The 72,089-nt window shown below is 35.7% G+C and overlaps 1 protein-coding gene and 1 pseudogene across 1 annotated transcript; both read left to right on the forward strand.

Moving 5' to 3' along the window:
* Window positions 1-19,398: 19,398 nt before the first annotated feature.
* On the forward strand, window positions 19,399-46,935 carry LOC149555347 (putative receptor-like protein kinase At1g11050). Its single transcript, XM_089829350.1, has 2 exons — window positions 19,399-19,631; window positions 46,311-46,935. Exons 1-2 carry the CDS (start codon window positions 19,399-19,401, stop codon window positions 46,933-46,935), a joined length of 858 nt encoding a protein of 285 aa, XP_089685476.1.
* Window positions 46,936-46,971: 36 nt separating this feature from the next.
* Window positions 46,972-47,409, forward strand: LOC149555348 (putative receptor-like protein kinase At1g11050 pseudogene; annotated as a pseudogene).
* Window positions 47,410-72,089: the final 24,680 nt, after the last annotated feature.

The raw sequence follows: 72,089 nt of genomic DNA on the forward strand, positions 1-72,089 counted from the left end.
AAAGATACAAAGAGAAGCTCTAAGTTTTGATTGGCCAGATGATGATTTTTTTAATAAATGGAAAAATCAGTTTCTAGAACAAATACCAGAAGATGATGAGGAAGAAAGTGAAAAAGTAACAATCACCCCCGAAGTTAATACTGAGGACACAAAGACTCCCCAAGTTGAAGTAAATTTACAGGTAACTTAAGACAATACATCACTTTCAAACCTCATGGCTACTTACTCCGAGGATGAAGAATGATTGTAACATCAGATCATTTTTATTTGTATCTCAACAAATGAGAAGCATAACAGAAAGGGACCCACCAAGAAATGTTTGTTGTAATTAGCCTTTCTGTTATTTTATTCCTATCTTTAGAAGGACACCTATCATTTGTTTAGCCTAAAGCTTGTTGCATCTCACATTATTTAAGTGAGATCCCAAGGCTAAAAAAGGGTCCGAATTCTTTTTCTTCTAAGTTTTGTGCTTAGTCTAGTTTTTTGTCCAAATTTTGAAGGCAAGTTTGTAATGTGTTTCTCTGTCAATTTTTTTGAAAATACATGAAGATAGAATGAATTGTGTTTATTTCTGAAGCCTATTCTAATTTTATTGTAAAAGATGTACCATTTTCAAAGGAAATGAATACAAACTATGAACTGTCCCCATATCAGTTCTTTCTAAATTTTGTCTCCCGCTCAATACTTAGCTACCTTGATGTTGTATGAGTAAAAGCCTGTACAATTGAATGCAATCTATTTAGGTTGTTTATCTATCTATCATTGTTGTTAATTCAATGGATTAAGTAAAATCTTCGATGAATGTGATAAGATTCTTTAAGTATTGAAAATGATTTTGAATGATAAGTTCTGACAAGAATTGCTGATACAATTTGTTGTAAGGCAACAAATTAGATCTTAGATTTTTCTATAGACTCTGAAACCCCAATGGATTAGGCACTGATCAAGTTATTTCATCTGAAAGAGAAGTATCTTACAAATGGTTGTTCAAATGCATCATCAAATCAAATTTTACTTTTATTTCCTATAGATCTTCAAAGTTGGCCAGCACTTGTCTGCATGAAATCTTTTTAGCTTCAGTTAGCCATTGTTGTTAAAAACGTCTGTAGATCTATAGAAGACTTCTTCGCCATATCTATTTATGGGATGTGTTTGGCAAGTTAGTAAGAATTATATATATATTTGAGGATTTTGAAATGAGAATAAGAATGAAACTAAGAATAATCCTCATACAGTCGTTTCATATTTGAACCATCCCTGGGTATACCCCCCCTGGTTTTGCAGAGCCAAAAGAGTAGAAAACCATCTTTTGTTTTGTTGAAGTTGGGTCCAAATACCTTACATATGCAATTATTGATAAGAATAGGCTAGTCTTTAGATTGTGTATGTACTGTCATTCTGGTATTAAGCTTTTTGTTGCTTAGTAGTTTTAGTACTTTTAAAACACCAATAGCATCAACACACCTTAAAAACATGCCATCTAAGCCTTTCTTGTATAAGATATCATCAATAATTACAAATTTGGCCTCTCTGAGTTGAAGATTCCTTCATTCTTTTCCCTTTAAAATGTCTGGGCATCTCCCATATGTCAAGAAATAAGCTATGTCAGAAAACCACTCATCTTTCAAGCCAAAAAATAAACAATTAGGATGTGTTTCTTCCTTTTCTCCTTCTACCATAAGTTTACAAAGTCCTTTCCCTTGAACCAACTTGGTTGGTCAAATATCCAAGTCAAACTCTTGTACTTGTTCTGCCCAAGTTGCTCGATTATTCACCGCTACATCTTGCTATGTGAGGATGCTCTTGATTGTAGTAGATGGTACATAAACTAAAAAAATGTGAATGTAAAATATAGCACAAAAAATATTTCACTACTTTCACAATAGGAAAATGCATTTTTTTCATCTAAGGAGTAATTCAACTCATGTTTCTTCAATGTGACACTCATAAAAGAGATAGGAATCTCTTCTCCTTTGTCATTCTTTTGAAGCAATATTGCTGACATGGTATGATATGATGTGTAGCAGTACATTATAAAATCCTTTTTGAAATTAGGATGAAAAAGTGTTGGAACTTTAGCAATAGGCTCTTTCACCTCTTTGAATGCCTTAAATGTTGGTTCATCCCATTTGAAATTTTGCTTCTCACTTAACAACTTGGCCATTGGTTTGATATTCTCTGCAAAGTTAGGTACATATTTCCTAAGGAAATTGATCTATCCGAAGAAGGATTTAACACCATTACAATTGATAGGAAGGCATAGCTACTGAATAGCTTTTACTCTCTCTAGATCAATTTTGATTGCCTCTTTTGAAACCATGTGCGCAAGTAACTTACTTTCCCTTACAAAAAAAATTGATTTCTTAGAGTTCAATGAAATTTTGTGTTTCCTTGAATTTTTCAAGGACTTTCCTCAAATATTTCAGGTGCTTTTTTTGCCTTCTGGAAAATACTATCATGTCATCAAGATACACAATAATATATTTATTTAGCAGGTGACCAAAGGTTGAATTCATGGCTCGCTAAAAGGTGGCACCCACATTTACTAAGATGAACGGCATCCTTTTATAGGAAAAAGTGCTCCAAGGTGTTGTGAATGTTGTTTTGTGTTAATCTTCTTCAAGAACTTCTATTTGATTATAACCTAAGAAACCATCTAAAAAGGACACCATCTATGAGCCAACAACTGTCTGAAGAATTTGATCCATTATAGGTAAGGCACAATTATCTTTCAAGCTTGCTTGATTAAGGTTTCTAAAGTCAACACAAATCCTTATCTATCCATTCTTCTTTTTGATTGGCACTATATTCACCACCTAGGTGGAATGATGAATTGGAAAGATGATGTGAGATTTAAGCATTTTATCTATTTCTTTGAATATTGCATTAGAAACCTTTGGATTATATGTTCTCAACTTTTGCCTAGAAGGAGAAGTACCTGGTTTTAGAGTGATATGGTGTTTGTATTGTCCACCTCAGAAAGTTTTCAAATCTTCATAAGACCAAGCGAAGAAATCAATGTACTCTATAAGAAGTTTGATGAATCTTGCTTTTCATCCTCTCTACAACAGGTTCCCAAGTTGATAATTTTGGGATCATTTTTATCTCCCAAATTGACCTTTTCATAATCACCATTTATATCATCTTTAGGCGATAAATTTTGGGCCAGGAAAGCATCACGCCTGTCAAAGAGTCTTTCAAGCTCAACTAGGCCTTTAGGTATTACATTTCCTTTCAACTATAATACATCAGTAGATTTTTCATTAGTGAGATTAGGAAAAAACTCTCTACATTTAGAATCTGAACCTTCAAAATAATTAGTAGAAAATTTCTCAATATTTTGTAAAAAAACATTAATGTGAGCATCGTCCTTGAATACTTGCCATGAATTCTTATTTTTTGGGATGCTTGTCTTGTGAATGATCCCAAATGAATATTTATTATTTATGAAGTTAGGATGTGGAATCAACAAAGGGGCTAATACTGCTAGAGAGTCTACTTTGTCATTCAGTTCTCTGGGAATTGCTTCAATTGCAAAGGCTTCAAAATCTTCAATCTCATCCCATACACGATTCCTATAGTGTTTCAATCTTTGATTCTTTATTGAGAACATTTTTTTAACTTAACTATTAATTCAGTATCTCCCCTTGCCTTCAGCAGCTTAATGTTTCTTCTCTTGGCTTCTTATATACCTAGGAGCAAGGCTTCATATTTTGCTGTGTTATTAGTATTTTCAAAATCAAGCTTGTAAGAAGAAGGAAAGTTCTAACCATCAGCGGATATCAACACAACACTAGCTCCAGACCTGTTTGAGTAGTAGCTTCCATCAAACTCTAAAGTCCATAGTGAGTCTTCACCTTTTGATTTTTCACCTATTTTTTCACTTTCAGACAAAATCAAATAGTTAGCAATATCAGTCTCTTGGTAAAGGATCTAAGATTTGGGATCATCAGATGGAAAGACTGTGTATTTGAATTTGGTTTTAGGTAACAAAGTTACTTCTTCTTTTGCCACAAGTATAACAACTTGAGACAAATCCATTTTAACTTCCCCTCCCAGGTATTGACAGAAAGTTTGGCTAAGAAGCATACCATAACTAGTAAGAATGGCTGCCACTAGGATAGTGAGTTTAATTCTTTTCTAAGGATAGGCTACTAAAGAAACTTGGGCATACTTAATCTAACCTATTAAAGGGACCTACTTGGAATCCATAGAATAACACTTACGAAAGGTTTTGGTTAAAGAAAGATCAAGAGATTTTACTATTGCAACTGGCATTTTGTTGTCAGAAGCACCTAAATCTATGATGTAATTATTTAGCTTAAAACCATGAAGGAAGGGGGATACATAAAATGGGTCAGGTTTTTGAGAAAAGGGAACTTTAGGGCTAACTTTTTCTGGTTGGAGTATCCCTTCCCAGTAATTAGATGCTTGGATTTCAAGTTTCTTTGCCTAAGGAGTTTTACTTGTTTGCTTGGCAGACATCTCATTACTCTTTGAGACCTTGACTTCATTAATTTGTTTAGTTGCTACATTAGGGGAAGATTGATGAACATATTCAATCAATTTATTGAGCTCTCTAAGGTTGATTCTTAAATACTTAGTAGGGGAAATTTGTATTTTGGATCCTTTACAAAACTCAATAATATCAAATGTAGAATCAAGATCAGACCTCTTCAAGATTTGAGGGGTTCTTGTTTGTATTGGTGATGACTTGTTTTCACTTTCCCCCCTTGTCTTTAATTCCTTTGCATGAGTAGGGGTTGTATTATTTTTAGAATCATTAGCTTTAGCGGCTCTTTGTCCATGGGTTAAAATAGAACATGCAACCTCTTCCAAAGTTAAAAGGATGTCACTACTTTTGTCAAAATCATATTCATATTTGAGGTAATAGCTTGTGGAGATGCTAGGTTCTTTAGAAGGTGTTTCCTCTATTTTTACATTAGTTGTGGCCGCTTTCTCTACTTCAAGTTGTTGATATCTTATATTCTTAGGACAAGAACTTCCTTCATGATCATTTGCAAGATGAAAAACACACATGTTATTTTTATTAGGTGGAGCTTCAATTTGAAATCTTTGTTGATTTTCGGGTAAAGAAATCTATTTCCCTTGAAAGCTACTTTGACCTAAATATTTTCTTGGAATATCTTCATAATGAGTATTCATCTTAGGAATTTTCTTTCTAATAGTCATCACATCATTCATGAGCTTTTGAACTAATTGGTTTGATTTTTTAGAGGTAGATGGTTGTGACTTAGAAGTTTGCATTTCCTATTTCCACTTCCCTATTGCTAAAAGATCATCTTCTAATTCAATAGCTAGCCTTTGAGTAGCATCAACATCTACTAGTCTATCTCTCCTTAAGTGAAAATTGATATCTAGAGGCATTGCATTAATAAAGAAACCCTTATGGTTTTCTCCTCTTTCACTTCTCAAGGGTATAAAGTTCCTTGAGGCTTAGCCTGAGTGACAAAATATTGATTCCAAGAGAGGTTTCTTTGGATTAACCTCCCAATTTTTATACTTTGCCGAAATGCTGAATTTGAGGTTGTCCCAAGGGGTGATGAAATCCCCAAGCAGGCCTCCTAAAAAGTGTAAAACAAGACTACATACATGATCTTGGGCTTTAAAAGACACACATTTATTCCAATTGATGATTTAGATTTTGTAAGCTATGATTGAAGACACTTATGATTATGGCATACAATGTTCATTCCAATTTGACAACATCATCAACATAATGAAAGTCGAGAGATTGTCAACATAAGAAATGTGAGCGCCATTGAAAATGCGTCTAGACCATGCAATGTTCATTGATTGTTAGGCATTCAAGATTGAGTGTGAGTTTGTTTTAAGCCCAAAACAAAGATGTGTGAAACTCAATTGCCAAGCGTGCACCCGGAGGCCCTCCACGTCAAGATTTGTCCAATTTTTATGCCCAAATGAAGTGTGAGCGAGATTAATGCACATTCAAAGAATTTTCTAACTTAGAAAAACCACTAAAGACCCAAGTGAGTGGAGTTTGATCTTTGTGGAGCACTTAACACCCTCTTAGGTAGACCCATCCCCATAGATGGTACTGAGATTGCAACCAATGGTTAAATTGATGGGTGATTAAAGAGGGTGAGTCTAACTACAAACTTACTCAAAGTGTCTTTATTAGTTTTTATATCTTAGAAGATTTCAAAAATATGGATTCTTTTTATGCCCCAAAAGATTATTATTTGATCTATGGCATTCAAGATTGGATTTGTTGTTTTAATCATGCATTCATAAAAAAAAAAAACTTGATTTTAATCCATGGCACTCAAGAGTGATTTTAGCAACATGCATTCAAAGACAAGTGATTAAACATTCAAGTTTTTTCCTTTGAGCATTCAAGATTGAGATTTTGTGTATTATTTTAAGAACTTTGAAGTGCTTTGTTTTAACCTTAGATCATTCAAGATTGTTTTGGACTCAAAAGTGAAAATGACTCTTTGGACTTTGGTTTTCATTCAAGATTTTGTGTTCTAGTTTGCATATTTTAAGCTCAAAAATGATATTCCTAGATTGTTTTGATGCATGAAAAACCTAAGAAACATTCAAGATTTTGCAACAAGTCATTTGTTTGGAACAAATAACAAATCTTTTAGGACAATTTTTCGCAACCATTTAGGACTCTTAGTTTTCATGAGATTTTTAAAAGAACTTTAAAATATTTACAAATGAGGTTCATTTTATCCTTGATTAATGCTTTGAGTTTGATTTAGATTTTAGTGTGCACTTAGTGTTGATTTTGAACCTTTTGAAATGGAAACTTGAAGTTCTTTTTAAATTTCCAAAAATGAAGTGTTCCTAACTTTGCATGAATGCATCTAAAACCTTGATGAATGATTGAATTGGTTTAGTTTCATTTGTTAAAAGGCTTTTTTTTTTATGGATTTAAGTATGATTTAGGGGTTCATTTTAAGCACTAAAAAGAAGTGTGTATGATTTTTCTTCCTTCAAAAAAAATGGCCAAGATCTCCCACAAGAAGAAGAAGAAGAAGTAGATGGAAAAAGAAGAATATAGACAAGAAGAGGAAGAAGAATTCCAAGTGCTTTGTCCACCTATAAGCTTGAAAAATCTGCAAACACTATGAGATAGATTATGAGTTCCTTTGTCTTTTTCATGCTCATGTGGACCTACAAAACCAATTTATACAATCCTACCAATCACAAAAACAAACAAAATTAGCCAAAATTAGCAAATGACATACAAAACTTGACTAAAAAAGCTAATGAAGATGAACAATGTGGGGTCCCACCGGGCGTGCCAAAATGTATATGAACAATGTTAGTATGCTAATAGAAACCAAATTTAAATAAAGCTTCTACAAACTAAAAAAAATTCATAAGTTTCAAGATAGACTAAGATGAACTCTCAAATTGAGAATATGAGCCATTAATGGACTCTCTCAATAAGAAGCTCTCTTATTGAGTGGCTTTGTCTATATAGATAGGATGTATGCTCAAGCTTATGCTTCAAATGGAGTTGGAATTTGGGTGTGAGTGTATGGTTTTGATGTAAAATGGCTTCTTAAAATGGCATTATGACTTTACTTCATGGATTGTGTTGTTTTGCAAAGGGGAAGGATCCAATTTATAGGCAAGAGGCTTGAGGGATTGAGGGCTAAGATGCAAGGATGGGAAAAAGTTAATGGAGGGCTCAGATTGCATGAGAGGAGAGCACATGGATTGTGCTTCCTTACAGCCAATCAAGGTGAGACACATGTCACAGGGTGAGAAGATGGAGGAAAGGGGAAGGATGAGTCAAAAAAAGGAGGCTCAAGGGATAAAATCTTCATAAAGACCCTCATAATGGCTTGTAAGCGCAATAAAAGGGCTTGGAAGAGTCATTTATGGCCTAGTGGGCTTCATAAAGTTTTATGGTTAGGATATTTTGAGGGAGATGAGAGGAATTTCGACTTGAGCTTGATTAGGAAGGTTTTAAGCTTTCTTAGGCTTGTTCAAATGATTAGAGGATGGATTAGGATATTTTAGGATTAGCTTAGGGATAGGCAACTGGATGGCATTTAATGAGGGTGGGTGAAGGAGGAGATATTTGTTAACTTTGGCTTGGGTTAGTAAGTCTTAACCCATGTTTAGAGAATGTGACAAGATTAGGAGGGATTAGGATTAGGTTTAAAGACATCTTCTAGAAGAGTCTAGACTTTGGATGAGGATAAAGACTTTCTAGAATAGTCTAGAACTTCCTAGGATGAGGATGAAGACTTTCTAGAAGAGTCTAGAACTTCTTAGGATGAGGATAAATTAGATTTTTAGGAAATAAATAAAGTTTTATTTATTTCAAGGGTTTTGGTTGAGGAGATATTTATTAAAACTTTTTTAATAAACATGAGGATTAATATTTAATCTTAATTAAATATTTTGAGTTGGGATTAGGGGTAGGAAATGATGGGATTAGCCTTTAATCAAAATTAAAGAAGGATTAGAAGATTTTGGAAGAGGTTAGTGGTCTTAAGGAAATTGGCCAAGTTTTGGGAAAAAAATAAATTTTTTATTTATTTTGAGTTTTTTGGTCAATTTATTAATTAAATAATTAATAAATAAGGAAACAATGTGTAAATAAGATTTAAACATTTTTGGGAGGGATTCCTTAATTAAATATTTTTAATTAAGATAAAGGGATTTAATGGCATAAAAATAAATTTATTAATTAAATAATTAATTAATTAATAAATGATGATGTCATCAGGAATTTTTTTCAGAAAATAAAATATTATTTTCTAAAGGATTTTTAGGTGTCTACAATAGGTACTCCTCTAATGAGTTCTACCCTTTCTTCTTCTCTCTCAAGTACTTGATTAACTTGTGTAAACTATGCTAGGCTTGTTTTGAGTTTCTAGGCTTGTGCACTTAGATCTAAAATAATGTCCTCTTGAGTGTTATCAACCCCTAAGCCTGGTTGAAGTACTAGCAAAATATCATGATGAGATAAAACCATTTCTAGTCTTCCCCAATAGAGTCACCAAAAACTATTAGTAAACAATTTTTCTCAAATGGTTTTATATTCAAAATAGAGAAAAATGCATACCAAAAGATTGAATTCCTATAGAATGTTAAGGAATACTCTGCTTAAAAGTTTTCTTCAGCAAAATAGGTGCATCTACCTTTATTGAAAGAGAATAGTTTTTCAATATTTTACCCCAAAGGAAAGATCTTTTCAAAACATAATCTTTTGAAAGTGCTAAATCAACTTATTCTATTTCATCAATATAAAGTAGATTTTAATGCTAAAGAACCACTTGATCTTAACTATAAATATTATCCACATAATTGAAAGTCAAGTAAATAAGCAGGAAGATCAAATGAAATTCACTTCTCACAGCTTCTCAAATTTTGAATAGGCAGTCTCAGAATGAATGACAAACACAAAAAAATCTTTTCATATAAATAGTATCTTTAGAAATATAGATTTGAAGAAGTAGACAGTAATATCTACCTCCAAAAGCCTTTAGCAAAATTAAACTATAGAGTTCTACTTATGTTTGCAGGAAATTTGAAATGCTATCTTCGAAAACTTAAGATTAAACCTAAAACAAAAATAGTTTTGTTTATCAGTTCGCTAGAGATTAACCCTATGCCATACTAATTATTACATTTACATAAGGCATGGGGCTAGATAGTTGCCAAAATTATCCCACCAGGAGTAAAATAGTTTTTTAGTTGACATAATTGTGTTAACCGAAATGCAAGAAAGTAAAAACAAAAGAACAACTAAGAGACTATCTATAACTATGTATTATGACCAAGTAGCACCATCCATGCTAGCTGCATTCCTCACCACTTTCCATGCTTCGTAGGAGTTTGAAAATGCAAAAATAATGGATTGATGAGGCATGCCAATGTAAGTGACTCACTGTTTCCAGATTTCTTTCTCCTTTTTCAATTACACTATTTTTTCCTCATGCATTTCCAAGTGTTTTAAATTGATTATCAGCTTGGCTTTAGTGTGGGCTATGTTCAAAAAGTTCTTCTTAGTTGGTATCTTCTTATCTTGGAGCTCTTGGAATTTCTTCTGGACTTCTTCAATCACTTCCTCTTCTTGGGCAATAGAGTCATCCTCTTTACCTATGAAGTGTTTGCCAAACCATTTGAGGTCTCTCTGAATTATCTAGTGTACGACCTTGAGTTCTTGCAGGATTTCTTTGATTTCAATTATGCCTTGTATCAATGCTTTTTTCCTCCATTCAATACAATTTGTTACCAAATTTTTTTTACCCCTGCCAAATTTCAAAATTCAAAGGTTCCCCGCTCAACGGTCACCTCCCCAAATTATTAATGTTCAAATACCCATGGAGATATTAAAATTACCAAAGTTTGTAACCTTATAATATGTTTTTTGCAACCTGTAAGTTCTCCACCATCAGATCAATTCAGATCGATGGTTGGCGCCATCGCGCTATGGAAAAGATGCACGATATTTATGATAGCGAGATGGCGCCCTCATGACACGTTGCCATGGTGGGTCCAGTGTTTGGCGGGCTAGAAAGTTTGTAGTGGCGGGAGGTGTTATGCCAGGAAAACACGTGTCAGTGTGGCCAGGAGGTCAAAAAGTCAATGGGCACCATGGCGCCATCAAAAAATTCATGGGTTTTTCGATGGCGACATAGCGCCCAAACAGAAAATCCCACCGTGACGAGTAACCATGGCATGGCGGGTCCCAATAGGTACTTCACATGCATGGTAGGAAGCTCAGTGCTATGGCGGCCAATCAAATGGAGACACGTCTGCAATGAAAGGACATGTCATCAAGTGGGCACTATGGCGCTATGGGGATTTGGCCTTGATTTCCTCATAGCAAAATGGTGCCTAGTCGACATGTGGCCACTTCGTGGGGTCAGGTCTTGAGTCTGCCAAGGTGGTGCTTCGTTAGTCCAATGAGGAACAACCATGTATGCCAAGTCAGAGTACAGTCAGTGCATCAAATTAGATCTTCAACGTGGTTGGTGCAGTCAAAGATTAGGATCTCCACCGTCGGATCTGCAGAGATCAACGGCGGGCACCATTGCGCTATGAATAATCTGCACAAGAATTATGATGGTGACATAGCGCCCTTCTGCCATGTGCCCTTGTCGGTCCAGGATCGATGGTCAATGCAGGAAATATAGACAGCGATATGTGGTCGGTTCCTATTGATCAATGCACTAAGGAATAGTATATCTTGCTTGTCGTCGGATCAAGAAAAATCAATGGAAGGTGCCATGTCACCATGGTGAAGTTGTGAAATATTTACCATAGCAACATGGCACCCTTTTTCCACGTGTCAGCCGGGTTAGGTTGCAATAGGGTACGTCGATCAGATATTGCCAAGTGTCATTTGGGCGTAGTGCAGTTGCTGAGGTGGCACCAGATATGAGGGGCCCAGGGTAAGAGGCAAGTACGATACATGACGAGTCTTCATGATCGTCAGATTTGCAGAGATCAACAGATGGCGTTGTATCGTTATGAAGCAACTACACGATATTTATGATAGCAAGATGGAACCCTGATGACATGTGTCTCAATTGCCTGGTCAAGATTGACGTCAATAGCTGGCAGTTAGTGTAACCATCGCAGTTAAAGATAACGGTTCTAGGGTGGTGCAGTTAGTCCAACATAAGGAATGGTCAGCGCAAGGGACCTTGAGGAAGTGGCAAAATAAAGAGAGACAATTGGCCCGCGTGGCCTAGTTGACACATAAAGAACTGTTCGACTTGCTTTGACCTCACGAATTCATGAACCAAAAGTAACGAATTAGGTTTTTCCATGAGATTTCGATCCTTTGATCAATACCACTGACTCAGGAGTGAATGCAAAACATAGAAAGAAACTCCACCATCTCAGTTGATCTATCTACCTGGTCAGAGCGCAATTATGGCGTCGTTTCTGTCTTCTCTAGGTTCTTTCTCAGAGGAATATCAGATTTTGGTACTCAAGACCACTAGATCTTTGATTGGATTTTCAAGGTGAGAAGTTATTGCCAGTAGTTGAGAAGTAAATGTAATGCAAAAGTCCTCAGTTATGCTTGAAATATAAAGGCAATTTTGTGATCTTTTTTCTAGGGTCAACTCATTCTGATTTCTCTGCTACTGCTTGTAGATCTGTAGTGTAAAATTTCCTTTGTCTCTGAGTTGTATAACTTTCTATATCATCTCCTTCAACCATCAATGTGCATGCGCATCCATCTTGCCTCTCATTGCTGTATTGTTGAGATCTATGGCTTGCATACTGTATCTGTTTCTTAACCTATTAGATAATATATAAGTGTAATCCTCCCTTTCCTTGTGTTATTCAATTTGGTTTCCTGGTCTGTATGTGGTTAATGATTGACATAAGTTTGAATGTGTATGTCTCTTGAATGTTATTTTGATTTTGTAGCGCATATATGGGCAGAAATGAGTCTGAACACTCTATTTTGGTGGATCACCTCCGTAGTTAAGGTAGGGTAGAGTTGTTGTCTACATCTCCTTCTTCCCCTTTTCCTTTCGAGAGTAGTTAGGTGCGCCCTAATAGTAAGAGGAAGCCAGCCTTCTCTGGAGACTCAACCTCGCAGTTCAAGTCCTACAGCTTGGAGGTTGTTTCCATGTTCCACTAGGTTGTCCTCATGAATAGGCCTTGGACAAGGGTGCAAACCTAAGTGACAACAGTTTTTGGCATGCCCAGTGGGACACTTTTCAAACAAAATTTAAAGTCTACTGGTGTCAAGAAGAAAGAGTTTTAGAGATTAATGCTGAAGAGGTAGTGTTGGCTTCAGTATTCAACCCTTTAAGAGGTTGATCCTTCAAAGTACTTGGCGACTCTGAACATCAACAAATCTGGTTCCAAGCCAAAATTGCAGTAATTCATGCCCAGAGCTAAAACAAGGGCATCTTCTAGAGGTAAATTTCAATATCAAGAGATTTCTCTTTCAAATCCTAGAAGAAGGAGGACTAGGACTTCATTATCACCAGTTAGGGGTGTAATAAGAGTTAATATTCCTGTAAGATCTACCTCTACTCCTCCTACTATTTGAACTCAGCCTAGATTGCCATCAACACTCATCTATAGAACACTTGTTTACATGGCACAACCAAGAATTCATGCTTTTGCCACCTTTAATGGTGGAAGTCCTCTATTGTTAGCCCAAAGACATGATATACTAGTATCTGCACTAAAAAGTATACCTGATTTTACTGGTGAAACTTCCATCTCCCCTTTAGAGCATATCCAAGAGGTAGCAAATGTCTGCAATATTCATGGTATTGTAGAGGATGATGTTGCTGTCAGACTTCTAGCCTCATCTTTAAAAGGAAAAGCATTACAGTGGTATAGATGATTAGCTCATGGTTCTATAACTGATTGGGATGGACTAGGAGCAGGATTATGCAAACATTTTGAGGATAGAAGTGACCATCTGTCACTTTTAGAACATCTGACTACTATTAAAAGAGCCCCCCATGAGTGTATGACTGATTTTAACTATAGATTCCAAAAGACATGGGATAGAATACCTACTACAGTGAAACCTACCCCTGGTAATGCCTTCTTGCATTACCTTAGAGCTTTTAACAGTGATATTGCCACTACAATCCAAACTATGGGAGGAGATACCTTGCCTAATGCTTATGAGATAGCCATAAAAGCTAAGAACATCTTGATACAAGGAGGAAAATTGGCTCCAAGATCTCCTATGCCTTTCTTTCCTGATGTTCCCAACCACCAACTAGCAACGGCCCCTCTTCCTATAGCTTCTACATCACAAGCCCTTCCTCTAGTTCCTCAAGCTTCCACATCCTCAAATGGGATAGATGAACTCAAAGAGATGCTCCAAGGTATAGTGTTGAATACAGATAAAAGAGAGAACACCCTGGATAAAAAATTGCAAGAGTAGGGGAGGGAGTTGAAGGACCAAGGGAAGAGATTAGAGGATAGTTTTTCTATAATACAAAAGATGAGTAAGAAGGTGGTGGCCTTAGAAAGGTAGCAAGCTCAAGGTGGCAAGCCTCCCCAATTGCAATATCAAGCTCCAAATGGTGGTAGGTCTCCTAATTAGTGGAATAGCTCTTTTGATCAGGGTAGGCAAAATAGTCATGCTTCTGCCTCAAGCTCAAATCAGAATAGAGCTATAGTCCCTCAAAATAACTTGGCCCAAGATCAAGATTTCTATCCTTCTTGCAACTATTCTTATACCTATTGCAGGTGCCAGAAGGTAGAATCTAATTTGGCCCTAACTGACCAAGAACCTACAACAAAGCAACCATAAAAGGAGGATCATCCCAAGGAGGCCTCATATATTCAAGGATGTGATGATTGCTCTTTCATGAATCATCAAATTAGGGAGCATTTTAATGTAAACCAGGATTCTATTGCCCATAACACAAGAAGTAAGAAGAGAGCTATGGAACATGTTGCCCCTCCTTCTCCTAAGTAGGCCTCAACTTCAAGTGCTACACCTCATATACATGCAGCAAATGAAAAAACAAGTACTTCACAATAGCAAAAGCAAGATTCTAGAAAGAAAGATGCAAGTGATCCCTATGTTGCCCCATCTCAACCTCTTATAAGTGCAGCTCCCAAAGTTTCTACCAAAGTTCCTAATGCACCATTTAGTGTGGTAGAGCAAATGAAGAAGACAAATGTGAACATTTCTATGTGGGATGTTGTTGCTACCATACCAATGCAGAAGAGGATGCTGCAGCAAGAATTAGAGAAGATTGAACCCAAGGATCAGCCATCTATCATGGAGAATGCCACAAGTCTAGTACAACCAACAGGGGATGTGGAGACAAATAAAAAGGTTAGACCTCCTCCATTCTATGTTTCTCTGATTATAGGGGGCAAATTAGTCCACAATTGCATGATAGATTCAGGGGGCTAGTAGGTCAGTAATGCCTAGGTGTGTTACTGATGCTTTAGGAATGAAATATGAGCCCATTGTTAGGGATGTGTTACAATTCGATGGTAGTACTATCAAAACTGTAGGTATCCTTAAGAATGTGAAGATGGCCCTACATGCATGCCCTGGTTGCACTGTGATTCAAGACATATCTGTTGCTGAAGTCAAGCCCTATTTTTCCATCTGTCTTTCAAGAGACTTCACTGCTCAAATTGGTGGATTTATATCTACTGATTGGTCATATATGTCATTTAAGACCAGATATAGAGCCAATGCCTCAATTAGAGCAGAACCTCAAGCCCTTCATCACACTGAATCTTACAACCCCAACCCCATCAACATGAATTGCCCTATCCTAGAAATGGATGGAAATGACATAGTAAATGAGCCTACCACTTCCATAGTAGAGATTCCTGATTTCTTCTTGGATGAGTGGGCAAATGCATATCAATTTGAGCCTATGTTAGAGACTCTTGAGACAGGCCTTAGTACATATTGCATGATAGAGAAAGATGCCCAAGTTCCTGATTTAATTGGGACTCGTGATGATATAAATGGAATATGGAGTATGTAATTTGATGGCTCAAGGAATAGAAATGGATCAGGGGCTGGTGTTATGCTGATCTCTCTTGCACAAATCAAATACTACTTCTCCTTTAGGCTCCAATTCAGTTGCACCAATAATGTGGCTGAGTATGAATCCTTGATTCAAGGTCTCCTCACCAAGTGAGAAACTAGAATATCACCAAAAATGGCATTCTCAAGTCTTACAAACACAGAGTCTAGGATTTTCTCGAGGGCTTCAATGCATTTAATATTCAAAGCATTCCTAGGAAAGAAAATAAACATGCTGATAGACTTGTAGCAGTGGGTGCAGCTTATGATGTACCAAGGAATCTTGAGGAGAAGAAGAAGCAACAAATAATGATGTTAGTGAGGCTTGCCATCCCTGACAACAACACTCATTGGCAAGTGTTTGATTATGATGAACAAATCGTGAGTTTCTTTGAGAATGAGGCAGAATTCTCAGATAGAAATTAGTCAAGACTGCGAGATTAGTATGGGGATCAGATCATTCATCTTAGTTCTAACAAGATGCACAAGGGTCTCATTACCTTGGAGAGTGTCTTTAATCCTAATGATCAAACAAGAGGCAAAGGAATGAATCTAGCTGCAGAAAAGGATGATTATGCCCCAATTACAATTACTGAGGGAAAATTTCTGAATATGGGGAAGGTATGTTCTGAAACTGAGCAAGAAAGCTTCATTCAGTTATGTCAAGAATTTAATAATGTATTTTCTTGGACATATGATTATTTAAAAGGGTTTGACCCTAGTTTTTTTCAGCATACCATAGATTTAATTGATAAGGCCAAACCAGTAAGGCAAAAATAGAGGCCAGTGAATCCTAAGATTGAACCTCTAATGAGAATAGAGCTATCCAAGTTGATTGAGGCTAATATAATATTTCCTATCAAACACTCATCATGGGTAGCTAACCTTGTCCCTGTAAGGAAGAAGAATGGAGAAATCAGACTGTGTGTGGACTTTACAAACCTTAATCAGGCTTCTCTTAAAGATTACCACCCTCTCCCTTCCATGGAGCAAATTCTGTCAAAAGTCAGTGGTTCGAGGAGATTCTCTTTTCTTGATGGATTCTCTGGTTATAATCAAGTGCTGGTTAAAGAATCTGATAGATATAAGATAGCATTTACTACTAAATGGGGCACCTATGCTTATTGCAAGATTCCATTTGGACTAACAAATGTAGGTGCCACATTTCAGAAGGCAATGGAGATGGCCTTCAAAAAATTAATTGACAAGTTTGTCTTGGTATACCTTGATGATATAACTGTATATTCAAAAAATGTAGAAGATCATTTTGATCATCTAAGGAAGGTATTTCTAAGATGTAGAGACTTTGGGGTCTCCCTTAACCCAGCCAAGTGTGTCTTTGCTACAAGCCAAGGAAAATTATTGGGACACATTGTATCTAAGGATGGGCTGACCATTGATCCAAAAAGGACAAAGGCAATATTTTCCCTTCCTCTTCCTAAACACAAGAAGGGGCTACAAAGTTTCCTTGGTAGAATAAATTTTGTGAGAAGGTTTATTCCTAATCTTGCTACCATGGTGAAACCTCTTACAGCTATGCTTAAGAAAGGTATGGTCTTCTCATGGACCAAGGAAGGGAAGGAGAGTTTTGAAGGGATCAAGGTAGCCATAGCCTCAGCCCCTACTCTGATGAACCCAAATTTTGAGAAAGATTTCATCCTCTACACTCTAGGTGGTCAGTCAAGTATCTCTGTTGTCTTGACTCAAACAAATGACAAGGACGAGGAGCAGCCCCTAGCTTTCTTTAGTGAAGGGCTCAAAGAATATGAGGATAAGTACAGCTTTGTTGAGAAGCAGGCCCTTGCGGTCATCAGAGCCTCGAAGAAATTCAAACACCTCTTATCCCACAATAGGATCCATTTGTTAGTGCCCCATGCCAGTGTAAAAGACTTCCTGTTAAGCAAGGATATCAGTGAAAAGAGAGCTGGATGGGTCACTAGGGTAATGGAATATGATGTTGATATTCAAATTACCAAGCTGGTAAGAGGGAGAGGATTGTGTAAGGAAATTTTATCAGGCCAGGATTCAGATGAAAAGGCTACTATAGTAATAACAGAGTAGCAGGAGGAAGGAAATTTTAATGGTCCAAGGCACTAGATAAATGACATGAGGAGCTTCTTATCAGGGAATGGATACCCTCAGGGATTGGACAGAACCAAAAGGAGACAATATAGATTGCAGCCCATTCCCTATGTTATAATTGATGGTATCCTATTCAGGAGGGATTCTAATGGGATCCTATTGAGATGCATTGAAGAGGATCAGGCTAAGAGGATGATAAAGGAACTTCATGATGGCCCTGATGGTGGCCATTTCTCTGTGAGAACAACTGCCATGAAGATCATGAGGGCTGGTTATTATTGGCCATCTCTATTCCATGATTGTTATGGATATGTGAGAAAATGTGTGAAATGTGCTTTCTTTTCAGACAAGCAAAGGCTTGCAGCTCTCCCCCTTCATCCTATTCAGGTTGATCATCCCTTTACCCAATGGGGGTTGGATTTTATAGGCCCCACTAATCCTCCATCTAGTGTAGGTCATAAATGGATTTTGGCTACTACTGATTATTTCACTAGATGGACAGAGGCAATTGCCTTGAAGGATGCCACAGAACCATCAGTTGTTGAATTCCTTGATGGAATTGTATCTAGATTTGGTGCTCCTTCTACTATCATTTCGGACAATGCCAAGTCTTTGGTTGGAGCCCAGATTTGTGCATGGGCAATGAATCACAATATCTACCTGAGCACATCATCAAATTACTATCCCCGGGATAATTGTTTGGCTGAGTCTTCCAACAAGAATCTAATCAGAATCATGAAGAGGACAATAGAAGACAATCAGAGGGTCTGGCATAAGAAATTAAGAACTGCTCTGTGGGCTGATAGGATAACACCCAAGAGGTCTATTGGGAATTCACCTTTTGTGTTGGTATATGATAGGGAGGCCAAACTCCCAATTTCATTAGAGTTCCCATCCTTGGAGTTGGCTCATCAACTGGAACTAATTGAAGATGGTGCCATGTTAGTAAGAAGGGTAGAGCTGATGGAGCTAGACGAAAAAAGGGATAAAGCTATGAAGACCTTGAGGATACATCAGCAACAGGTGAAAAGAAACTTTGATAAGAAGGCCGGGGTCAGGACTTTCAAAGAAGGGGATCTAGTTTTGAAATGGGATGTAGATAGGGCGAAACCAGGAAGACATTCCAAGTTTGATGCATTGTGGAGTGGCCCTTTTCTAATATCCAGTTGCAAGCAAGCCATTGCATTCCAACTGAGTAGGCCAAATGGTGAGATACTGCCCATTCCAATTAATGGGATCCATCTTAAGTCTTGCTTCTGATGAAATTGTAAAAAACTATGTACATATCAGTTTAGGTTCCTTTATGTTGTTTCCTACTTTCAATAAGTGCACGAGCACATGGCTCTCTTTGGGAGATGCCAACTTTTCAAAGTTTTGGGAGTTTTGGGTCTTCTGTTTCCAAGTCTCAGAGACTAGGGTTTCATTTTTTGGCCTTTCATGGTAGGGTTAGGGTTACATAACACTTAGAATCTGTCTTATTTTTCTACCCTATAGCCCAATGGATTTTATATGGCCACTGATCATGCAAAGAGCAGGCTCTTGTCCCCTATGAGTCGCCAGAATGTTACCACAATTTTTTTTGCCCCCGCCAAATTTCAAAATTCAAAGGTTCCCCGCTCAACGGTCACCTCCCCAAATTATTAATGTTCAAATACTCGTGGAGATATTAAAATTACAAAAGTTTTAAACCTTATAATATGTTTTTTGTGACCTGTAATTTCTCCACCATCAGATCAGTTCAGATCGACGGTTGGCACCATCGCGCTATGGAAAAGATGCATGATATTTATGATAGCGAGATGGCGCCCTCACGACACATTGCCATGGTGGGTCCAGTGTTCAATAGGCCAGAAAGTTCACAGTGGAGGGAGCTGTTACACTGGGAAAACACGTGTCAGTGTGGCCAGGAGGTCAAAAATTCAATGCGCGCCATGGCGGCATCAAAAAATTCATGGGTTTTTCGATGGCGACATATCGCCCAAACGGAAAAATCCACTGCGACAAGTAACCATGGCACGGCAGTTCCCAACAGGTACTTCGCATGCATGGTAGGAAGCCTAGTGCTATGACGGCCAATCAGATGTAGAGACGTCTACAACGAAAGGACATGTCATCAAGTGGGTGCTATGGCACTATGGGGATTTGTCCTTGATTTCCTCATAGCGACATGGCGCCTAGTCGACACGTGGCCGCTCTGTGGGGTCAGGTCTTGAGTCTGCTAGGGTGGTGCTTCTTTAGACCAATGAGGAACAACCACGTATACCAAGTCAAAGTATAGTCAGCGCATGGGACCAGATCTTCAACACGGTCGGTGTAGTCAAAGATTAGGATCTCCACCATCGAATCTGCGAAGATCAACGGTGGGCTCCATCGCGCTATGAATAAGCTGCACAAGATTTATGATGGTGACATAGCGCCCTTCTGCCACATGCCCCCATGGATCTAGGATTGATGGTCAGTGTATGAAATATAGACAGTGATACGTGGTCGGTTCCTATTGATCAATGCGTTGAGGAATAGTATATCTTGCTTGCCGTCTGATCAAGGAAAATCAACAGAAGTCACCATGTCACCATGGTGAAGTTGTGTGATATTTACCATAGCAACATGGTGCCCTTTTGCCATGTTTCAATGGGGTCAAGTTGCGACAGGGTATGTCTATCGGATATTGCCAGGTGTCATTTGGGTGTAGTGCGGTTGCTAAGGTGGTGCCAGATATGAGGGGCCAAGGGTAAGAGGCAAGTACGATACATGATGAGTCTTCACGATTGTCAGATCTGCAAAGATCAATGGATGGCATTGTATCACTATGAAGAAGCTCCATGATATTTACGATAGCGAGATGGCGCCCTAATGACACGTGTCTCACTGGCCCGATCAAGATTGACGGTCGGTGTCTGGGAATTAGTGTAACCGTCACAATTAAAGATAACGGTTCTGGGGTGGCGTGGTTAGTCCAACGTAAGGAATGGTCAGCGCAAGGGACCTTGAGGAAGTGGCAAAATAAAGAGAGAAAATTGGCCTACATGGCCTAGTTGGCACATAAAGAACTATTCGACTTGCTTTGACATTGCGAATTCATGAACCAAAAACAACGAATCAGGTTTTGTCGCGAGATTTTGATCCTTTGATCAATGCCACCGACGCAAGATTGAATGCAAAACATAGAAAGACACTCCACCGTCTCAGTACATCCATCTACCTGGTCAGAGCGTAGTTATGGTGCCATTTTTGTTTTCTCCAAGTTCTTTCTCAGAGGAATATCAGATTTTGGTACTCAAGACCACCAGATCTTTGATTGGATTTTCAAGGTGAGAAGTTATTGCCATTAGTTGAGAAGTAAATGTAATGCAAAAATCCTCAGTTATGCCTGAACTATAAAGGCAATGTTGTGATCTTTTTTCTAGGGTCAACTCATTCTGATTTCTCTGCTACTGCTTGCAGATTAGCAGTGTAAAATTTCCTTTGTCTTCGAGCTGTATAACTTTCTATATCATCTCCTTCAGCCATCAATGTGCATGCGCATCCATCTTGCCTCTCATTGGTGTATTGTTGAGATCTATGGCTTGCATACTGTATCTGTTTCTTGACCTATTAGATAATATATAAGTGAAATCCTCCCTTTCCTTGTGTTATTCAATTTGGTTTCCTGGTCTGTATGTGGTTAATGATTGACATAAGTTTGAATGTGTATGTCTCTTGAATGTTATTTTGATTTTGTAGCGCATATATGGGCAGAAATGAGTCTGAACACTCTATTTTGGTGGATCACCTCCATAGTTTAGGTAGGGTAGAGTTGTTGTCTGCATCTCCTTCTTCCCCTTTTCCTTTTGAGAGTAGTTAGGTGTGCCCTAATAGTAAGAGGAAGCCAGCTTTCTCCGGAGACTCAACCTCACAGTTCAAGTCCTACAGCCTGGAGGTTGTTTCCATGTTTCACTAGGTTGTCCTCACGCATAGGCCTTGGACAAGGGTGCAAACCTAAGTGACAATAGTTTTTGGCATGCCCAGTGGGACACTTTTCAAACAAAATTTAAAGTGTAAAATTCTCTGCTATTGCTTGCAGATCTGCAATGTAAAATTCCCTTTGTCTCTGAGCTGTATAACTTTTTGTATCATCTCCTTCATCCATCAATGTGCATATGCATCCATCTTGCCTTTCATTGGTGTATTGTTGAGATCTGTGGCTTGCATACTGTATCTTTTTCTTGACCTATTGGATAATATATAAGTGAAATCCTCCCTTTCCTTGTGTTATTCAGTTTGGTTTCCTAATCTGTATGTGGTTAATGATTGACGTAAGTCTGAATGTGTATGTCTCTTGAATGTTATTTTGATTTTGTAGCGCATATATGGGCATAAATGAGTCTGAACACTCTATTTTGGTGCATCACCTCTGTAGTTTAGGTAGGGTAGAGTTGTTTTCTACATCTCCTTCTTCCCCTTTTCCTTCCGAGAGTAGTTAGGTGCGCCCTGATAGTAAGAGGAAGTTGGCCTTCTCTGAAGACTCAACCTCATAGTTCAAGTCCCGCAGCTTGGAGGTTGTTTCCATGTTTCACTAGGTTGTCCTCGTGCATAGGCCTTGGACAAGGGTGTAAACCTAAGTGACAACACAATCCTTGATTAAATACAAGGCTTTCTCATCTAAACCAACTACAAGACACTCAGCTTAAAAAATTTTATGTGCAAATTCTTGGATATCTTCAAACCATATTATCACCTTTTCCCAATTGCTTCTTTCTTTCTCATACCCTTCATTGCTTAGCTCTACCTTTTTGGTGATGGCGGAGATCTCTTTCAAAGCCTTATCCAAGAGACTTATGTGTTTCACAGTGTCATCTAGGACACCATGCACCCACTCCCCTGTTGTCTTTGCAACTACTTTGCACTTTTGTAGATTATCAAGGGATTGTTGGTTGGTTGCAGAGGACACATCTACAATTGCTGACATTTTTCTGATGAGCTTTGCTTCAGGGTGAAGGATGGCATTGATATATTGTGCCATGTTCTTTATTGTCTCCTTGATCTCTTTTTTATCCTGTCTATCCTTCCACACCCTTTGTGCAATTTTCTTATTAGAGGCTTCGAATAACTCCATATCCACTTCATGGTTTTCTTTTCCCAAGTCAGCCTTTGTTATTTGGTAATCTTGAGGGGTTAGAGATTCTCACAAACTTCCATCTAGTGGCATGGCTATTTTAGCTGACCAGTGCCCTGAGTTTTTTTCAAATTTGATTTTTGATTCTATACTAGCTTTCTTCACATTAGGTGTTTTCCCCAAATATTTACTAACCAAATTATCAATTGGCATTGAAAGAGGCACCACACTCTACTTCTTTTCAATAGAAGTCTCCAACCATTTGGGAGTAACTAGTTCCTTATTGCTGCAGGGGAGAACTAAGCCAAGGTGAGATTACTCTCTTGGCTAATAGTATTTACTGCTGACTTTTGGGGTTCTGGTAAACTGTCCGCCATAGGTGATTCTTCTGTAGTCTCAAAATCAACCGTCATTGTATTCTTGCCTTTGTTTTTTGATGATTTCTTTGTGCTCGAATGGGTCACCCTTTTAGCCTAGGAGTTTCTGCTTGAACTTGAAGTTGAAGTGATTGTGGAATTGCTTCAGCTTCAACTTCAATTGAACCTGCAATGGGACCATGAACACCTGGGTTAGTGATAGCTTTTTTCTTTTGGGAGGCCTTTTTTACTTTTGGTTTTTGAAGACTTTCCAGACGGATCAAGGGTGACATTTTTTTTTGATTTTATCCAATTTTTAGTCCTAGCTAGCACATCTTTAGTGTGAGAGAATAAATCATCTTCTTCTCTTCTTCTCCAATAAATCTTAGGAATAGGCATGCATTAAATTTGGTCAATATAAAATGGGTCAATCACTTCTTCTGAATCTTCCTCTTTTAGCCTGCATGTGTCAAGATCAACATTAAACATATTAATTTTCTTAATTGTTAATCTCAACCATGGCCTTTTTCTTACTTCAAACTCATCAAGACAATTTTCCTAGTAGTCTTCTAACTATGGAATGTGAACAAAAGAAATTGCATTTTAAAAATTATTCCTAACAAATCCTATGTAATCATTTTTTTCTCAAGGGAAGAAAGGTTTGAAACACAGACGTGTCAATGATGCTCTTGTCAACATGGCTTACTTTAGAACAGAGCATCTGTAGTGGCCAATTTAAATGGGAAAGAAAATAGAAGAGGACCTCTTGGTAATTTTAAAAGACTCTACGACTGGGAAAAATTGTCTACACATTTCAGATAAAATAATAGAGTCTAAGCAATAACGAGGCAATTTCAATGGTTCACTTGAATAAACAGCCATCCTAAGGTATGTGAACCTAGTGAATTGAAGATAAAAATAGCCATAGACCTATATAGCTTGCATTGATTCCTCAGATAGTCTATTATTTTCATGACCCTAAAGCTCAAAAACTAGCCTTCCCGGAAAGACCTCATTTACTCTTCTAAACTCTTTACACAAATTAGCTTATTGGAGATCACTATAGTATTGGTAAATGGGCATTTCATCTGTCCATGGAAAATGTGGAAGGCTTTGCCATTCTTTAGATGCTACCAAGACATAAACTAAAAAGAAAGATAGGAAAAATGGACCAAAATTATTGATAGCCACTAAACCCTTGTATAAATTCTCAGCAATTAGGTCAGCCCAATCAATGAACTTATCCCCCTCAACAATCTTTTGGATGAAGAAATACATCCATGTCTCCTAATGAAATGCATGCTCATTTCCTTTGACTCTGTTCAACAAAAGCACAATGTCTGCAATTTATTTGATGAAATGTTCAATGGTTAACGATTTGGGCAACCTTGAACCACCTTCTGCTAGTTTTAGGAGCCAGGACTGGGCTACTTTATCGTGACAACTATTTTTTCTTTCAGCATATAGGCATTCTACTTCCTCAAATGTCCATGGTTCATAAGGTTCCTTATGAGGGATCTTAAGGATTGAGAAAATATTGGTCCTATCGATTTTGACTATCACTTGTCCTAAAATTTTCTTAACACATCTGTTGTTAGGATCATACTGGTTTGTGCATTCAATAATTAACTCTGGGGTTGTAATAGCTGTAGGAAATGTGGTGGCTTCAAGCAATCCACTATTAACTAGTTTTTGATATATAGGACTTGACTGGGTATTTCTGGCTCTTTCAGTTATATCGGTCAAGCTTTTGTTAACCAGGAATATGTCACAAATCTTAGGTAAAGAGCTAAGGAGACATGGTTTTCCCAATTTGGGCATTTTGGGGCAAAACAATGTCATGGCTTGCTATGGAGTGACAGGGTCTAAAAGATGCAAATGAAAACCTTTCAAAACAAAAGTAAGAACAAGAAAATTTATATAGGATAATGGTAGTGCACTTACAGTTTGACAAAGCTTATCCTACGACACATTCTCCCTACCAGATGATGTTGAGATTTCCTTTTCCAAATGGCAAAATGAGCAATAAAGTGGCTAAGTAATGCATTTAAGGGATGACTTATGGAGAAAATCTTAGTACAGATATGGAAAGTAAATATAATAATTACTATTCATGTGCCACACATTAGAAAAGACCCTCTGAGTGATTTGTTATTAATGCCCATCAAATTTGCATGCCTATTAATGCTCCATGTCATCATGAAATGAAATATTTTTCTTTTCTCCAAATCATGTCATATGAAGACATGTGCCTCCTTAACATCGTTATTTATTATTTCGCATGCCTAAAAAAATGTCATCATTGGGGCCCATTTTGCCTTTTTATTTCAAAGATTGAATGCCTGCATATAAACATAAAGTTAGTATACAAAAATGATATCAAAGTTGAATTAGAAGTTTGAGATGATTAGACTTCAACTTTCACTTTGACTTCATCGAGACTGATTTAGGACAATGAATGTAGACTTTGATATACGAAAGACAATAGGGAATGTGAAATTGAACTTGAAGTTAATTGGAACTTCAAGTTCAACTTCATGATCAAGAAATGACTAACTCATGAGACACCTAAGGACATGAGAAATATATGAGCGTGGTAATAGGTTCACTGAATCATTATGAAGAAAATAAGATAAGAAGTAAATATACCTAGTTGAATGTTCCAGTTTGGTCATCTCTCTATTTTAGGGTCTCCAACAAGGCTTCATGATCAGCATTAGTAATAGTAAAAAGTTCTTTTACTTTCGGTCTTCCTTGATGCTTCAACAACTTTACATTTGTTGCTATAATAAGATGTGAATATGAGAGTTATTTTGTGTTTCTGATAGTCTTTGACTATAGGAATTCCATTCCTTATACGCATGTATGGCTGCAGCCATGTTCCAATGACAACCATTGAACCAGTAGGATATGTGAATCCATCATCATCTGTGATCGGTTATGCAAGGTTTTGTTTACCTTTTACACAATGTGCTAACCAATAATCAGATTTCTCATCATTCCCCTGTGGTGCAACCAATGCAAAGACATGTCCTAGCTAAAGAAGATCTAATAGATGGTTATGCTCAAGTGAACTTTCCATGTCATCATTTCTGATAGAGGGTATGATAGAAAATGGAGTAAGATAATGTGGATCCCATGTGTCCACCCACTCATTCGACTCATAGTGATCCCAATCACACTAAAAACAACTAGGACAAAAGTAAGCTAGCTATCGTGTCCAAATGGTCCATGTACTAGAATCAGAGCTCTAGAATGAATGCATTTTGATAAGTCTCTCATTGTAGCATAATTTGATCTATCACCTATGGACCCTTCCTCGACCAACTAAAAGAACTTGCATACTACTAAATCAAGAGTCCCCCACTGTGATAATGGTAAACCACACCAATCAACAATGCTATGAGCATCAAGAAGATCTGCTCCTAAAATCTTTAGTTGCCTCTTAACTAGAGCTCTCTTCACACATGCCCCTTCTCTATCATGTTCCCCTTTCCCATGGCCAGTCTCCAAAAAACTCCAAATATGAGGCACCCCCCTCTCTATGTGCATCCTACACAACCAATAAAACATGCAAGAATTCTTGAATTGATCTATATAGTTATCTAACCAAATGATATGTCTATCCATAACAATTGCATGCTCCTATAAGAAATCAAAATAATTCTCAAAATAATGTTGTACAAACTTGTGAGACTGAGATCTATCATCACTCATATAAAAATGATACTCTCTAATATCTTTTGATTATCTTCCACACTATCATGGGCATGTCTATATGTTATGTGGACGAAAATAGCAATTTGAATTGAGTCGTAATATTGAGATTGTGTCTCATTTTGAGGTTGCAATGTGTAGTTCTCAACAAAGTCAACAACTAATACAATAGTGCCAATGGGAAAAGTCTCCTTACACATTCTAAATTGTTGATCCAACCATTGAGACCTGTGACTATGTCTTGCATACTTGTAGAAAAGATTTGTATTGAAATATGAAATAAAACTAACCACACTAATTTTTTTTGCAACCAATTCACATCTAGAGCCCTCATCCCCACTCTTCAATGTGTATTTCACCATTTCATATACCTTTTTTTTTACTATTGTCTTTCCAAGATCTTGTTCATACCCCTCATGGAAACATTTGTCAAACTTGGATAAGCCACCACATTCTAAACACTTCTCATTTAAGCAAGCATTTCTATAAAAGAAACAACCATCAACTCTATGACATAAAAATTGGTCTAGCAAGTCTCTTGATGGTTTTTGAAGCCGACTAGCACCACAATTCTCCAACATTTCTTTACTATGCAAAGTAGAATGGATGGAGTGTAATAGTTCATGGTGCATAGAAAACTCGACATGATATTTGCAACAACATGTATTTTTAATTTTAAGTGGCACACAATAAAATGGCTTCAAAGATTCAAAAGCTATTTGTGATATATAAAGACTTGGATGACTTTCTCTAAATTGTTTGAGCAACATAGTTTGACTTACCTCTAGATAATGTTTAGGATGTGGCATGTGGTCTCTGATGCCAATTCTCAACTTTAACATGTCTTTAGCATTGGGTGATACTCTTGAGCTAGAGTGCCAAAATTGTGTAATTTCTTCCTTCACATCATCGGATAGCTTCTTATCAGAATGTGGAAGTCTCTCACCAAAAGCCCATGTTTCATTTTGAAGAGGTTCATTAATTCTCTTGTCTACTAAGTGCTCTTCTCAAAGTAGTACAATTTAGATTTAAGTCAATACAAATTTGTCTCATATATCTACCCTTTCTCAAATGATGACTTACCAAAGAGGTTGTAATAACCCTTCGAGTAGCTCTCTTATCCTTCTCCCTACTATTTTTCCCAATGCTATTGAGAGCACTGAAAAGATTCAGCACAATAATGGCATTTCTTTCCAATTTTTTATTTATATGAATCTTCAATTTGGAAAGCACAGGTCTCATCTTTTGCATCTTTAATAACTGCATAAAAAGATGACATTGCTCCACCACTATCTTGTAGCCAAAAAAAATCTTATATAGTCTTGAAGCCCATAACCGAATGTTCTTTCTAATTTTTTCCCTTCTAAATTGGTAATAATCATTTCATCAATTTCAATTATCCATTTTGGTGTTCTAGAACCTTCATGTCGATTATAATTAGGAGATATGTAAGGTTCCTATGCATTCTCATGTTCGACATGGTCAATCATGTAATTTACATTATGACTTGGTAGCATTTCATCCCCAAAATTTTCATTCTCTAAATTTTCAATCACAACATTATCATTATCAATTGGTACATTTTCATTCCCCAACTGCACATATTCATTATCTAACTCTATGATTTCAGCTTCAACTAATTCATCATCAACTGGACTCACATTTAACATACCTTTTCTTTTCCTTTGGTGATTTACCTTGTCCCTTTGCTTATATGCTGCAATGTCTTCATTGGATACCTTCCTTTTGCATTTAGCCTTTCAACGACTATGCCTCCTCATTTAGATGACAATATCGAACACCTAATGATATATTATCAAACCTTTTTCGATCATTTGGGCCCCAAAATGTCAATTTTCTCAAAACTCGTGAAAATGGCCCACAAAAAGCAATGTTGTTAGGTCTGCAGTGATAGGGAATATATTGGGAAAATCATGCTAGTTTAATCAAATATCCGATCTAAGATCGGATACTCAATAATAAATTGGATATTTGATTTCAGATCAGATATCCGATATTGATGCCAATATTTTGGAGGGAATTATGGGCAATGTATGATGATTAATATTATATAGGATTATTACTATGTATTATATATTATTATGACCTATGATTATGACCTATTATTATTATTAATATATGTGATTATTATACTATATTATAATTAAATATAATAATATATGTTATTATTATTATTATAATCTATAAATATAATATATATATTAATATATGTATGAAATTATTATATTATATTATTATTATTTTTACTATTATTATTAAATATAGTAATGCAATATATGTTATTATTATTATTATTATCTATAAATATAATATATATATTAATACATATATGATTATTATATTATATTATTATTATTATTACTATTATTATTAAATATAATAATGTAATATATGTTGTTGTTATTATTATTATAATCTATAAATATTATATATATATATATATATATATGATTATTATATTATACTGTTATTATTTTTACTATTGTTATTAAATATAATAATGTAATATATTATATATGTTATTAATATATGTTATTATTATTATTATTAAATATAACAACATAGATTATTATTGTTATTATTATTATTATTATGACCTATGATCCATTTGGTTGGTTCTCTAATGCGTCGAGAGACTTGACACATTTCATGACAACCTAGGGATGCATCGGGTTGGTTCCAATGCGTCTAACGCATTTCATGACAACGTATGTCCCTAGGGTCCCTAGGACTCCTAGAGATGCATCTGGTTTTTTCCAATACATTGAGAGGGGTCATAGGTTAACCTATTACCCCTCTTGACACATTTCATGACAATGTATGTCCCTAGGGGCCCTAGGACCCCTAGGGACGCATTTGATTGGTTCTAATTTGTCAAGAGGGGTCATTAGTTAACCTATGACCCCTATCGATTCATTTCATGACAACCTATGTCCCTTGGGGTTCTAGGGCCCCTAGGGACACATTTGGTTGGTTCCAATGCGTACTCGATACATTTTATGACAATGTATGTCCCTAGGGGCCCTAGGACCCCTAGGGACACATTTGGTTGGTTCAAATGCATTGAGAGCGGTTATAGGTTTCGCATTTCATGACAACATATGTCCCTGGGGGCCCTAGGACCCCTAGGGACACATTTGGTTGGTTCCAATGCATCAGGAGGGGTCATAGGTTAACCTATGACTCCTCTCAACGCATTTCATGACAACATATGTCCCTAGGGGCTCTAGGGCCCCTAGGGACGTATTTGGTTGGTTCCAATGCATCGAGAGGGCTTATAGGTTAAGTTATGACCCCTCTCGACACATTTTATGACAACGTATGTCCCTAGGGGCCCTAGGACACCTAAGGGCACATTTGGTTGGTTCCAATGCATTAAGAGGGTTCATTGGTTAACATATGACCTTTGTCGATGCATTTCATGACAACCTATGTCCCTAGGGGTCCTAAGGCCCCTAGGGACATATTTGGTTGGTTCCAATGCATCGAGAGGGATCATAGGTTAACTTATGATCCTTCTCAACCCCCAGGGACATGGGTTTTCATGAAATGCATCGAGAGGGGTCATAGATTAATCTATGAACTCTCTTGACGTATTTCATGACAACATATGTCCCTAGGGGCCCTAGGACCCCTAGGGACACATTTGGTTGGTTCCAATGCATCTGTCAATGCATTTCATGACAACGTATGTCCCTAGGGGTAACATATGTCCCTAGGGGCCCTAGGACCCCTAGGGACACATTTGGTTGGTTCTAATGTGTCAAGAGTGGTCATAGGTTAACCTATGACCCCTCTCAACACAGTTCATGACAACGTATGCCCCTCGGGGCCCTAGGGATGCATTTGGTTGGTTTTAATGTATCAAGTCGATGTATTTCATGAGAAAATATGTTCCTAGGGGCCTTAGAACCCCTTGGGATGCATTTGGTTGGTTCTTATGTGTTGAGAGGGGTCATAGGTTGACCCTTCTTGATATATTTCATGACAACGTATATCCCTAGGGGCCTTAGGACCCCTAGGGAAACATTTAGTTGGTTCCAATGCATCAAGAGGGGTCATAGGTTCACCCTTCTTGATATATTTCATGACAACGTATATCCCTAGGGGTCTTAGGACCCCTAGGGAAAGATTTGGTTGGTTCCAATGCATCAAGAGGGGTCATAGGTTAACCTATGACTACTATCAATGCATTTCATGACAACATATATCTCTAGGGGCCCTAGGACATCTAGGGACCCATTCAGAATGCATCGAAAGGGGTCATAGGTTAACCTATGACCCCTTTTGATGCATTTCATGACAATATTATATTTAATAATAATATAATATTATGTATTTTAATATAATAATAATATATTATTAGATTATATAACAATAATAATCATATGTATTACTAGGTTATAGATTTAATAATAATAATAACCACATATATTATTATATATAATAATAATCATATAATATTACTATATATATTTAATAATAATAATCATACACATTACTATATATAATAATAATAGTTAATAATAATAATCATAATCATATGTAATAATAATATTAATGTCCACACTTCCCCTAAATAAATTTCCTTCTAAAACCCTCTAAAGTTTCCCTCTCAAATTTCCCTCCAAAATTGCAATTGGAAAATCTTTCCTCTCAAATTTCCCTCCATATTTGCAATTGGAAAACTCACAGTAATCAGATACCTAATTTGAGTTCAGGTATTCAATTAGGCTCGGTATTTACCAAGCCTATTTGGTCAACCCAAAAAACGTGTTTGAGAAGGGTTTCACTGACACTTAGACTTCGAGGAGCCATCTGACAATGTTATTTTCATCAAAACTGAATGAAATGAAAACGGTAATTTTTATAACACTCTTGAGATTCCATGAATATAATTGCTATAAAATTATGAGTTCGATAAGTATTTATTAGTCAATTTTCAATGAAGATGATTGTAAAGTGTTGATTGACATACTAATCAAAAAATAGCTATAACTTTCAAATGGTATAACACTTTTTAAATCCAAAAGTTGTGTCACATTCTATGCTTTGCTTAGTATAAGGGGGAAAAAATTAAATTGGTAAAGTTTTCAATTAGTTAAGGTGGTCAGACACGGGAGTTTTTTTTTCGAAAATGTTTTAGTAGAAAATTCATATTTATTTATTTATTTGAAATAAAAGTACCCAATAATATGCATCACATTCGGGCATGTGTCTAATTTTTATATCTAGAATTATACTAAAAAATATTATCATTTGATTTTTCTTAAGGTGGTTAGACATACACCTACTTTTTATGTTCGCCCAAAAAATTTTGTAGTACTGCATCAATATCAAAACTTTTGACCAATTAAATATTTTTTCTCCAAATAAGCCTTAGTAGTTTAGAAACTACATTCAATTTCCTACATATTATTTTCTTACAACTTTTTGATATAAAGTCTAGAACCACTTTAAAATTATGTGTCAAGTTGACATAACCCTAATTTGTTAGTTTTTCACTGCCGCTTAAGGCCATAGTTTGGTTGACCATTATCCTGCACATACCCATTTATGGTCCTGAATAAAATTCCTCACTAAATCTTTCTTATGAGGGGTATTCAATCTCCTAATATTCTAGAAAAAATATTCATTTAGAATAAGGGGAGCAGATCTCCTAAATGGTTTTCTATTTTACAACCACAATATCCTGCTTACTGGGTGATTCCAGAGCTTCCTTTTCATTATTTTTGCTAGGAATTGATTTTTTGCCTCTCACATCTAGTTTTATTAGATTCATTTTCACTTTATTGACAAAAGAAGGCATTCATTGCTTAACTTTTTCTCCTATTATTCACAAACTGCCAAGGTTGCTCATAAGAGGAAAGAAAAGAGTTCTGCTTAAATGACAATTCTGACCACTAGCCCTCTAGAGAGAAACAAGTATTTGGGACCTTAGAAAGGATCTCAATTGAGTTAGAGAGCTTCTAGGGCTAAACCTTGAGCTCCAAAAAGTTCACAACTAACTTTACACTCGAAACAAAAGGTCTAGGTAGCGCCATTTGGAAATTTTGGATGAGCACGTTAGAAGAAGGGGAACCCACCACACCCTCAACCAACTCTTTGGGGCCTAAATTTTTCCTTAGATTCATGATCCATCAAACCATCTTCAAATAGAACTCCGTCCTCCAAAAGACCCACCGTCTAAGAAGGCATAAACTCTGATTGCAACTCAGTATCAAAAGTATTAGCCAAAACCTTAGAGGAGAGGTTACCTACTTTTAGAGGTCTTTGAGGCAACAACCCAAAGCAAGATAGGGACCCATAAGAGAATCCTCCACACCCATTACCTTCAGAGAGACACTTGAATACATTGATTCACTTGACTAGAAACCTCCACCTCAAAGTTCTAGGGGAGAGGACCCTGCTTAGGATCCATGTTCCTTTTTTTTGTCCAAGGGGAAGATGAGGTTGAGGAGCCTTTTTAATTTTTTAGGATAGCTTTTAGCCCAATGACTTATCTTGTTACAAATAAAATAGAAAAAGGGAAGGGTTTTTAATTCCACCTCCTATTTGAGTAGCCCTTGCTTTGAATTAATTGTTATACTAGATGACAAGTTTTCCAGTCTACAAACATTGACACAAATACAAGTAGAGACTAGCCAAGATCTAGCTATTTTACACTAATCAACAACCACCAATTGACCAAGGCAAGCTATGATGCCTTTAAAGATTGTTTCATTCCAAAACTCCAATGGTAACCTAGGGAGTCTGACCCAAACTAGGGCAAAGGAAAAAAATTTATCCTCAAAGGTCCATTCAGGAGCCCATTTTTGAAAAGATAGGGCCATTTTTCCAATCATCCAAGGACCCTAGAGAAGAATTCGATTACAATCCTATTTATTAGAGAATTTGAAGGACATGAAGCCCTTGGGAAGAGCCACAATCTCAACTTGGCATTTCAGATACCATTTTTTAACATGGGAATGAACTTCCTTAATATTGAGACAAGATTCAAGAAACTTACCTATAAGCATCAACTCCAAAGTTGAAATAGAAGAATCCAGAAGAGGGTATGGAAAATAAATCAAGAATTCCCTATTCTAGCATCCCACTTTGACAGGTTTGACAGGAAATGAAGGTATGCTATTCAAGGTAACCCCAAAAAATCTCAAATAATCTTTTTGTTACCACTTAAATGTCCCATTCATAGGTTTTCCATAGCCCACATCCAAAGGACCCATGGGACTCCCCTTGTTAGAACTGGAAGTGACACATGAGGAAAGTGGGACCGCAATCTCAGACACTCTAGCCGAAGTCACCATAGCAACATGCTTTAAGGCAGATTTAGAGGAAACTCCCAAAGATTTTGGGAACACAATATTGTTAGGAATAAAGCTTGTAGCAAGGTAAGACACCCCTACAAATCCCTCTAGACATCCAACATCGTGCTCGTTATTGCCATTTTCCCACTTGGTAATTTCACATTCGAACTAGCATTGCCATCCTGCCCTTCCATCGACCCCTTCGAGCTCACCACTGTGTTTGATGAAAATTGCTATTTTTTTATTAAATATCAATTTTTAGTTTTTATAATTCATTTAGCCAATATGATATTTGTGGGAGGATGTAATTGGGTTGCTATTTTTTAAATATTATTATTTTTATTTCTCTAATTGATTTTCAAAACAATTTTTTTAGTGGAGATTTTTTAAAAATATAATCATATGTTATAAAATGAATATAAATAAATAATATTTTCCCTCTATTTAAAAGATTTTTTAAATTAGAAATTATTTATAATTGGATTTATTACATGAGGTTATATTTTTAAATTATCAAGCACCTACCTATAAAATTTTTTATCAAGAACCTATCTACTTATCATTGTAAAAGTACAAAAGCGTGCAACTCCTAATTAAGAAAAATTAGAAATTTATGTAATTAACAATAGACAATAAGAACATTATATATTTTTAAATAGATAAGCTAAAATAATTGAAAAAACTTATACACAGTTATATAACCAATTAAAATTTAATAAAAAAATTATACATTAAAAAGATTTTAAAAAAACACAAATCATCAAAATGAAATCCACATTAGAACACTTAAAAGATGAGTAAAGAAGTCTTAGTGAGCCATATTCACATATATTTTTTGAATTCATGAAACGTAGTCACTGACTCACCACTTTTTATAGTCACAAATGTCAAAACCAAATCCTACATTTGCATTTTATTCACTTATTCCTTTTTTCATATCCACTTAAAGGGTTTGTTTGGCAAGTAGAATAGGAATATAGGAATAGGAATAGTTATTCTTGGTTTTTTATTTTGAGAATAGAAAATCAAAATACGTATTCCTCTTCTCATTTTGGTTCACCCAGAATTCGATTGGGCATATGTATAATCTCATTTCATTGTGCAAAACTGGTATTGGAATAAGATTTTTTTTATTGTTATTTAATATTTTTTTCATTATACATTTTAATGGGTTGGATTACTTTTATTTTTTTAAAGATTTTTAAAAAATAAATTTAGAGTGAAGTTAAATTATAGAATTTTAAAAAAAAAATTAGACACAATCAATTGAAATAGTAATGAAACTAATATAATTTTTTCATCATTTCAATAGAATTAGTCACCACAATATGATCAGAAATCAGTTCCAAACAACAAAATAGTCAAATTTTTATTAAGTATGTCCACCATTTCTATTCAAAATCATAAAATAAATTACAATGTACAATAGTTTCTTTGACTTTTAACTACATTTACACATATGGTCCCAAAAGACTAGTAAGATTGAAACAATTATAATTCCTCAGATGCCTCGAAGAAACACGTTTTCCCTCTCTCGGACCCTGTACAACTTGTAATTAGTACTTTCATGTGCTATAGATTTAGTTATGATAGATGTGGGTGGGACATCATCAACCCACTGAAAGAAATTACAACCACTATCCCCTTTCAATACAAAATCTAAATTAGTAGTGTCCACAACAATTAGTTGATACAAAAAATGTAAACATATACAAAAATTAATAATAACCTTTCTTCCATTTGAACAACAAAAGAATTTACACTTTGGATTATTTGTTGTGCACAAGGTCTTCAATACTACATGGCCAACACCACACTCACACATTGGGAAATTTAAATCCATCAACCCTATATAAAATATGAAATAATACAAATAAAATGAAACATTCAATTATCAAGATATATTATTTTACATACATTCATTATAGAAGAATCCAATTTATAAAATGATAATGACCTCAACTAAACATTTTATATGATCATTTGAACTTTTTCTAGTCACATTTTATGACTCAAAGCTAAATCAAAAAATATCTCAAAATTCGGCACAAACATATCAAAAAGAATTATTTCAACCAAGACAAATAATGAAAGCAACCTAGCACCATACTATTTCATGGGCTATTTTCTATGTTTGTGCATTTAATGGATCAATTGGATCCTTTTGTCTATGGTTTTAATAGATCTGATTTTGAGAGTGTGTTATAGTTTAGTAGTAACTACTCTAGCCTTTGATGTTGTTCTAATTTCAGTCATGCATGTCTTGGTTTAATGGATCTAATTTTGAGAGTGTGTTATAGTTTAGTAGTACAAATACTCTAGCCTTTGATGTTGTTTTGATTCTAACAGGTGTTGAGTTGACATCTACTATTTGTCTCTAATGATTTCAAGCATTTCATTTTACAATTTTGGTCACTATTGTAAGCTACAGGGTAGTGTTGTTCTGATTCTACATGGTATGGCTGGAATTGGAATAGACATTGGGAGAACTACTTCTAGATGTATGAACTAGGTATGTTTCTTTGTTATTTTATTCACATTCTTCCAAAAGTAGTGAGCGCTGTAAGATTAAATAACAATTTTAACTTTCATGTTGTTGTTGTTTGTGTGTGTGTGTGTGTGTGTGTGTGTGTGTGTGTGTGTGTGTGTGTGTGAGAGAGAGAGAGAGAGAGAGAGAGAGAGATAGAGAGAGATTCTCTTCCTGTGTCAAACAAGATTAAGGAAAGTTTGAAATTTCTTAATAGTAAGGTCTGAATAGACAATCAATTCATATGCATGTTCATTGTTAATAGACCTGTCATGCCCTAAATTGCAAAATGAAACAACTAAAGTGTGAGTTTGTGAAGGTTGCCTATGTTTTACTTGTAAATTTCTTGTTGAAACATAAACTATTGAGCTAGAGAGGACTGTATTTAAAATTAAAATAGGAGAAAAAATAAGGGAATATTTAGCTAATAAGTGTGCTGAAACTTCATGTAGAGGAAAGAAAGCAACCTTGGAGCCATGAACCCACTACAGGCTTTTATTCATAAATTCACAAATGGGTACTCTATTTTGCAATTCAATTCACACAATGGTTGGAAAATGCCATATTTTTATGTGCTTGCCACACATGAATCTCACCAAGATTTTAGTAATGTAGAGACATAGTGTGAATTTCCACATAAATGTCCTTGTTATTTCTATATGTTCTGAGTAAGGTTTGAACTTGTTTTATTTTTTCATCATACTTCCCCTATAGTTTAAAGGAAAATATTGAAATTTCCTATACGACTATGATGAATAAAGTTCACTTGACTTTATTTTTCCTCAGATGCTCATATTTTATTAGCCATACTACAACAAAGCAAAATTCCATGAGCTCTTCATGAATCACGAAGGCCTTGATGTGAAGCAAGCCTTAGCAATTGAGCTTTACAATTCTCCTAGAAAATGGAGAATACACTGTTTAGAACTTGGAAATTTGTTTACTTTTGGCATGGAGAGAGCCATCCAATCTGCTATAGTTCAGTATATGTCAGCTGTGGATAATTTAAAATGGGAATCAACCCTTTCAAAATTTATAGGGGCACTATTAAGATTCCTTAAATTCTTTTTGAAGATACATTAAAGCTTTTATAGAATATATTGTCTATGTTCTCTAGTAGTTGGCTAAAATTGAGGACTAGTTAGCAAAAATGATGGACTTTTAATGAATCTAGTTTAATACAATACACCTAATAAAGTTGTGGCATAATTTGAAAGATTAAATATAAATATCATACTGCTCTACTATTGAGATGCCTTTATAATTCAAGCATAAATGTGAGTTCATTTGTTGTGTTGTTCTGATTGTATAGGGTAAGCTACAAGGTACTATTGTAAGCTATAGGTTAGTTTTGTTGCTGTGTTTTTGAACAATGGACAATGCTATACATATGTTCAACATCTACACAAGTGAAGCAATTTGATTTCACAGTTTGTCACAATAGTTTGAAACAACTATTACAATATCAAAATGACACGAAACATAAATAGATTTCAAAAATAAATTACAATATCCTTTTTGGATCAGCAGTTCAATACAAAAGTATGATACCCTCTTCTAGCTTGAAAGAAAAAATAAATTGACATTTAAATATTTCTTTCAAATAAAGCCATTACAATAGTCCAAATTTATACGTAATAGAATCTTCCTTCGCTGAGTCATCCATCTTGAAGAACCAAATAGATCTTGTTGGTTCTTGCATAAAACTATCAGATGCAATAATCATAGTCTCTCAACTAATTTTAGGATGGCTTTCAAGGTAGAAAACAAAATTTGTAGCATCTTTCTTAATATCCCCTTTATCAAATTTGATGGTGTGCGACTCATTGATTCCCTCTCGTATCACATGGGTTCTTTCAAATATTGCATCCAAATAAGCGACCATGCTTGCCTTCCTCCTCTTTGGCCTCCTTATCATTCGTGTAGAAGGAATGTTTCTAGTCGATGTAGTGGACTAATTTGACTAAAGGTAATCTTCATCTAAATCATCAAAAAAATTCAGAGGCGCATTAATTTCCTCATCATCACCCAGATCAACAACCTTATCAAAGAGGTTACCATCTTCAGCATCTTGCACTGTTGTAGCCACATTTCCTTCCACCATGTCATTTCCCACAATGATCTCTAGATCATTAAAATAGGTGAATGGCTACCTCTTATACACTTTTGCAATCCTAAATTTGTTTATCTACACATTGGAAAAATTAAATAATTAGATATTTGTTTGAAATTAGAATAGGACATGACTTTGAAGAGGAAATTACCTTCAAAATTTCATCACATATGTTGTCCTTGACATCCATGCAATGAGTTGTCTCATTCCAAGAAAACCCACTTTTATTTCTCAACTCTTTCATTATTCTATGCAGTGACTTCCATGTTTTCAAAATATTTTTAAAGTTATCTCTTCCAAGATTCAACTTTGACTCTTTATTGAATCTCCTCTCTATCATTGTCCATGCTTCTTTCTGAAAACTTCCTTCACCTTTCCTTCCTAGAGTAACATGCTCAAGGAGAAAATCTAGAATTTTTCACTCCATCTCTCTAGTCCATACCACTTTTGGACTTCTAGAATAACTAGCAATGGGGGTAGCAATGGGGGGCATATGAACATCCTCATGTATGCTTTTCAAAAGATTAGTAAAAGATATTTTCAGCTTTGAGGTAAGTAACTATTATATTGTTGCAAAACTTGCAATAAGTAATGAGTTGTTAGTAATAACGAGTACAACACAACTACTTGTTCTAAAATAGTGGGTACAAAATAGCCTGGAGTTTAAATTTTACATAGGTTCCAAAGAGTTCTAAAGTAAAGCATAAGAATGTTTGTGATTCACAATTCATAAATCACAATTTTAAATCACTTAATCAACAAATTTAAAGCATAACAATAATTCTGGTTTGCAATTCATAAATCATAGTTTTAAATCACTCAATCAAAAATTTGAAAGCATAATAGTAATTCTGATTTGCAATTCATAAATCACAATTTTAAATCACTCAATCAGCAATTTGAAAGCATAATAGTAATTCTAATTTGTAATTCATAAATCACAGTTTTAAATCACTCAATCAATAGTTTTAAAGCATAACAATAATTCTTATTTGCAATTCATAATTCATAATATCAAAGTTAATGAATCAATAGTCTATACGAAGTGTCAATTCAAGTATTGTAGTTGTTCAAAAGTGAGGAAAAAATGTGTAAATGTGAGTAAAAAGAACAACTAATGTCGATACAAAAAAACTAATGTTGAGATCTCTAGCCCTCTCACATCCTTCATGCTATTTCATCTTGAAAATATCCCTAGTCATCTCTATCTCGTTGAGTCATCCCATAAGTTTCAAGAATTGACACATTTATCCCATCCTGATCATCATCCTCTTCAATTTCCATATCGAGTGGAACACCATTTTCTATCATAGTGAAATTTTGTAGTATACAACATGCTAACATGATCTTTGTTTGACTCGTCATACTATAGGATGTCAAATGCTTCAACATAGGAAAAAATTGCTTCAAAATACCAAAATGTGTGCTCAATCACATTCCTAAGAGAGGAGTGTCAGTGGTTAAATAGCTCATGCACACTATTGATTGGTTTGGTTCTACAAAACTCTTTTAAGTGGTACCATGTACACTGATAAGGAGCACAAAATCCAAGAAGATTTGGATAGCCATCATCAACTAAATAGAATTTTCCTATACAAAGGAAAAATAATATTATAGATTGGAAATAACATAAAAACTATGGTTGACATTAAGGACTATATTATCATTAAAATCATGATTTAATATACCTAGGGGAACTAGTAGTGGATCTACTCTTGACTAAGCTGAAGCAAGAACACGACTATTTGTAGCTAACCCTTCCCAATTAGCAAGAACATATTGAAACTTGTAGTCAAACAAACATACACCCATTATATTTTGTGATAGGTGGCCTTTTCTATCATGATATTTTTCTAGGTTGTCCACATCAATAGTAACTGGTATATGGGTTCCATCAATTGCTCCAATGCAGTCCTAGTGTAAGAAATATTATTTTCATATATGTAGCAATAAACTCAAGCAACAAAATATATGAAAATATGAGATTTACCTTGAAGTATGGATCAAAATGGTCCTTCCCAATAACTTCTAGAGGAGTATTTGAAGAAGGGGGCAAAAATTAAGTGGTATGGAGCAATATGATAGCCTTCAAGACCTTATGGAAGTAGTGACTCACTGTCTCTCCTAAGTGACCAAAGTTATGGTCAATCTTATGATTCCTTAGATTGTGGTCAAGAGTATGTAGCAACATAACTAGTTGTTCTTCCAATTTCATGTTTATTGTATCTTTAATGCTCCCTTTTTTCGTTAGAATATTGGCATGTTTGAAGAATGCTCCCGTAGTCATGCATATTTGGTCATGGCAATCTATCTCATTGGAATATATAATATGTTTATAAAAAGGACAAGCAAACCTTCTTCGCTTGCACTTGTGTCTTCTAGCATCTTCTGATGCTGCTAGTATGAATACTACTTGGACTACAAGCAAAATGGAAAGTACATTCAAGAGCGTGATCTTCCTACAATGCTTCCGTAAACTTGCATATCATTAGTAGAATCCATCGAATGCCATATAAAATTTTAATGGAGTTATTAGTTGATATTACCATATAATTTGTATGCGGTATTAAAAACATTACTACAATGTTATTACAAGGAAAGGAACAAATAAACTGTCAATAATATCAATTAGTTTTAGAATCAATTATGCCAGCTAGCAAGTGCAAATATACATTTGGATACTATTTTAGTCAGATGGATTCATGGGCATTTGTACAAAGCATTGGAGCATCATCATGTTTAGCTTATTTTTTAAATTGAGATTGAATGATTGATTAATTTCTATTACCAAAAATTGATTAATTGAAATTTGTATTTAGTCTCTTGTATTTGTGGTTGATCAATGTTAACTTAGATCCTTTTCAATATGACAATTGACTCCTCTTCTACTTGTCATGGGAGAATTTAACCTCTGATGTTGTGCATACAAGTGACCATAAAATTTTACTATCAAATTAAAAAAATTAGACAAATAAGAGCATATGAGCAATATTTTTGATATTTTGATGGTGTTTTTACTGGCATATGAGCAGTATTTTTGTTTTAGTGCATGAAAAGGTTTTATGCTCAGATATTCTAAGTTCTAATATTGTGTGTGTCGTGTCTTGCCTAGAGTTTTATGGTTTTTTAAAACTTTGATTAAAATGATCATTGAGAACTTGATGAGGGAAAAGTCTCTATAATTTTTTTTGAAGATTTCAACAAAGGATCTGATTTGGGAATGTAGGGTGTACAATGGCTTGATTTCAAAGTCAACTATGAAAGCATCCAGATGTGGAAAACATAGTTCATTCACTAATTTCACATGAGTTCATCAATTTTGATGATTCTAATTCATATAGTGAATGGACTATATGTCCTCCTTACTAAAGATCTTCTAGAATTGGAGAGAGGAGCAACAAAAGATACAAAAGCAACAGAGTTAGATACAATGTAGGAGAACAAATACAATTTTCAATAATCAATTCATCATCATTTTGATACTTTAGCACCTTCTAGTTTCAAGCCTCGAAGTTGGGTTACATTAGGAGAGGACAAAGGAAGTTGTAAATTCAATTTGTTTGCTTTCTCATTGACATATCAAAATCATGAAAAACATGGGGCACATGGATTCCCCATTACCCAACATTTGGAATGCATTTCCTAGTGAATACTTACTTGGAAAATTAATTTAGAATTGATCGGAATATCCAACCATTAAACCAAGAAAATAAATATAAGTCTTCAACAATAGTTAGCTACAACTATAAGTAATAGAGTTATTAGTATAGCTAATAAGAATATATATGACTTACACCAAGAGACACAATGCCTATCAATTAAGGATAACAAATCAACCTACCAAAAGATGCATATGTGGTTGTCTCATTATGTTGCAAAAATAATCCATGTCCTTGAAAATTACCACAAAGAATGCAATGAAAAGAATGCCATGTGAGAAGCTGTGTACCCAACTTTGGACCAAATCGACTCTCAACTTTGGCCTTCAGTGGGTGAATGTGGTAACTTAGTTTATTTCCTTTTAATCTCTCATTACATCATTATCTTTTGCATTTTGTTTAAATCTAAACTTAGAATAATTGCTAGTTTAGATTGAGATTTTGTTTGTTATATTGCAGATTTCTTTAGAGAGGAATGCCATGTTCAAAAGTTTAGAAAATCAATAAGGGAAAATGAATAGAAGCTTGGAAAAAAATTGTTTCCAGCAATAAACTATGACATATCACATAAGCTTCCTTGACCTATCTGATGTAGTTGTAACCCATTCATTATGAACCTTGGAAGTGATAAATTCCACTATTTCAAGAGAGGGACTTTGATCTACATGTCCCTACCATTGTATTGTGTTAACGTTTTAGTCAATAGTAACAAAGGCAATGAAAACAAGGTTGGAGATAAAGAAGATGGTTATAATTATGATGAGGACACTGAACACTATCAGAATTCAATCACCTAATCTACAAATTAGAGCAAGGGTTATGGAGACAGATTAAAGGTAACAATTGCTAATGTTTATGGTAGCCATGAGAGAGGTCCTTCATACCTGTAGCAATCAAGATCAATTTTTTCCCTGGGTTTATCTGCCTCATTGGACAGTATCTCTTCATTTGGTTTGTGCTCTTGATTTTAATGGTTTTATTTCATTGTAGCTGGTCTGTGTCTCCTATAGAGACTCTGTCAGGATTATGTTATTGTCAAGGTTATTAGGCAATGAAATCAGAAAATGATACAATGATAACTTTTTTTAGTTTCCCAATTGTGAAATCCCCCAATTAAAATTTTAGTTTTGAATATTTTCCAAAAAATACAACTAAAAGCTAAAAGCCTTTATTTGAAATACATAATCTACACATTCCTACTATGCCCCAAAAGTCAACTTTATAATAGGATATGGAGCTTAATAAAAAGAATTATGCAATTGAAAGTGGATTTCCATCAATATCAATGAAATCATGATGGGATATAACTATATGAGTCATGATGGGTTTGTATGAAAATTATCAAAGCATTGAAAAGGGGCACAAAGTGTTTGACACATCTAGTTAGCTTGTTGCTAGAGAGTTAGCTAGCAATAAGATGGTTATGCTCATCCTTCTCTTCATTTCACTTTCCTACCAAAGCTAACATATTTTTTTTGTATGAGCTACAATTTTGGCCCAATAAAGTTAGTAGGTTGGGGACCCTATACTAAAACCACATTAAGTATTTATAGAACATTACAAGTGTTTGGCCTTGGTATTAATTTATGTCACTTGGAAATATAAGAAGTTGCAGATATCATATGAAATTTGTATAAGGTTTTTTTTTTTTCTGCAATCCAAATCTAGAAGCAACAAAAATATTATTGTGGTAGAACTAAAAATAGAATTAGGGTTTCTTCATTGTTTTTGAAAATCGGAGATACACAAAAAAGAAAATTGTGGAACAAACTCCTATTTAAGATAAGCAATAAGAAATATCCTTGGCATGTTTCTCAAGTGGAAATCTTTATAAGCTTCAAAGATGGGTTGTCACAAATAGTATTAGAGCATGATCTGCCATCCTCATCCTACAATCCTGATGGACAAAATTTAAAGACTGGAAATTGAAGAATATATTAAGATTAGCAAAAGAGAAGAATAGAAAATGTTTGATCCCAATCAAAAAGAAATACAATGAGTTCCAATATGGGTAGCTAATAAGAAATAATAATAAAAAGAGGAATTTGAAGAGAGAATACTCTCACCATTGCATCCACGATCATGTCATTACTTATACCAAATGAAAAACCCAAGAACTGCAATATCTATACACAAAAATTCAACTCCGTAATGTTAATTTGTTTACTTTATTAGAAACTTGTCAAGATATTAGAACTAGGTCAAGAAAGTCCATGCCCAAATTGTTTTGACAAGTCTTACTCAAAACCCTCTTCCGGGAACTAATCTAGTAGACATGTATAGTAACTATGCAAGTGCAGAAGGTGTACATCAAATAATTGACAAAATGTTTGAAAAAGATTCATTTTAATGGAATGTAATGATCAAATGGTATGTTCTATATAGACTGTATGAAAATGGAATAATACTATAATGTCAAATGCAACAAAAAGTTTTAGAGCTTAGTAGTAGAATATACCCATTTGTGCTAAAGACATGCACTAGCTTATCGGGTCTGGAAAAGGGGTTGCTTGAGGAACTAGATAGGAGGAGAATTGAATCATCACCTAGATGAAGTTCATTCAGATGGAAAGATATATAGAAATAAGGGATAAAGTAGCAAGGATAAAAATCATCAAAAGTGCATATACAATGGAAGCATTCTAGATTTGTTCTATCCATATCCATTGGGGTTCGCAAGAGCAAGATTAACAAAATATATACATAAAAATGAGATTTGAAACTCATCTACAAATACTATTAATGCAGAAATAAAAAACAAATTAATAATGTTCGAAACAATCAAATAGTGCACCGTATGTGCACGAAAGGAATATAGAAGGTAAGGGGCTTCATTGAATGCAATGTTATGAAAACAACACAGTCTACATACCTCAAAATTTGACCATCCCACTCTTGTTGTGGACTCTGCTCCTCTTTGCCCTTCAAATGTTGTAGAAACTTCTTGCCAATGTTGTAAAACAAAACCCTACACAACCGTATTTAGACACATCACATAAAAAAGAATAACAATGAACCCTGCACTCAAAAAGCAATGAAACCCTGCTCCACACTTGGTAAAAATGGAGGATAAAAGTTTCCTTCACCTACTACCAACGGACGTGAGCTGAGAATGAGCAACAAACAAAAGTGAGGGCAAATGTAAAGTTGAGAGCACAGACCCAAAATTTTATATTTTCTAACAAAGTAATAAATGGAATAGGAATAAAAATTCCTATTCCACCTATTTAGGTGGAATTGCATATGTCCCTTTTTTGGACAAAATTGGAATACTTATTCCCATTGTATTCCTATTCGAAATTCAACATTGTTGCACCCAAATAGAGATTAGAGATACACACATGCCTATTCCAGTGGTATTCCCATTGCCAAACGAGCCCTAACTAAATACATTTACATCTCAAGCATGGATCCAAAGTAATTACGTTTTGCCTCTTTGCAATTTACAATAGAATATATAGTTGTGTTTCCTTTCGATCCATTGTAGAGGGAGGCATGGCTGCCAGCTGATTTACAATTCAACAAATCCTACAACCTTGGCTAAGAGAAAATACATAAGCTTCCCTCTTTTGTATAATACTCCAAATGCCATTTCAAAGCCAACAGATTCCCTCTCTATAGAATCGGTGGCTACCATCCATCAATATGGTCAACACGATCGTTGACCAATATTGAAAAGTGAAGAACACTTGTCCCTAGAAGCTCAACATTCGAATATTTTGCTACGACACCTTGTCCTGTTAAGCTGCTATGCCCCACTCGAAACAAAATCGGGGATAATTCTGAGCATCCAAGACGAAACTACAAACATGAAAGGGCATTTTTGGACTCGGTCTGTAGCAACTTGATATAGCGACAACATTCTCAATTCAAAATGTCGATGAAAATGGAGGCGTTCATGGTGATGTTAGTACAGGCCGTTTTACCCATCATTAAGCCAGCTGTATTCTCGACCATTGCAAGATCATGGTGATGTAGGCGCCACCATGGCTATGAGCATTATACGAATCATTCGTTACTGGTGGAGGGCGAGGATGAAGCACAGGCATTTTAAGAGATTAATAAACAAAAGCCTTCTGATCAACGGCGTCAAGCCGAAGATGGGCGTAGTGTGGTTCAATGAAGGGCAAATCAAGAAAGCCACGAATGATTTCAGTTGCATGAATTTAATCAGGCAGGGGAGTTTTGGAATGGTGTACAAGGGAAAACTTCCCGACGGTCAGATGATTGCCATGAAGAGAATGAAGAAGTGCTCTGTCGATGATGATGCAGATTTCTGGAATGAGGTGGAGATTCAGAGCAGCTTTCGCCATCAAAATTTGGTGGCTCTGCGAGGTTTTGGCATTGGCGGTGACGACAAAGAGGGGTTCCAGCAGTTTCTCGTTTACAACTACCTCGCCAAGGAAAGTCTCGATCAACTCATTTTTAGAAATGCCGCCGGGAGAACCCTGACATGGGAGCAGAGGAAGAAGATTATAATCAGGATTGCAAAGGGGTTATGTCATCTGCATTTCGGCGTTTGGCTAGCGATATATCAATGAGATATAAAGGCCAATAACATTCTGCTGAATGAGGACATGAATGCCCGTGTTGCTGATTTTGGGCTGGTGAGGTTGGCGAGTGAAGGGGAATCGTATCTCATGTCAAAAATAAGTGGAACGCATGGGTATTTGGCACCGGAGTATGCTCTGTATGGAATTCTTACAGATCGGAGTGATGTGTATAGCTTTGGAGTTGTGTTGTTGGAAATCATGAGCGGCAGAAGGGCTCTGGATATCTCTGTGGAATGTTTGACTGAATACCTTATTACTGATTGGGCATGGAAGCTCCTGGAAATGAGTAAAGTACTTGAATTGATAGATTGGAGAATGCACGAGAGTGAAGAGGTGAAAACAATGGATGGATTTGTTAAGGTGGGTATTTTGTGTACTTACATTAATCTGGCTTTAAGCCTGAGCATGGCAGAGGCATTGAAGATGTTGGAGGGAGAGGCTGTCATTCCCGCAATACCATAAAAGGCTTTGCCAATAGCAAATCCCAGAGCCGCGAACAATGGAAAGGTGTTTCTCAATGTTATAGAGAGTTATCCTTCCTTCAACTCGTCTGTCATTGGAAGATAGGCGGCGCTCATGGGTTGTAACCCATGATGGTCATGTTTTTTATGGAAATATCTTAGCAGAGATGCCGATGTCCTTGCTGTTTCTAAGAGAGAAGTGAGCTGCTAAGAAATGCAGTGTTCTTTATTTTTTATTTTTCTTGCCGTGGTCTCCATTCATAAAGAAGTTTTACTCATTTGGAACTGGAACTCGAAAAGTATTAGGCTGAAATTTTTGTGTTCAAAAATTAAGAATTATCAACTATTCATGCATTTTACTAAATTTATCCAATCCACACGAATTAGCCTTATGAAACAAACCAAAGACCTATAAATATAAAATATTTATTTTAATGTAGAATGTATTTATATCTTAAATTGATTGCTTACTTGAAATTTAGGAATAAGGATTTAGATGTCAATAAATGAAAAAAGGTTTTAAAATGTTTATATGAGTTAGTATATTTTTTAACAATTATTTCTAATTTTATCTTGTAAAATGTTTAGATATACTTTGAACAAGAGGACCTTTTATAGAACTAGGGTTTTTTTTCTTAAATAAGTGGAAGATAGATTTTTTCTATGATATAATTATAGTGTTTCAACATGAAACAAAGACAACTTCACTACTCCAAGAAACCTAATTTTACTAAATTTTATCTAATCTACAATTTTTACTTGAATTAGCCTTATGAAACAAACCAAAAATCTATAAATATAAAATATTTATTTTAATGTAGAATGTATTTATATCTTAAATTGATTGCTTACTTGAAGTTTAGGAATAAAGATTTAGGTGTCAATAAATGAAAAAAGGTTTTAAAATGTTCATTTGAATTAGTATATTTTTAAACAATTATTTCTAATTTTATCCTTTAAAATGTTTAGATATAATTTTAACAATGGGACCTTTTTAGCATCAGGATTTTTTCTTAATAATAATTGGAGGATAGATTTCTTCTATGATATAATTATAGTGTTTCAACATGAAACAAGGACAACAACACAACTCTAAGAAACCTCATTTTCCATAATTTGTTATATGAAATCAAATCCCTTCTCAAAAATTGATTTATGTCCTTCATGACAACAACCAACAACAACTTATCTTGCACCATGATCTTGCTCTATGTTTCTAGTATTGCATTGCACAATTACTTCAATATTTTAGTAAATGTTCAGTTGCATGAGAGCATATGCTTCTAGATTTCTTTGTGTTTAGATGATTGAGTTGAATGTAAGTTGTAGTGTCATTATAGATAATGTGTTTTGACATATTTCATAACCTAAGGCTACTATAATGCTCCCTTTACTTAGATTTCAAACATAGTTTTCTTAAGAAAATATGCTACAAGATTGAGAAAGGACTAATGATCACATAATAACATCATATAAATATGACTCAACAGAAAAAAATGGTTCACTCTTTTTAATTTCTTACTTAGATGCTTTAATATATAATATAATTTAATATAGTTATAGAAAAAAGGCAAAAATGCCATAACCCCATTTTTATTTTTTTATTTCATAATAAAAAATTAATAACTTTTTCAAGATAATTATCTAAGTCAAAGTAGAAAATAGTTTAACTATCTAACATGCAATGTGTAGGGCCCATTTGTCGTTGCACCGAAAGCCATGACTGTTAGTGAACATGGAACACCACATAATTAACCACCTGTGGGCAGCGGAAAGCATCGCATCACCCAACAATCTCCCCCTCAACATGCATACCAGGTGCTTACATGGGTCAGGAAGGCACCGAGGAGATTTGAACCCATGACCAAGCCAAAACCAAGCTTTGATACCAATTGTAGGGCCGATTTGCCGTTGCACCAAAAGCCATGACTGTTAGTGAACATGGAACACCACATAATTAACCACCTGTGGGCAGGGGAAAGAATCGCATCACCCAACACAATGTTTAATTCTTACTACATTAATGGAGTAAACAAAACATAATTAACCAATTATAAATTTTAAAAATAAACAATGTCATATTGTGAAATATTAAATCCTAGTGGATCCTTATAGAGGCAGTCAAACATAAATAAATTTAGGTCTAGATGCTATTTATATATCATGAAAGACTCTTTGTAGGAGGATTATGAGAGGCGGCGAGGGGGGGGGGGAGGCTAAGATTGATTTTCAGCCTTCACAATTTTAGAAAAAGTAACACAATTTGAAATCAAGAGCAACAGATAGATTATTTGGAAGGCTTGAAGGACTAAGGCCATTTTAGAAGTTATCCGTGTAACTTTTAGGTTTTTATTTTTCTTGCATAAGTTCTACTCAACAATTTAAGTGTGAAATATTTTCATAACCAACATTAGACTCCTATATTTCATTATTCTTTGTCGACTTTGTATGACTCTTTTGACTTAATTGGATGTTTGTTGACCCAATTCATAATGGTTAGCTGATATAAATGTTTGATAGCTTTGCTATTTTTACATGTAATGTATTTGATTATGATGGGTTATCATTGTTAGAGTGGTCATTATCGTTGCATCAAAAGATCAACCTATCAATGCCTAATACAACTATTAAACTTATATAATTCATAGGAGGTAGTTAGTTCCTTGTCACAAATCTGGAGGGGAGCACTGACTATTTTGTGGCTAGAAATAAATTGAAGGTTCTTTTTTATTTGGAACTTGTGGCTAGAAATCAATTGGATCTTTCAAGATTTCAAAATTATAAGTGCTCTTCCATGAAGAATTATTATTTAGACAATTCATGTAATGATTCTTTCAAAATGTAACTTGTTAGTGAACCTATGGATCCTAGTGATCTAGTTATGATATGGAATCTGGATATTGTTGATTGTAGGGCTAACCCCTTAGCAAGAAGGAAATTAAGGTATGCCAAACATAAAAATATTAAATAAGGAAGGTGGTTCTTCCATTTGAGGGATTTTTAAAAGTTAAAATGAATCAGTCTTCTAGAAGGAAATGTGGACATGCATGAATCAATGGTGTTGGTAGGGACAATAGTGAAGTATTGTGCTCCTCTTTTCCTTCTATATCCATTCTTTGTGCTATAGAAAAGGGTTCTCCCTTGATTTAAAATTAGATTATTTTGTCACTCAAGTTGCACTCAATATGTTAAATAGTAAACATTTGGAGGAAGCTAATTGGTAAGTATTTGTACTAGTAAGATAAGTCCTTAATTGATAATCCTAGATGGATTATATGTTTTTGTTGTCATACTTTGAGGAAGTAGAAAAATGTAGTAGCTTTCTTAGTAAATGAATTTTTGAGAACTAAGGCAGGTAGGGTATGGACTATGAAGTATCTTGAGATTGATTATAAAGCCCCAAGTTTCATTATTAATTCATAACTTACTATGTTATTAACTAATTTGTATTTTTCAAATTTCAAATGTAGATGTCTATACCCCTAGTTAGAGCCTTGCGCATATGTGATGGGCAGAAATCCCCAATGAGAGGTCTTTATGAGGCCATGGATAGGGCCAAAGAGGCTGTTAGAAATTACTATCATGGGGACAAACTCAAACTTGACCCCATTTGGGAAATAATTGATAGGAGGTGGAACAATAAGCTCCACCAACCCATTCATGCAGCAAGCTACTTCCTCAACCCCATATTCAAGTACTATGATTGTCCTTGAAGTTGAGATTTTACTAAGACTTTATTTTACTTTACTTTTTAAGGTTGTGTAACAAGACATGATATTATTTTCTATTTGTTTTAGGGCTAATGATTCCCACTTAGTTCCTAATGTTGAGGTCATGGAAGGTCTCTCTAAATGCATTGAGAGAATGACAACCAATGAAGCAAAGAGAGACCTTATTGTGACCGAACAACAAGTCTATGTGGAATCGAGGGGTAATTTGTTTTTTTCTATGCTAGCAAAGAGAGCAAGATCTACTCAAGCACTAGGTAAAGTGTCAAACTTTAAAACTTTTGCAAATTGATAAATTGTGTTTCTGATTATCTTTTTTCATTGCTTTTTAAATTTTTATATTTTTTTTTGCTGGTCGGCAAGTTGGGGTGGCAATACCCCCAATTTAAAGAATTTTGCTCTTAAAGTCCTATGCCAACCCATTGTGAGCGCAATTAGATCTTATTTGAGTTCATCCACGCAAAGAAAAGAAATAGAATGACTCAAAAATGGCTTAATGACCTTGTTTATGTGCACTATAATCTTAAGTTGTGCATAAAAAAGGAATAGAGTTCAGCACTACCTAGTCCACTTGATCTGGATGAGATAGATCCTTATTCTGATTGGACAGCACAGGAGCCAAGTCTTATGTTTACACCAGATGAGATCGGTGATTTGGAGAGGCAGGCCATGGAGGGGGATGTTGGAATTGATTTTCATTTCACAATTGATGACATTGAGGACGAGGACAAGGATATGATGATTCAAGCTTAGAGGACGAGGATGAGGAAAATGATGATTCAAGCTTAGAGGATGAGGCATTACCAGTGCCACATATAGGAGGAGATACATCCTCTTCCAAAACATCGAGCCAGTCAGTAGGGATGTTGAGCGAGGAGGCACAACGACAGAGTTCATAGTCACGTAGCACACGCCCTATCCTAGTGCAGAGCACTTCTTCGAGGACTAAACCCCCTCGCTTTCCAGCTAGTGCAACTGGAAAGAGGAAGATGTGATTGTATTGATGTATTTAGACTTTTAGTATTTACTTCTGGTTTGACAAATTGAAACTATTTACTATTTTGCTCCCTGCCATGACCATTTTGCATGAGAATGCAATCTTGTACACACTATACATTTATATATATCTAAACTCTACTTGTTTCTTTTGTGTTGTTTTTAATTAACTTATTAGATGCATCTTCTCATTAAATTTTGCAAAATAAATGTATTTTTAATTAAATTTCAGTGATTTTTTAAGGTTCCCGAGTTGTTTTTTTTTAAATTGCCAAGTTTTTCCCAATTAAACTGTTGGGGGGCTTGCCGAGTTTTTGCCTTTGGCGAGTTCTCCAACTATGACTTCTAGGATTAACTTGGTATTGTTGAGAATGGTACTCTTGTTGAGAGAGTTTCAACTTTAGATTCTATAAGAGAAATTCGAGGTGCAATCCCTTGTTAATGAGTTGTTCTTTGTGAGAGAACATCAAGGTGCAATCCCATGTTAATGAGTTCTTCTCCGTGAGAGAAGTTCAAGGTGCAATCCCTTGTTAATGAGTTCTTCTCTATGAGAGAATTTCAATGTGAAATCCCCTTTTCCACCCTCTAAGAGTAGCTATGGTGGGCTAAGCTATAGGAGTAGCCATGGTCAAAGTCATGAGTGACACAATGACTTTATTTTATATGTTCCTAGTTCACCCTCTAGAAGTAGCTATGATGAATTTTGTTATGCTGAGTTAACAATTTTTTCCAAGAAAACTCTATCATGAGATTTTTGGTTGCAACTATGTGCACTTGCCATGAATGACAAAATGAAGATCTCTCTCTTGCTAAGAGGGAATGTTGAATTTGGAAAAGCTGTGATAGAGTTCTTCATTGCCTATGAGTTTTTCATTTGCTCTCAACTGAGATTGGCTTTTGTGCATGGCTCTTCTTGATCATCAAGTTCCTATTCTTCTCAAATTCCTAAATGACTGTGGATAGAGATTACATGTGATCATTTTGTATTCTTGGCATCAGATGACATGGCACCACCTCTCTTCCCTCTTGGCACCGTGTGTAATTATTTCTCAAGTTTTGTCTCTGTCTTGGCATCATGTTTTGTTGGCAGTTTTATGGTGGGAGATTGATAGTTCAATCATTCATACTCTTCCATAACTGATATCATTTCAATTTCCCATCATGATCTATCTTTGTAGCGAAGAATTATGTTGTATCATGGTCTCATTCACATGTAGATACCAATCATGAGTGTGGTCACCATTATGAATATATATAACCAGCAAGTGTCTTGTTTTGCTCAACAGTTTTCCTTATTTAATGCAATTTTGTGTATGTGTGACCATGCATATTTAGTATTGTTTTTATAGTGCAGAGACATTGTACAGTCAACCGATTGTATTGCCTCTAATGTGTATCTATGTGTTCACTATATACTGATTTAAGCAGATAATAAAGAGTTGCACCTTCAAATTCATAAAACCTTATGTTTTTTCTCAAGAGGTTTGTTGATGTGTGTTTTATGACTCACCAAACAGTAGAACAAAATACCGAAATATCTTATCCTCTCTTGAATAAAGTCTTGTGTATGGTGAGATTGCGAAAAGATCATACAATGACTTCAAGGTTCTTTTAATGCCAGGTCTTGACTGTGGATAAGATCAGTGGTTGATGTGATTTTCTGATGATCACAAGGGGCCTTACGTGTTTATTCATATTCATTTCAAGCCATACTGGATATGGGAGCTATCTTAAGGTTTTGCAATGAAGCACTTTTTTTTGGATTTTTCACAGAATATGCAGAAATTAAATAGGATGGGGTTCAGGAATTCTATTCTAATCCTAAGGGTAGTGATAACAACAAATAGTATTCTAGTGGACAAATTCCTCAATTTATTGAATTCAGCTTCGCCAAGTTATACTACAACTAAGCATGAACCAGTGCAATCTTCAAGGGTTATGCCAAAGATTTTCATATCACCGCATACACCATCATAAAGAACAATGTATACAAATGATAGAAGTTGAGCATATGCATGAAAGAGGTTTAGGCTAACTTTACACAATGAATTAGAATCACTAAAACGTCAAAAGTATGAACCAAAGGAATTCATCAATACACCATCATATTCTCCATTGTAATCACCACACATTGACTATGCTAAACTTAATCTACTTGAAGAAATTTTAGGAGAACAAGCAAGCACTAAGACACATCAAGTATTCACCAAACTTCAATGAAAACTTTATTATCTCAGCAGCTCATAGCAACAATCTCAAAAAAACCTCCCCTTTACAAATGAGAAATGAGGCCTTTATATAGGTCCTCGATTACAACGGGTGGCCCGGATGATCACAATAACCAATGGCCAAGATCTTGCCACATCAACCCTAATTAGGGTTAGGGCAATGGAAAGGAATCTACATTAATGCCACAAGAAATCCACTACTATAGTGGGTAATAAATGCCCACTATGCATGCTCATGTAAGAAGGAGTGGAGTGTAATAAATGATCCTTATGCACACCCACTATGCATTTAATGCATCTATCCTTGATTCTTTTTCCTGAAAGATCGAAATTGATCTAATACTATTTCCAACTCCTCTATACTGATGCTTGGTGCAAATTCTTGCTTGAATTCCAGAACTGCAATTGCTCTTTCTGCTTTTCCCAAGCTTTCATCCCAATCTGGTATCAAGTTCTTAGTAGTGTGCATTGTATTTGAGAAGATGGAGAAGTTCTCAAAATCATCTCTTCCATATAGGTTTAGCTGAAAGAATTCCTCTAACTTGATTTTTAGATTATCAGTTGTCATTTCTTCTTCCAACAATCTCTGTGATAAGAAAGATGCAACTGCATTTGATATTCCTTGCTTGATGTTATCAACAATCTTCTTCCATCAACTAGATTCCATGGAAATGCTCTCAAACATTTCCTTAGCCATGATCACTGCACTGTACCATCAAATAAAATCATAGACATCCCCCTCGCTGATAACTCGACCATCAATTAATTCTTGCTTTGGGGTATCCATCAGACTCTGAATGTCGGCAATCACCTCTTCTTGGTAAATATGCTCATCCACCCATGATTCCTCCATGCACTGGATCCTAGAGATTACATCCAATGCCCTATTGTGCACTTGCACTAACTCTTCTGCATGTTTGAAGGCTACCTCCTGAATTCCTTCGATCCAAATCTTTGCACCCTGAGCAATCTGCTTGATTATGTCAATATCACCTACCACTTCACTGGAAACACCTGTTGGAGGGACAAATGATGGACCTTCCTCTCTTATTGGATGAGGCAAGTTATTGATGTACTGACATAAGGCCCGAATTTCTCTTTTCTGCTTTTCATACCCTTCTTCTACTTTCTTCAACCTATCCTTCAAAGCCTGTGTGGAGTCATCAAATTCTTCTAATATTTGCTCTCGGGAGGCCCGACCAAGATTTACTTCTGTAACATGGTATTCATCTAGAGCAATCTGATTTTTCCCTTTGTCAACTGTGGGAGTCGCAATCTGTAAGATTCTGGATCCTGATTCTCCTCTGATGAATTTAGTCTATCTTTTTGCTTTCCCTTGTTCTTCTGATCGGTTTGATCGGTCCAAAATTTCTTGTAATTCAATTGCTGGATCAACCTCCCTTTGTTGACGCAAATGAATTCGTTGCCTCAACCATTATGGAATGGGTATACTTTGGTCCCTTGAAATATCAATTGTTCTTTCCTTTGGACTAGTCGAACATCAATCTCCTCTTCACCTCCTGGACTATCCATCGTAACCTTAGGAACTATGGCCTTAGTACTTGGAAGATGTATTGCTACTCCTAGAGTTTCTTCCTCTAGTGGACCATCTCCATCATTAATCATTTCTCATTCTACAATCGTAGCAAGAATTTCTTCCGTAGCAATATCTTGATCTCTCCCTCTTTCTTGCATGGATTTTTCATAAGCATTTATACTCAACCTATCATGAGTTGGCCTATCCAAATTCTCTTCTTGCTCGAATCTCCTTATACTTGTCCCTACATCCTGCCTTTCAAAAGTTTCTATCTCTTGGACACTTGGAGTTTGACTCGAAGAAGAGGGGGCATCTAAATGTTTCTGCTTCTTATTTTGAGGTTCTCGGATGACTTCCTCAATCCTAGGGCACTTTTCTCGAGGTACCTCCTTCCCTTTCTTGGTTCCTACATCTTCGGATGGAGTTCCCCTTTCTTCAATAGTCCCTTCAGATATTTGTCTTGATCTTTCATCCCTAAGTGGTCTATGGCTAAGCAACCTATATGTGAATCCATTTGCTGGTGCGACTAATTTTTCAAGCTTACGCTCGATCCACCACTTTGTAAAATCTAAGACTAGTTTTGAAAGGGCTTCAAGATCTGTAATTTCTTTCTTCTTCCAATCAAATGGTTGAGCTATCATTTCTGGATTGAATCCTTTTCGCATCACGTTTGGGTCCTCCTCCATTTGATCAAGAACCTTGAATATGTTGCATGTTCTAATAATGTTCAATGGTAGTCTTGAATGCACTCTTTTTCTAATCTCGTTCTCATCTACTGCATTTGCCCAAAAGTCTTCAAGGTGAACTTTGTGTTGGTACTTTGATCCTCCTACTAATGAGATCTTGTTGTAAGGAGCAAAATCATTCCTCTTTGGATAAAGCAAAAGGCAGAAGAAGTGGAGCTCATCTGATGATTTCTCTGCAGCTTTTAGACATGGGCATACTTCAGTTTTCCCTTCTCCTATGGAGATTGGAAACTGCAATCCCAACTTCTTCTCCCCTTTCTGAATCTTGTCATAGGTTGTAAGTTGTCGAGTAAGCTCTAACAAGACCATCTTGTCCGTTGGATAACTGGGAAGTTTACATATGGTTTTGTGGAGAATCCTTGAACTCGGATATATGAAAAGGTAGGAAATTGAATGAACCAAGCGCCGTATTCCTCGATCAATTTCATTGCACCTATTGAAATTCTTATATGTGGGCTCTTTTGCAGTGTTCTTACTATTCGCATGGAAAATATATCATTAACCTTCATGTAATCCTCCTTTGAATACAAATGCAACTGCGGGTAACATTCATGGACTTTGAGGTGTTGGCTTCTGCTTCCAATTGGTCCTTTGCATCGTAGTCCATCATAATTTGTCCTCCGTGCTAGCATGTAGATGACATAGGAGCTCATGTAAAATTTCCTTGTATGTTCTAGATTCATCAACTGTTCGTTTAGGTTATCACTTATGAGCCCAGCCCAATCTAGTCTGTCGCCTTCCTCCATTACTTGCTCAACAAAATACCACATCCAAGATTCAAACCTATAAGAATAAGGCATGCCAAATATGCAACTCAACATCATGACCATATCACTATATTCCTTCTGCAAATCAAGCCATACTATTTCTTTAGGAATCTTGGAATGATGCAGTCTATTCTTTTTCAACCATTTTTTGTTGATTATTTCTTCACAAAAATTGATTCCAGATGTATAGATTCTCAGTGCTTGCTCTTGTGTTTTTTTTACCATCCTTGGATTTGAAAGAATTCCAAATGCTTCAGAAATGGATGCTGGAGAAAAATCTACCAGAATATTTCGTTTAGAATCCTGGATGGTTCTGTCTCTAGGACTATAGTGCTTAGTACATTCCACAATCAATTCTGGATGCTGAAAAGAAGGAGGGAAAGCAGCTACAGCAAAAATTCCACTTCTCACAATTCTTGTGGCTAGGTGTGTTGGTTGATGGTCATTGTATCCGAGCATTCTCCGGTTGAAATCTTTCAAATCAAGGCCACCGAGCCTTGTATCTCCGATTTTTGCCCACTTTGACACAATTTTGGATTCAGGATAGAATCCTATTCTTTCATTCTTTATTAGTTGTCCTTGTGTTTCTCCTATTCCCTTGGGCTCTGCCATTTTCCTTTCTCCTTTCAAGATTCACTTTTTTAACTCTTCCGCACAACTCACTGCAAAGAAAATTCCTTTATGATGGGATTCAAAATTTTCTATCGTGAATTCCTAGAAAATTCCTCAACAATTTTAGAAAATTTCTCAAAAAATCTGTTCCCTTGAACTCCTGAAATCTTACTCCTATTCTTGATTTGCTCTTCAAATTTTTGTGTGAGCCTGAATGAATGAGAGGGTTTCTTATATAAATCATCCTTCAAAAAAGATGCCTTTAAAGCTGCAGACTAAAATCAGGCAGCTATTTTACTTAACCATTAAGGTTTCCATTTTTTGTGCCACTTGTCACTTTTTGCTGTTTGATTCAAAAAGTTGCTATTTTTTATACTCTTAGCTTCATGATGAAGCTAAGTACTCTTCTATTTTGATTTTTTTATAGTTTTATTAATTAAATATCAATTTTAAAAAAATCAATATTCAATTAACTTCCATTTTTAAATGAAAAAAAATCAAATTCTTTTGCAACTTTTTCTCCATTTTTATTTTTTGGATTATTATTCAAAAGAAATCAAATTAAATATTAGTAAAACTAATATTTAATTTTTTAAATGTAAATCCAAAAAACTTTTTTGAAGGAAAAATTATTTTTTCGCTTTTCTCCTCTGAATCCAATTTTCACTTCATAAGAAATTTCACTCTCTTGCTTTAAAGTTTGAATTTTTCCTCAAAATTTTCAATATTCCGGCTTTTTATTGGATGTCTATTGCTTCAATGATAATATTTCTCTGCCACAACTGCATTCCGTAGTCTAAAGAGATCTTTTCTATGATTTGCAGGTCGGGATTTTGAAGGAGTGGAGGATTTTATTCTTTCCCCGACTTCCTTGGATTTGCATTTTTTCAAATTGTGGAATTGGTTTTTTGATGGAGTGAAGGAATTTTCTCTCATCACAATCTTCCTTCATTCCCTGGAAACTGCGACCCATGAAAAGCGGGATTTCTAAACTGGTAGATTTTTCTTTGCATGAAATTTCCTTCACTCCTTGAAAACAATTATTTTCTTGAGTGTAGATTTCGATTCTCTGAGCATAGAAATCCTCTTGAGGAGATCCCGCCTTTTACTTACTGCTTTTGGGATCGCTTGAAGAATGTGATGAACCTCCTTATAGCAATATCGTGAGAATGCTCGAAATAACAGAATACAAAGTGATAGCAGAACTCAGAATGAATCTACTGATCGCAGGCCACTTCGAGGGGGTAACCTCCTTTGAGCAAGCTCAATACAATAAATTCGTCCGTGCCCATCAAGGGCCTCAACCTATTCTTATATACTGAGTACGATCTAGAAAAGTAATACTACCTATGCATGTGGGATAATAAAATATACTCACGGGACGACTTACAAAGCATATGCGTCTAACAACACTACTCTAACAAAATAAACAGAAGGAACACATAGGTTCCTAACAAAGAACTTCACATATTTTGGCTGACCACGTTTTGCAGGCAAGTTGGTGCTGAGATCTCCCCTTGAAACTTTCATCTTCTTGTTAGAATGAGATGTGGGTTTCACAAGTCCATCATTGCTCATTCCATCTTCCGAATTAACCCTGAAAATATGTACTCTCAGCTTAATAACGATATTACTATTGCCCTTGTCTACCCTCTCAAAATGCAAATGTCCCCGCTGTGGAGATTGTTTCCAACGAAAAATTGCTTCCATCATGCACCATAAGAACCTAAGTGGTTGGTGTCACTCCAGTTGTACCGCACTTTCCATTCCTCATTGCCAGAATTCACAAGGGTCACCACCCGCGTTGCTTTTGGTAATTTCGGATGCTCTTCAATACCTTTGGCCAATTTAAGCCAACAATTTCTGCCGACATGAGATGGAATTAGAAACAAAATTTTACAATCCCTAAATTTCTGCTTGAAATCTGTTGGAGCGGAATTTTCAAGGAATGAAGGATTCATGCTAATATTCCTCCATTTCTTCAGACTTGCGCCTTATGAATTTGACTCTGTTGGGATTTTGAAGGAATGAGGGATTTCATTTTTTCCTTGACTTCCTTGGATTTGTGCTCCATGATTTTCGCGTCAGGATTTTCAAGGAATGAGGGATTTTTCCTTGATCACAATATTTCTTCATTTCCTGAAAACTGCGACCCATGAAAAGCGGGATTTTTCTGAAGCGGGAGATTTTATGCACTTTACAGAATAAGGAAACAGCTGGCAAAAGTAGAAAGGGGCCCCAGGCTTGGGCGATGATGTGATTATTGGTCACAACAAGGTTCATTTTTGCTGGCAGTTGAAAAATGCCTGAAGCCACACAACAATTCTTTCAAATTGTACACATCTTTGTGATCTTCAACTATAAAGCCTTATAGCTGAATCACATAAATTATTGCTATGAGATCCAGTTTTCAAATCCATCTGCTGAATTTTACATCCTTTTTGTCTAGCAAACGCCAAGAAAACACAAATAGTGGTTCGTGTTGTTAATGCAAAGGATTCGTTATCATCTATCCCTTATTTATTAGCATATCCCTTTGCAACAAACCTTTTTCTGTGTTTGTTAAGTGAGCCATTTGCTTTCCATTTGTTTTTACAGTTGAGTGACTCCAAATCAACTCTCAAGTTCCACTCTTGACCAAGATCATATTAAACTTTCATTGCTTTTCTCCACGCATCAAGCCATTCAACTGGTTTAAATGAATTTGGATTTAAATCTAACACAATAATTGATTTATTCATCGATATGCTATCCCAAGGTAAGCTTTTCTTGTATCTCTTCTACATGCTTCTTCATTCTGTTCAACTTTGTAGGCACTTCTAGTCTGGTATCTTTCAAAGTTCATGTGGTTCATTTTAGCATTTTTTTTCTATGTTTCTTGCAAACAACGTGTGACTTGTTTAATTGAATTCTCAAAGGGTAACCCATCTAATTGAACTCTTAATGGGCGACTCAGCTTTTGGCTATGTTTTGAAAACATGTTTTCATCTTCTGATGAATTTTCAATTGCCTCCTCTACAGGAGTTTGTTTTTTCCAGTACTTAAGGGCAAACAATCAATAGAATCCAGGCTACATCTTCCCCCCATCATGTTTATAATCTCACTTCATTCTCCTTTAAAAACATCAAATTATGCAAATTTCTCGAGTCAACTCAACTATTTGTCACTGTTGGTTTTGTCCTTTGTAGTTTCACAAAAAAACAATCTCCTATTGAGAAATTTCTTTCTTTTCTCATGAAACAGTTTGTAGTACCTTTGAGGATTATGAATATCAAAGTGATGCATTTTATACATTTGTGGTCCATCTTATTCCTTTTCCCTTGGGAATAAAGGCATAGCATGTGGATCTGGATATCTGTAGATGCCACAGTGATGCAAAAAACCACACCAAATTTCATAGAGTCTTCATATGAAGAGAGTTTAAATGTGTCTCTTATTTGAGGTGCTTCTGCACATAAATGATATTTAAGTCCTCCAAAATACATCATTCCACAAACCATATTAATTATAATCCAGTTCACCATCTCAACCGCTCCATTTTCTTTAGTGTGATGAACTCTTAGATGGCATCCCATTTTATAGTCTTCAAACACCATTTATGTTCATTTGATACCATTATCGATCGTTATCGTACCAATACATGATTGTGCTTCTTTTTTCAACTAGTGTGCAAAACTTTTGAAGAGTCCCGAAGGCTTCTATCTTTTGCTTCAAAATACTGATCTATGTCATTTTTCTATAGTCATCAATCAACAACTTGAACTAATAAATTCAATCAGCAGAAGTGATTAGTAATGGAGAATACAAAGTAGATCAACTAGAATTTACTTTTGTCTCTCCAATCTGATTTTTTAATTATTGTGTAGAGTTAACAAATCTACTCCAAAATTCCTTTTGGATACTTTGAATGGTGTCATAGCTAATGTGTGTGGATCTTTGATGCATCAAAAGACCTGCTAAAAATACTACAACAACATAACCAAAATTTCTTGAAATTGAGGATAAGTCTTTAAAGTTTCAATAACCTTCCTTCAAACCAATGTAGTTTAGATAACTACATTATAACATTTTCTTTCAACTATTACTTCTCTGCCATCTAGTGAAATAGTGTGATCCTGCTATTTAATGAGCACCAAGATAGTAAGTTCAACTTTACTATATCAACTCCTGGATTTGATTGGATTTGTAGGTTAGACTTTAGTTCAGGAAAGCATGAGACATTGTAAAGAATGAAATCAAGAAGTCATGTGGCTTGCTCTCTTTCATTAAGGTTGTAGACTTGTTCTATTTGCTAAATACAAAAGACCACCTCTTTCACCATGAAACTCCTAAAAGAAGTTCCTTTTAAAAGTTGATTCTTATGTGGCCCTAGTATATAAGACCAAAGCAACGTACAATTGTCATACCAGATTAACCATTTATGTGAAAAGCGCACAAACACTTACAAACTATGCAAAAATTTGATGCTTAAATTTTCTTCTTTCCCTATTTGCTTCCTTATCCCATGACATTTTGCATTTGTGAGCCTCATGACTCCCCTTTCTACCAAATATGTTGTCAATAATTTTGCTTCTCATGCTGTTGAACATTGTTTCTGCTAGTTCGATCTCCTCATCCTCTATTGCTTATTTTGCCTCTATAATTTCCTTCACTTTTAGAAGAGTAAACTTCCATGAACGAGTTTCCTTGCGATAAGCATTGAAATATTTCCCCCATGGTTTCAATTTTTCTTCTAAGATCCTTTTTTCTTTCAGCCTTCATCCATCTGATCAATGGTGACTTCATTCAATTGGCTACATGCTTGAGGTAATTTCAAATAGGTTGCATATGTGGGAAGACCAGTTCTTATGAAAACAATCATATATAAATCAATTTGACCATCAGCAGCTTCAACATCATAATTGGTTGCTCAGATTTTTGTAGATAAACTCAATATCTCACCATTTTTCATCTGAAGGTTGAACAACTACAATTACATTTGTATAAATTCCCACTTTGAACAACAATCATACAAGTCCTGTTGCTTTTTAGTGTTTCTGACCATGTGTTACAACCTTGTAGGTGATGGATGACTTTATCAATGCCTTGGAACTTTTATGCCTCCAAAATTGTGTATCTGCCCTTGCTATGAGTTTAACAAATTGTGTATCTTCACAAATGTCAAAACCATTAATTATTGAAGATGACTTTAGTCTGAGCTTGCCTTCCCAATTCTAACCAAGTGCCCTCCATGATTAGTGCCTATCAACTATCGATATGATCAAATGCAATTTGTTGTTAATGGAAGATAGACAAGTTCATTATCACTCCAATACATTTTCCATTCTATCAACCAATAGACTTACATACCAAAATTCTCAATATGTTCCCCTTTCTTATATAATTGTCCATATACAGAAGAAGTTGGCTCTTTCAATACATGTGTGAAAATATGAAAGTGACCTTACAGAAAATGACAGCAAAGTGGTAATTGGCACTTACGCAACACAAAAAAACTATTTTCCCTATCAATGAATAATGCTTCAAAAGAAATCCTTAAACACAAGCATAACTTCCTAATATGTTCAGAATTTCCCTCTGACAAGATTTATGTCTTAAATAAGTAAAGAAGGGGACTGGAAAAATAAAAATTCACATCCTTCTTTCTCCCAAGCAATTTACAACTGGTTTGGAGTTGGACGAAAAAGTTCAAGCACAAAAATGAAAACACTAAAGTCAAAAAATGTCACTACACAATGACAATTCAAATTACAACTGACATTAAATATTTATATTTTCATCATTACAAAGCATCATACACAGTCTTGGGGACTTCATATTTTGCTTCTAAATATCTTAAGGCTTAATACAAAGAATTGTTTGGTATATTCGTACAAAGCTTTGATAAGAATTTAAAAATGATGCATATTTTATTTCATATGCGTGCACGTGTTTGGTATATTTGCTTGGGTGTGGCCCTTGGGTAAACTTGGGTGCTCAGGTTCGTTGTGGATCCTTCATAGAGTTGATTTATCCAATTGATTATCCAAGCAATCTCTATGAATCAGCCAAGTTTGATCTACAAATCCTTGAGTTAGTGGCCAACTAACAAGATCCAATCAATGGGCTCGTCTAAATGAGATCCTCTGCCTCTCAGACTATCTTAGACCTAGGTGGTACTTGGTTTTCTAATATCCTTATAATCCTAATTCCTTTTCAATCGGATACTGTTAACAAATAAGCTCTGAACATACAGAAATTGATAGGATATCCCATTACAAGCAAGAATTGGCTATATCCCTTGATTTTAGACCTTAACAATCATGAGAGCAAGAATATTTAACCTAAACTGAAAATACAAAACCTAAAATACATGAGAAGGAAATGAATTTCTAAAATTTGAATGATTGTTCTAGACTTGTAGTTGTAAGAGAAAGCAATATAGCAGATTCTTGATCCGTGAATTATGGAGCCAAAACCTAGGAATTAACAGGAAAGAGATTGCAATATTGATCCAGAAGCAATGGCTACTTTAAGATTGATGCCTTACACTAATTACCAATAGATCCTTGATCATTGATTTCATAACGTCTCACATACAAATGGAGACAAACTTGAAAATCATATATTTTGATTACAGATTAATACTAGTGTTAGCTAAAGACTATACAGTAGAGTCTGCTTCTCTACACAATCTTACAGGCTTGAAAAAGTTTTTCTAAACTCTAGAACTTCACGAACCTCTAAAATACAGCCTGTCATTCCCCTTTTGTAAGCCAAGGGAGCAATCAAGCTTCAGATCATTTAAAATTGATAATGGCACTAGGTAACAGATTGACAAACTAAAAGACAAGAAACTTTTTAAGCAACCGCAAACAAAAGACAAATTCTTTGATCTCCACTTGTGTTAGATGTTGTTGATAAGCCTAATGGAGTTCACTGCCTGCAGTCTGTGTATCAAGCTGAAAGTAGTTTTAATAAGTTTGCAGGAGTATTAACATCCTCACAAATTTGAGCTGCTTGCTGCCATTTTCAAAAATCTTAAATAACTACTCAGATCTCTGAAGTACCAAGAAACCTTTGACGTGAAAGGAAATTATTTTACAAATGCTATAACATTGCTTTCTAATTCCTTATCAACAAAAAAGAGCAAAATTACAAAAATTCAAAAATTGGCAGGATAAGGAACAGATAACTCCTTGATCAAAATTTGAAAACTGGCTCAGAGAGCCGAAAAGGTTTCAAAAATCAGAAGTACCTCATCTGAGAGAAACAACACCCTCCCTCTTTAAATTTTGGAAGTGCGGGAGGTGTTTCTTGTAGGTTCCATTCAAATCTAAAAGCAATGCAACCTCCATCCTGGTCAAACCTGCCTCAAAATTTGACAGATCATCTAAACATGGGCCCAATTTCTTTGCAATCTTGTCCTCTACTGAACGAATATCAGTTAGTGTAATTAATTAATTATAATTACACTTCACTTAAGTTTAGTTAGGATAATGGAGTTATATATTAGTTGTCATGTAGACACCTAGGAGTTTGCATCTTATTTCACCACATGGTGTAGAAGAATTCCACATTAGGTGGAGTTAATTGTGAATCCGACGTAGTGCAAGGCCAAGTGAACCTCCAATGGAGGTGACTAAGCTCCCAGCAAACAACCACACAACGAAACACAACACAAGATACAAGATGTCATAGATACAACTCTTTATTTGTAAACAATTGATTATATGCAATATATGAATTGTAAGGCATTCCCAATTACAGCCAAATACAAAGCAATTACAGTAACAATTCTCCAAGATCTCACAAGATCCAAATAACTCCTAACCCTAGCTAGTCCAAATCTGTAACACCACAATAATTTGGTAGGAACCTCAAGAAAGATCTAAATTTGTGCTTGCAAACCAGCAAGAAACCTTCTTGCTTCTTAAGCCCACAATCAACCACTAGCTCTACCCTCAAGTTCGCAACTCCATATTCCTTCTTGAATCTCTGCTCCTCAATGCATGCTACAACTCTACCCAAACCCTCATTAAATACACATAGGAGAAAGAACCAAGATCCCAAATAGGTCCACTCACGATTGAATCATGTCATGATCATTCTTCACACTTAAATGCACCAAGTCGGCTGATCAAATCTACAAGAACATCCATTCGGATAATCAAACCATCGAGCAAGCACATCCACTGAGCAAATCATCCATCGAGCACCACAAGCAGAATTGCATTCCTTCAGTCACCAAGTCCCTTTAGAAAAACTACAACTAAGAACTACCTCAGTAGTGACCGAGCATGCCTTCCTTCAACCAAGTCCACCAACTCCAAGGTCAAAACCACTCTAGCATATAGGATTGCCAACTACCCTAGGATGCTCCTACATCATAATCTGTGATCACATTCCACTTAATTTGTGAGATCCACCTTTACTAATATTTTCACATTATAATCCTCTCATTTTTCCACATATACTTTGTTGTACAATAGACGATTATTCACCTTTGGTGGACATGTGATTACACCTCGTGTGATCAATAGTTATCAATTGCATATCAACTTGTCATCATGCATTGCCTATATATTCAGGCACATCCACTTTGTATTCATCTATTATTCTTCAATTATTGATCACCATTGACTCCAATCAATAAAGGATCTTATCATTTTGTCTATCTTGTTTGTGCTATCTATTAAGCTTCTAAATCTTGGCATTTTCAATCTTTCCCTTAGGGAAATTCTTATAGCATCAAAGTTACTATTGGAGAGTTCTTTTGTTTGAAGTTTTGGCATAGCAACAACTTGTAGGAGCATCTAGAGCTAGATCTAACCTCACCATTGTGTCTGGATGACCATTCCTATGAATTTTGACTATAGATTTGTCTACTTTGGGCAAAATCAAATTTAAGGAAAAATTAGGCTTGTAGATCAAACTTGCAAAGCCTGACTTGCAATTTGATATGCTTTGTTCAGAGATAATATTAATCAATTTTAAGATTGGGGACCGGTTTGGGCAAAAGTCAAATTTAAGGAAAAACGAGGCTTGTAGATCGGACTTGTAAAGCCTGACATGCAATTTGGTATGCTTTTTTCAGAGATAATATTAATCAATCTTAAGATTGGGGGCCGGTGCAAGCACCAAATTGTATACATAACATGGGAAGCAGAGCGAATTGCAATTGGTTATGTTTTTCGGATCTACAACTATTTGTATTTTTTTGTCAATTGTATTCTTTCAAGAAAACTGGGACTTAGTCCTTGGAATTCGTCAATTTTATACAAAGGCAACAAAGGGCCATACAATGTCAAATCTAATCAACACAATACCCATGAAGTCAACCCCCAAGATATGTCATCCAAAAAGCTGTTCTAGCAACCACACCCAAACTACCCAACAAGCTGACATACCATTCCAACAGCAACACACATTCCAAAGATTTGATGGAAATCCAAACAATTCAACAAGAAACAACCAACTGCACCAAACAACTTTCATCAAATTGTAGTGGCTTCTTAGCTAATAACACCTCTGCAAACCAACATTTATAAAGTACAACAAAGTTTGTATCCTACAGCTGACCAAGCTGATGATGCTTAGTTGGTCTTTTCGGAAGATCAGCCACACTAGGACTGAGACACGACCCGAACTCCCATGGGGGGCAGCAGCGGGGAATCTTGGACAAAGGGCGAAAGCCCAATCCAGCAATATTGCATGGGTGAAGAAGGGAAATTCCACTTGTAAAGCTCTTTCGTCGAGTGCGTGATCATGATAGGACTCGAGGAAGAAGCCCCGGCTAACTCCGTGCCAGCAGTCATGGTGAGAAAGGGGGCAAGTGTTATTTGGAATGACTAGGTGTAAAGGGCATGTAGGTGGTGAATCTACAGGGTTCGAAGTGAATGTCGCCAACAATTGGTGGGGTGCTTTTGGAACCAATTCACTTGAGTGAGATAGGGGAGAGTGGAATTTTGTGTGTAGGGATCAAATCCTTAGATCTACGAAGGAATGCCAAAAGAGAAGGCAGCTCTCTAGGTCTACACTGACGCTAGGGTGGGAAAGCATAAGGAGCAAACAGGATCAAATACCCTAGTAGTCCATGCCATAAACAATGAGTATTTGTCCTTGGTACCGAACTACTATAGCTCGACCTGGATCAAGGGCCTAGCTAACGTGTGAACAAATGTGAGATTTTATCCCATAAACCCCACATAGAGCCAAGCTCGATGTGTTGTGAACTCGATCAATCACAAATTCACAATACAGGGGAAATCACTCACAGATCAAGCCACAATGATGACCTATCACGAAAGACACAAAGTCGGAGTAGAGCTTGCACTAGGTGGCCACACAGATTGACCAACATGGAACATCTAAACAAGCATGTGGTAAAATGTAACTCACAAGACCATATGTGGTGGAGTACAGCCAATGTCACCTAAGCCAAGGAGATATTTTTGCTGATGCTATTTTTTACTTGTTTAAATTTAACACTCATTTGAACATCATTGGGTCTTTTTTCCTTTTGTGATGGCAATTTAACTATCAATTATCCATTGATTGTGCAATCATTTTGTTATGACTTGAAGAACATTTGACCATGATTTCTAGGCATTTTTATACTATTGTGATTCTCATTTGACCATCAAATTTCATCACTCAATTCTATTGATGCCCTTGGGGATTTGAAAATTAGGGCCCCTCACCATATGTAGTTTTGATATTGCATTCCAACTTTGAGAGGCCATATCTTGGTCATGCGAACTCTTTTTTAGTGCAATTTTTTTCTTTAGTAAAATCTCCTAAAATTTTCGAAGATGCAACTAGTTTCTGATTTTGGCATACGAATTTTGCAAAAATTGTAGATTTTGGTGATTGTACCTATCCATCCTTGATTTTGCAACTTCAGAGGCTTCCATTAGGAACATTTGCACAAATTTTCAAGTGTTTTTATTTTGAATGTGAATTATTTTTCAAGTACTTTCTAGATTTCCTATCAGATTGTAGCCTCATTTGGGCAAAAAAATCACTTTTTAATCTAAGTCTTTTTTGGCCATGTATGCTCATTGTAATGCTTGTATTTTGATTTGATTCTAAGAAATATTGATTTGAGTATGATTTGGCCTCATTTGAGGTGGTTGCACACGTCAAAGTTAGAAGACCACTTTGGACCACTTGGGCAACTAGCAATTGGACACACACCTTGTATAAAGGTCAAAAGCATTGATTTGGGGGGATTATTTGATTGAGTTTGTTTTTCATTTTTGTTTTTTGTTTTTTTGAGGTTGGGGATGGGGGGCTCTTGTGTGCTTGTGCCTCTTTCTCTCATGGGCTCTTTTCATTTTTGCATCATAAGTTCACCTCGATGCTCATTGTTAAAATTGTGTGGAGTGAATTAATGGAAAAGTTTAAAACTTTGTGTAAATGGCACAATTGTAGAACCCACTGATCCTACTACACAAGTGGAGTGAAAAAACAAAGACAATATGGCTTAAGGAATTATCAAGAGTACAAAGATCGCTTCTTTAACATTTCAAAATTTTAGGATGCCAAAGGGGTGCTTGGGAAAAACTTGAATTGTATGGTAAAGTGGATGAGTAAAAGGGATTCTCAGGGGAAAGGACAAGCATTTATAGCAAATAAAAGCTCTTCAAAGAAATGGATTCTTGAATCAAGTGCCACACATTATATTAGAGCTTCAAAAAGAAATTTTCTTCGTTGGAACCATCTAAGGTACCTCACATCTTTATAGGAGATGATACAAAGTGGAAGTTGAAGGGAAAGGACAAGTTGGGATAGAAAATGGATCATTCAAGGATGTTATTTATGTTCCTAAACTTGAAACCAATCTCCTTTCAATTTACCAAATCACTCACTATGGAGGTGGAAACAAAGTTGAATTCTTTCTTGATTCAATAATGGTGCAAAATATTGATTCATTGGTTATAGTGGATACCAATTCTCCCACTTTGCACCCAAGTCTCCTTCACATGCCTGGTTGACACATACAAATTCACAAAGTAAATTATAGCATGAATGATATGGACATCTTGATTACCACAGTCATTAGTAGCTTAGCTCAAAACATATGATCAAAGGTCTACCTATTATCAACTTTTCTAAGGGTGCAAGTTCAACTTTTTCAATGGAAACACATCTAGAAGAGAGGTTTGAAAAGGTAAGTCTTGAAAAGCGTCATTTGTTCTTGAGTTGGTTCAAGTGTCATAGTAGGCTCATTTCCCATGACATCAATCAACAAGGCTCGTTATGTCCTCGCCATCATTGATGACTTTCACGCTACACTTAGATCTATGTTCTTTTGTCACGGGAATGAACTATTTGATAAGTTTCTCATCTTGAAGGCTTATGTTGAGAAGCATTCAAGTAAAGCCATCAAGGTTCTACAAACAAATAATGGAAGGGAATATGTGAAGTCAAGACTTACGGACTTATGTGAACTTGAGTGTATTGATCTTTAGAATACAATTGCATTTAGTCCACAACAAACAAGTATTGCTGAAATAAATATTAGAACTATTAAGGCAATGGCAAGTTGCATGATTGAAGCTAAGTCTCTTGATTCATCATTTTGGGTAGAAGCTATAAGTTGTGACAATTGCATCCTAAATAAAGCGACTCATAAAGCATTGGATAGAATGACTCCATTTTAAGACATGGTGTGGCAGAAAAGCTGTTGTGAAACACTTCAAAGTACTCGGTTGTGCAAAATGGGCAAACATACCTTCCAATAAAATCTAGAAGTTTTTTTATTAAAAAACTTTGCAATTTCAAGGGCATTTCCTTTGCTCCCAAATTTCTTCTCTGCACCTTATGTACCCATGCTATAGGAGGGTTTTTTCTGTTAGCAAAAATTAGGGTGTTTTTCTTTATGGGTAGTCTCTGCTTGTTTCTGAGCTAGTTTAGTCTGCGTATGGGTCGTTTTTCAGCAGTTTATTTCTGCACGTTTGAAGTCCTGACAGGAGCCCACATTTCCAGAAGTTCTTCTTGATGTGGAGGTTCCTCGGTATATGTTGTCTCAATTCTGGCCATTTCAAAAGTTCTTCTCCATAGGGATGTTTTTTAGATCACAATTTGTCTGCCCCTGTGCGTTTTCACTTCCATGGTCACAAAGTTTACTATGGTTATCTTTTATATGCGTGACAATTTTTTACCCTTTGCTGCCAGAGATTCAGTGACTCTGTGTTGGAAGCCCGCAATTTCGGCCTCCACGAATTTTTTTTTGCTTGCATTTTCCCCTCGCGTGGCCTTTTTCCGCCAATTTTTTGTGCTGTTAGCATGCAGTTTCTGCCTGAGCTTTAGCAGCAGATGGGCCCATGATTTCTTGTTTTAGCTGTAATAAGTCGGGTCTGTTCTTTTCACTCTTGCTTTATGTGTTTTTTCCTGCAGATGAGTTTGGCTGTGGTATTGTTTGGTTTCATGCCAAGGAGCTTTGTTTTGTATTCATTTTTGGACAGCATTTTGATGGCTTTATCTTTCGTTTCTCTGCAAGATGCGACTGCTTTTTTTTGGAGCTGCATCTCGTCCTTTGTTCTCCCAACCTCAAGTTTTTTACTCTGCAATCCACTTCATTTCTATTCTGCAACTAAATCAAAATATTGGGAGCGCTTCTGCAGTTAGGTTTTCATGGACTTGTTTCATGAAATATTTCTGCAATAAAGGATTTTTGGATTTTAATAAATTTTTCCACAAAAAATATTTCGAGGTTTTAATAAATTTTCCTTAGAAAGAAATTAATCTCTGATAGGTTTTATATAATTTTTTCTCCAAGAAAATTTTTGGAAAGTTTTCCCATTTTTCCTTAAATGAAAAGCTATGTAAGTTTATTTGTGTCTCAGAATTTGTGCCAACGACTCGCTGATGTTTCTGTGTCTGGGCTTTCATGATTTTTTTCTAACAATTTGTCTGGTTTTTCAATTTTTTCCTTAAAAAACTCAATGTATTTGATGTTTCTGGCTACAAGGAGGGGCAATATTTGTTTCCCAACATCCACTTTAAAGTATTTTGGTTATCTTGGTCATTTTCAAAAGTTTTTGAGAATCAGGGACAGTAATCACAACAGGCTCATTTTGC

This window comes from Cupressus sempervirens, chromosome 5 (assembly GCF_028749045.1).
Source record: "Cupressus sempervirens isolate cs-2001-9-10 chromosome 5, ASM2874904v1, whole genome shotgun sequence".
Lineage (NCBI taxonomy): Eukaryota > Viridiplantae > Streptophyta > Pinopsida > Cupressales > Cupressaceae > Cupressus > Cupressus sempervirens.

Bases quoted from the DNA above. Each gene is read 5' to 3' on its own strand.
- LOC149555347 (XM_089829350.1), top strand. From the start codon at position 19,399: ATGGCGCCCTCACGACACATTGCCATGGTGGGTCCAGTGTTCAATAGG. The intron at 19,632-46,310 runs GTACTTCGCATG...ATGTTAGTACAG, and splicing joins GGCACGGCAGTTCCCAACAG to GCCGTTTTACCCATCATTAA.